General features: G+C 49.2%; 2 protein-coding genes across 3 annotated transcripts in view; both read left to right on the top strand.

Annotated features, from left to right (window-relative positions):
- LOC114495257 (T cell activation RhoGTPase activating protein) overlaps positions 1-2,118 on the top strand; it is a 9,604-nt gene extending 7,486 nt beyond the window's left edge. For both annotated transcript variants that reach the window (XM_028510464.2, XM_036024949.1), the window contains one exon: positions 50-2,118. In XM_028510464.2, coding sequence (XP_028366265.1) covers positions 50-1,302 — 1,253 coding nt within the window. In that variant the 3' untranslated portion in view covers positions 1,303-2,118. The remainder of the gene's footprint in view (positions 1-49) is intronic.
- A 17,370-nt stretch (positions 2,119-19,488) lies between these two features.
- Positions 19,489-38,008, top strand: RSPH3 (radial spoke head 3). The gene is made up of 8 exons (XM_028510592.2): positions 19,489-19,896; positions 23,583-23,670; positions 29,750-29,891; positions 31,468-31,613; positions 32,803-33,006; positions 34,994-35,156; positions 36,884-36,970; positions 37,394-38,008. Exons 1-8 carry the CDS (start codon positions 19,811-19,813, stop codon positions 37,666-37,668), a joined length of 1,191 nt encoding a protein of 396 aa, XP_028366393.1. The 5' UTR covers positions 19,489-19,810; the 3' UTR covers positions 37,669-38,008.
- Positions 38,009-70,928: the final 32,920 nt, after the last annotated feature.

Below are 70,928 nucleotides of genomic sequence, written 5' to 3'. Positions count from 1 at the left end.
TTCTAAGGGAATCGGAACAGAAAGCTCAACTGTCCTTTACCTTCTGCAGACATGTCGACCCTGCAGAACGACTCGGCCTACGACAGCAACGACCCCGACGTGGACCCCGGCAGCGCCGTCAGCTCCCCCGGCAGGCCGCCCTCGGCGCCCTCGGAGCCCCGAGGCCCGCCACAGCGCTGCTGGCAGCCGGGCCGGGAGCCCCCGGTCAGCACCGTGGCCAGACGGAAGAGCAGCCTCAGTGAGCTGGACAGGAGGTACTCGGAGCCCAGCATGGCGTCCCTGCAGGAGGCCCCGGGAGCGAACCCGAAACTGACGCGGAGCGAGGACGACTTCAGGCGGCCCCGGCCAGCCTCCCGCCCCGAAAGCGAGGACTCCGAGGACCCGTTCCCAGAGGAGGTGTTCCCCGCAGTGGAAGGCAAAAGCCAGATGCCACTGGACCTGACCACCTCGAGGAACTCAGCCCAGGGTTTGCAGTCGCCTCAGGGGCTGGCGCCCAGAGCCCCCTCCAGCGGCTCTCCGGACACATCCCTGGACAGCTCCCCCGTGGCTTCCCCTTGCAGTCCCAAAAGAAACTTCTTTGCCCGACATCAGTCCTTCACAAAGGCCGACAAGAGCAAGCCCAGCAGAGAAATCAAAAAGCACTCCATGTCATTCTCCTTTGCCTCCCACAAGAAAGGGCTGAGCCGGGCCCCCAGCTCGGCCTCGGTCAAGTCCAAAGGCTCCTCCAGGGACCCAGCAGGGAAAGACTTCAAAAAAGAAAGCCAGCTCGCTGGGCGGATCATCCAGGAGAGCTTGTCCGAGGCCCACGGCCGGACGGCTCTGGACCTCAGCGAGAGGACCTGCGTCCTGTCCGCGGACGACGTGTTCCAGCTGGTGGACCGGAGGCGCCCGGGAAGCCCGCCGTCCTACGAGGAGGCCGTGCGGGGCCAGGCCCTGGGCCTCACCGCCTGCGGGACCCAGACTGTCGGCAGCATGAGGGCCAGGATGCTCAGCCTGGACGCTGGGCTGCTGCCTCACCGACCTTGGCCCCACGGAGGGGACTCAGGAGATCTGTGTGGTCAAGAGCCACTCACCGGGCACGGAGTCTCCCCCAGGACTGGGAGCTGGAAGCAGAGCAGAACTGTCTGTGCTTCCGCGGACACGACAGGACAGGCGGCCGGCATCGGGAGGCCGGAGCCGCCCCGGCTCAACGCGGTGTCCCTGGGCAGTCAGAAGAGTCGGTGGGAGTACCTGGCCCAGCGGTGCAGTCAGCCGGTCTTCGAGGCTGACCAGCTGCCCTACGCCAGAGAATCCTACATTTAGGGAGGCGGGCCGAGGCCGTGGCACGGTCGCGGTGTCCTCGTAGTGCGTGGCTGCATGCAGAACTGCTTCAGACTCTGTGTTCAAAAAGTCGAGAATAAGCTCCCTCCAAGAAGTTGTGCAGACCCCTCCTCAGAGACAGCAGCCGCCCAGCGGCCCCCGAGCCAGGTCTGTGCGCGCCTGGGTGTGTGCCACGGATCGTACACGCGCCAAGTGTGTCCCGCCCAAGGCGCTGAGTGCAAAGGTGTCTGCATAAATACGTGTACATATTTGTTTGTGAACTTGGCGTAAACTGCGTTGTGCTTCTCCGCCTCCGGGGGCACACTTTTCTACCGGTTAGCGTTTAAAAATACCGTTTTCTTTTCTTAACGTTGTCTCAAACGGCAGGCCGATTTTTCATGTGTTCCACAAGCTCCATTTAAGGGGAAAAGGTATTAAATCTCTGTTAGAAGTTGACTAAGCAGCCGTCTGATAACTGAGCACCACGGGAAGAGGAGAGAAACAGACTGCAAGCATTTGCTTACAGAGTTCAGGGTCCGGAATGGTTAGGGGCCTCACGAACGCCGGTCAGAGAGAAGCACCTTCGATAGGTCCTTCTGTCATCCGATCGGTCCTTGGGGTGGACTAGAGAAAATGCATTATATCCCTATCCACCGATTTGTAGCACTTTGAGTCTCCTTGTAGTTCAGGGATGTCTTCGCCAGTGGTGTGAAGGAAATCACTTTATACGCATTGGGTGTTGTACATAAAACTTCAGTGTAATCTCACTACAATAAATCACCTGCCTTTAGCAAAGTAACAATGTTCCTTCTTTACCAACACGTTGCTTCCTTTCCCTCGGTTCATGGAGACCCACCAGGAAGATCACTCACACGTTGGTTCTTTGCACAAGCATGCACAGTGTGTGTGTGTGTGTGTGTGTGTGTGTGTCGTTCTGGACTGACAGGCAGAGCTGGGGATCTTGTGTTTAGGAAAAGAGAATCCCTGTGGCTCCAACATCCGCAAAACCATAAAAATGTGTCCGAGTTAAAGCCATTTTTCCAGCCAATGGTCACTCAGAGGCTAGAATATTTAGTACGTAAAACAGAGGAATGGGAATATATTACATATTACAGCAAATATAATGTCTCCTGCTTTTTGTGAATTCAATTCTGTGGTCCTTTTAAAAACCTCATTTCTATAATGCTCTATTTGCTCGATCATTAGCAAAGATAACAGTAGAATGTTTCCCATCGATTAGAACTTTAAGGCCCATGGCTAAGGTATTTATCCAGCTCTTGGAGACACTTGGAGATTTTCCTTATTTTATCAACTTCTCTCATAAAACGCTATGTTGTTGATTTGCGAAAGAAATATTTTTGTGCTGGCTAGCTACCAGATGGTGAAGACCTACTTTTTCAGAGCTGATTATTAACCATGTAACACAAAGTTAAAACAGATCGCCAGCGCAGCCCATTCAGACCCAGTAAAATCACTAAAAATACTTAACTAAGCACCTCCACTAAGGTACCAATGTCAAGGGCAGACACTCTCCCCCTGACGCTCAATCACGAAAGCAGTCCTTTCCCCGAGTTGGATGCTAGCAGGAATGGTTACAGTTTTCAGCCTCTCCCACGTGGCCAGGCTGTACTGAGTATCTCAGGACCGAGAAGGAACGTTTTTAGCAACGTCGCACTGAGAACCCGCGAATGCTCACCAATAAGTGAATGAGTGAGACCGCGCGCTGGAGGCCTCTGACCTACCCCACTCTGCCCTCGACCTGACGTCCCACGTGACCCAACCTGGGCCGCGAAAACCCTGCCCCCATGTCCTTGTTTTAAAGAAGCAGGAGTGGGCTGGCAGTCTCCTCCCTAGGACAGGTAAGTAGGACAGCTTGTGGCAGACGCCCGTGCGTGTCTTGCAGTCCAGCGAATGTCGTCATCGTCGCCACCCGGTTTGAACCGTGGAGGAAGGGCGTTTCGGACAGACGCCGCAGCACGATCTTCCCACTTCTCTCCGCAGCGCCTGGGCCTCTGCAAACAGGACTGCCCAGCCCGCTTGCAGAGCGAGGGAGTCGGCGGAGCCCGCCCCAAACAAGAGCCTTGAACAACAGAAACATGCTGACCCGGGTTTCAGAGGCTGGAACTGAAACCACGGGGTGCGCAGGGCCGGTTCCCTCTGCGGGCCGCTGCCGTGGGGGAGGGATCCGTCCCAGGCCCCGCCCCTTGGCTTGTTCGTGGCTGCCCCCCCCCCCCCCCCCGCCCCATGTCTCTTCACACGGCCTTCTCTCTGCGTGCATCTGTCCCCGACGCTCCCTCTCTTACAGGGACACCCGGCACAGTGGGCACCAGTCACATGACCTCGTTTTACCTCTTTAGAGTCACATGGTGAGGTTCCAGGAGTTAGGACTCCAACAAAGAAGTTTGCAGGGGGTAGGGGCGGGGCGGGTGGGCAGCCCCCAACACCGAGTTTCATGGAACAGTCCCCTTAACTTGTCCCCTTGATTACACCGACAGTTTTCACACTCGGCCATGAACAGGGGGCCACGCTTACGGTGAGAACTAGGTGACATTAGAATGACACTTCAGTCGAGGACCAGGAGCACCAGAGTTCTGTCCCCCAGGGGCCCCCTCAGGGCCATAAGTCACAAATGGGACCATCACTGAAGACCCGGCCAGTAAAACCAGGCCGGAAGTCAAGGACTAAGGAGAGGCCTCCGCCTACATCCAGGTCTGACCCCCCCCCCCCCCAGCCTCTGAATCCCTGGCCCTCCCCAGGCCCCCGGCATTACCTGCCTGGGCCTACCTGGCTTAGGAGGACCCTGGCCCCTTTTACCAAGTGGGAGACGGAAGCGCGCCCAGTGAAGGCGCCCAGTGGGAAACACCCAGCATTCAGCATCCTGGGGTCTGACAGACAGTTTCTTCCTCCTGGGGAAGGTAAGACATTTTCTCTCCTCCTATAAAGAGGGGGAGGGGGGTTGCCCCGTGCCATGGCCCACATCCCACATGACACTCTGTGACACGATGTGCCCCCCACCACCCGGGCACTGCCCAGGACGGGGTCCAGAAATGCTGACTTGTGGCTGTAGCCAAGGTGAGGTGTTTATGTCAGCGCTGAGCAAAAACTGTAGTCACTCCAAAGCCCAGACTCAGCGAGGACAGCACAGATGTGACGACACCGGGGTCCCTGGGCTTGTTCTACTGATAAAACGGATCAGTGGACGGCCACAGCACGTCCCATGGCTGTGGATGGGAAGGGCCAAAGGGCGGTAAACACTGTGGATCCTAAGGCTTGATTAAAAAAATAAACTCCAACTGAGTTTTCCCGATTGTCATCGCCCTGGAAGGACCGCCAGCACCTGCCTTCCTCCTCAAGGGTCAAGGAGACAGAAACCCACATCAGGTGGGATGTCACATAGTTGGAGTTTTTTCATGGAATTGTGTAAGAGTGTAACCCTCTCCCTGCAAAGGGCGGTTTACTGAGGAATCAGAGTACAAGCATTTTGCTAGAGACAGAGACAAATCACGTTCTGGCCACAGTTTAACTGCAGACTAGGGCCCTGCATTGTGTCCCCTCCCAGGTACAAACTGCGTGTGAAGGGGGAGAGGCCACTGGGGTGACGGGCTGCCCTCCTCCCAGTGGAGGCAATGGGGGAGGGGCACGGGGAGACGCACAAAGGAACGCAGGACGATGACATCTCTGTAGGAAAAGAAAGTCAATGTGTTGGCACAAGAAGGAGACGAGACCCGAATTCACAGGACCTGAGTCTACGCCCTACACGTGGTACTGTGGGTCAAGTACCCAACTGCCCGAGCCTCAGTTTCTCCATCCATAAGATGGGGGAAATCACAGCCCCACATCAGGGCTGGCGTTGTGGCTCCCTGACATCCTCGGGCCCCTGCTTCCTCCTCGACCAGGGCCAGCCCCATGGGCGCACGACCCACCCTTAAAGGGCCCAGCGCTGGGGTTAACACTCTGCTGCCGTAACACATTTTCACTTTGTGCTGCCCCTGCAAATTATGTAATGAAGCTTGTTCATGCTGCCTAGCCTTCTAGTCCAGCGTCCTTTCTGTGCGCATGAGTCTCTTCCTCCAGCCCCGCCTCCAAACTCCAGGCGGGAACTTTCTTGCTCAATAACTTCGACCTCCATCCCAGCAGCCAGACTTAGTCGCATGGCTACGCCTACCTGCTGAAGTGTCTAGGACATACAGTGTTTTCAGGGGCATATCACCTCCCCCAACAAAACCGGTTAGTGAGAGAAAAGGGATCAGTGGTAGGGAGGAGGACTTTCAGCCCTTGACACGACAACCAAGCGAGAGAGATCGTGGCTATGGTAGGAGGCACACTAATGCAGACCCTTTAATAATAGAAAGCAGGAGAAAGCACAGGTTATCTATTTAGTACAATAAGACAGCTGAAAATGTGGAAATGGTATGATACGGGAAAATAGAAAGATAAGGTGGATAACAGAGATGAAGCAGATAATAATCTCAAAGTATTTCGATGATTGATATGCACATCGTGAGAATTTTATGATTATGAAAGAGCAGTTTTCAGTAAAATCAATTAGCAAATGACCTCCTACAATATGAAAGATAATGTACTCACAGAAGGCAATTATAATCCAGTAAATAAGACCCCCTTGAAGGCAAAGGTGAGTTCAAGATTAGTTAATGGTGATGATGTGAACAGAACAGTAGAAATGACTTCTTCGCGGTAGAATTAAATTTAGGAAGTTTTTCCAACTTAAAGGAGCTTCTGTACAAAACTCCGGGGTCAGTAAAGAACAAAGTCCACCAAAGGCGAGGCAGGGAGACGGTCACGGTCACGGTCACGAGAGGTCTCGGGTGGGCATCCGTTTGGTTGAGTGAACCGCATCACTATTGAAAAGGAAATAAAGAAGACTATTTTCTCCCATCTTTGCTGAAAAAGGCATTTCTTATCCAAAAGTGTTTTGGAGACTGCAAAAGATTCCATAACTGTTAAAAAGTGGGATGTTCCTCTCTTCAAAACAACACTTATATCGTGTTACTTTCCTTACCAAAGATCGCCAAGGGCTTCACAACACCATTGTTATCAAGCCTAAAACTCTTTGCCTGCCCTTTCCCATCCAAGGCCCACCTCACTCTAGCCCCGTCCTCGGTAACCAAACTTCAAATCATAATGTTGGTACCAGCTAACACTGCCTTTCAGAACCTGAGCTACAGCTAAGGCTGTGTTCAGATGAAAACTCGTGTACTCATATTACCAACCTTAAGCCGGTGTGCCGCAAGAAGTTTTAAAACACGCAATACCCAACTCCTTAGTTGGGGCACTGACCCCTTTTCTCTTGGATTGTCAAATTAAAGAAAGTGACAACAGCCAACACAATAACCCTCCAGTGTTAATGAACAAAAATTACACCTATTTTTTGTCAGATCAGCAAACAAATACATTTTTTGTTGTGCCACAGAATTTTACTAATCAATTTATGTGTGCCATGAGATAAAAAAGGTCAAAAACCACTGCCTTATTTGATTATATTAATAAACAAAAATAAAAATTAATGACTTTAGCATACTATTCATGAGGTTAGGAAAGGGAGAATGAAAATAAAGTTGAAATTAATAATTTAAAAAACAAAAAAGTGGAACTTATCAATAAAATGAAAGCTGGCTCTGTGAAAACACACTTCTGCCCAATCTACGCAAAGAAAAGAGATAAATTTTTTTCCAAAACCATGCGACGTGAGAAATGATCATGGAAACTCACAGCAGAAACTGAAAAATCAAAGGACTCCTTTGCTTGACTCCATGCAAATACACTTGAAACTGTGAATGAGATGATCATTCCTCCAGAAAAATGTAATTTACCAACCTAATTCCAGAAGAAGGAGCAAATCTAAGCAGGTGTATGTCATGCAAGAAATGAGAAAGTCACCAAAGCACTAGCCAGCCCTCTCCCCAGACCACCAGTGGGTTCCCAGGGACATCTCCCACCTTTAAAGAGCGGGACATTCCGATGCCGTGGAACCTCCCGAGAGACCAAAGGAAAACTTATAAGTTATATTTTTAAGGCAAGTATAATACTGCTACCAAAACACAGCAACAATTCCACACATGCAGAGAATGAAATGACGGGTCAGTTTTATGCATATCAATGTAAAACCCTACGTAAAGCATCAGCAGGAGGAAGGTCTGAAGACCCAATGCAGTCAGGGCCGGAGTGCCAGTGTGAGTCCAGGCAGGAGAGTTCCTAAGGAAACTCATCATCCCAGTGGAAGTCGTAGGGAAAATAGAATCGGCTCCACACATCCTAAAACGCACCTGTCAAAATTTAATCCCCAGTACTAAGGTTTTTAAAATTATCTTTAATGAAATAGAAATCAATACATATGATGCCCTGGCCGAGGGCGGGGGGGTCAGTGTGTTGGAGCATCGTCCCATTTACCAAAAGGTTTCGGGTACCATCCCTGGTCACAGGTACCGAGGAAACCAATTGTTTCTGTCTCCCAGTGATCTCTCTCTCTCCAATGAATAAACATATCTTCCAGTGAGAATAATAATAATAAAATAAAAATTTAAAAAATAAAAATTAATTATTTTAGAGATATCCATCTCTGACCAAAAGGCAGCATGGGACTTAATGAGGAAACAGAAGAGACCCCGGCTGAAGCCAGCAAAAGGTCCGGTGGGCACTATCTCCATTTGTTATCTAACCCTCAGCTTCTCTCTGAAAGTTCCCGGCTTCCCTCTCGCTGGAGCACCTTGGTGCACCCCGCTGGGCATGAGGAACTGTCATCTGCTTTAAAACGGCTGCCTGGCCTTTTCGTCTTCTCCGTCAACTCAGGTCGGTTTCTTTTGATTGTCTCCTCCCTTGAAAAGACGTCGCATGTTCCTGGTTCTGTATATTTTCAACAGCCTGGGAGTGTGCCCTGGACCCTGTGGAGGAGGTCATGCAGTGGAGACCCCGAGTTCTGCCGTGCTGATGCCCCTGGTGGGGTTTCATCTCAGCACACAGCGGGCGGGGTCAGACTCAGCACGCGGTCTGGCCCGTGTGGGCGGCAACTCAGGTCTCAGGCCACGCCCCTTTCCCCCCAGCTGCGAGCGGTGGCGAGTCTGCCTCCTGCGTGTGTGGTCCGTGGGTCAGCGAGAGACCTGGGCGGAGTTCAAACACAGGACTTAGGTCACCCCTTCTCGGGGTCATCCCTCACCTTCTCATTGTCACGATGGCCCCAGGGTCTACCTTCGGATCCCTTAGGCCAGAAACTGGCAGGCCTTCCACTGGGGTCGTGGACACACACGCACGACCACGGCCTGTCCTCTGGCCGAAGCTGGAGGCCAGGAAACTCCCGCCCTCCTCTGAGACTCAGCCCCCTCCGCCTGCTTTTGTTCCCTCTCCCCACCCCCCGGGTAGCTGTTCTTTGGTAGATTGTCTGGGGTTCAGGGTTGCACCGTCTGGGAGGGCTGGTCCGTGAGGAACCCACCCCACCGCACCGAGGGGTATACGGCTTCTTCAGAACGGCCTGCGGAACAGCTATTGAAGGGCTCTCGGCCACGGGGTGTCCACCCTGGGCTTATAAAAGATAAAATGTGATCGTGGAATATTCTCTAGGTGTGGTAAATGCACTATCAAGCCCATGAGGGGGCATTTAGATATAGGTAGGAACTGACCAGTTTCCAAGTAGATGCATATACAGCCACTGTTTTCAAATAAATGCTGAGAAATAAATATGAAAGTCCTAAGGACCCAGAAACATGTCAAGAGGGGCTCTCCTATGGTAGAGTGACAGGGAAGCCTCCAGTCCCTTCATTCAGGGCCCCAGTTATTTTTATCTGTGAATCTGTAGCAAAAAAAAAAAAAAAAAAAAAAAGTAATGAGTTTTTCATTGTGGTTAGAAATCAGAAAAAAATATAGCTTGCTTTCTGGCAAATTTCTGGGTGGTGTGATATTTGAACTGCATGTACTTAGTTCCTAAAAAAATTATACGTCAAGGCTTAGATGTCTAAACCTAAAGCTTTAAGGAACTACCAACATCCACAGACCTCGGGGGGGTGCGCCGAGATGCATACAGTCTAAATTCATTCCTCTCAAGGCTTTTAATTACAAGGAAAGTGGATGACTCCTTTAATGATAAAAGTTGTTTGCATATGTAACGAATCTTATAGCAGGTCCAAGCAGCAAAACAATCTGTAAAATGAGGCACTTGGCCCCCAAACAAATCCCCTCTCGAACTGCTGAAGTGGTGTTGCTCAATCAGGCAGTTCTTGCCCCAGAATGCTGACAGGTGTCTGTCTGCATGTGTAAATGGTGGATGGTTATCAGTATTAAACAAGTCACTTGAGTCAAGTTTCAAGTCTCATTCGTGAACTTGGGTATCTGAGTACCCATCCCCATGGCAGAGATGGCGGTGACTTTTCACAGCTTTCAGCCACTCCTGGAGATTAAAGAATTAGAGAGTAGAAAGGCAAAATTGGAACTACCGTCTACTGGTCCAAGCTCATACACAAAATGCCCCAGCTTTAAAAATGTCTCATTTCAAGCCCTGGCTGGCATAGCTCAGTGGATTGAACTCAGGCTGTGAACCAAAGTATCACAGGTTCGATTCCCAGTCAGGGCACATGCCTGGGTTGCAGGCCATGGCCCCCAGCAACCGCACATTGATGTTTCTCTCTCTCTGTCTCTCTGTCTCTCTGTCTCTCTTTCTCCCTCGCTTCCCTCTCTAAAAAATAAATCAAGCCCTGGCTGGCGTAGCTCAGTGGATTGAGTGTGGACTGCGAACCAAAGTGTCGCAGGTTCGATTCCCAGTCAGGGCACATGCCTGGGTTGCAGGCCATGACCCCCAGCAACCGCACATTGATGTTTCTCTCTCTCTCTCTCTTTCTCCCTCCCTTCCCTCTCTAAAAAATAAATCAATAAAATCTTTTTAAAAATGTCTCATTTCAGATTCCAGCCTCCAGGGCCTCCCCCTATGCCGCTGGCCCGCATCCAGGGACGGAAGCCTCAGCCTTGAACCCCACTCCATGGTGTTTCCCACCCTCCAACCCCTCCTTCTTGCCCAGCCCAGGGGAGAAGGTCTGTCTGCCCTGGGGTCCCCTCCACAGCCACTGTCATTACTCCCAGATGTGGCCCCTCACGGACTCGCCACAGAAGCATGGCAGGCCAGGCCCCACGCTGCCTGCTTCTGAGCCTGCCTGCTCTCCAGGCCTCCCGGAGGGCAGGGCCGACCCCACTCGTGTTTGGTTCATTCCGTCTCCTCTACCCGAGCTTGTCTGCAGGGCCCACACCCTTCAACCCCACCACCGTGCGGACACGGTACCTGCCCCGGGAAGCGCTCGCTGAGCCTGCCTCCTCCCTGTGCCCTGCTCTTCGCGGTTCTCCGCCCCTAGTGACTCTAGCTTCTCTGCGGGCACGAGTGGGTCGCATTTCTGTTTGTGTCCCCGTTGTTGCCCTAGGAGACTCCCTGACACAGGTTCGATGTTCCTTACGTGTCCGCTGAGTTCATGGAAGAACAATACAAATGAATGAACGTGAGCGTTTAACTGGACCCGAAAAACAGGCAGTGGGTCCCCGTACACGGTTCACCTGCTCACTCCTCGGCTTCGCACGGAACTTCCTTCGGGTTAGAATTTGTCCAAGCTGCCGTCACCGGTCACTGACTCCTACCACCACTCCCTGCGGTGCTCATCTCTCCAAAGGCCCGTGACCTCTCCCCCTCCCTGTCCTGGTCCCTCTCTTCTGCCGTCTTCCAGATGCAAGCTCTCTGGGAGGAGACTAGGAGATTTAAGGAGTTATCTTCTTTTTTTATTATTTTTTAAGCATTTACTGAGCTGTATCTGCCCACTGCTGTAACGAGATGGGGAGTTCTTTGTTTTCTTTTGTTTTAAATTCACTGCTGTCTCATTTAATTCTCACAGCTGCACGAGGTGAATATTAAAATCCACGTTTCTATGGATGAGAAGACTCTGTACCTGGCCCAGGGTCACTCACTAATGAGAGATGACCTGGACATTCAATCAACCGTCTTCTGAAGACTGACTCTTTTTCTCCATCCCGGCGTGCGGAATAAGGGGCAAATATTAGAGGCTAGTTTTATGTTCTTTCTGTAGTAAAACTGTTATATTCCACACACCTGAAATATTTTTAAAACCACAGAGTGTTTCCATCAAAATGAGTGATGTTTATCTCCGATCAGAGATAAAGGCAAAGAAACTCCAGGCTTTAAATGAAAACCACATAAACGAGAGAGTAATTTCATTGCCCAAGTCCATTTCCCCTGTGTTCTGAAACCGGAAGACGCCCGGGTGCAGCCAGGGCAGAGGGAGCTGATGGGCTGCCCCCCCGGACTGAAATCACAGACTCGTGGGTCTAATCACACCTGGCAGACTCATCTCCAAAAACGTCTACTCACGGCTCGGACCCACTGACAAAAACAACTCTTATTTTTAAGAATAGGAAGTATTAGGGGGTTTTTAATATCTCTTCACAAGAAGTTTCCATCCACTGGCTTTGAATTTTACTCTTTACTCAAAGGCCCAGCATGTTTTGATATTGAAAACTTCCCAGGAAGTTGAGAGCCCTTTTCTCACGCTCTGAGTCATGGGTTTACTCTGACTAGAAGGGAAGCAGCATCCTTGCACTCAGACGAGAGAGAGACACGGAAACCTCTTAGATCAAAAGGCGGTGATGGGTAAACACCTCAATTCTGAGTGCTTCGGTAGGAAGTGAGAAAATAGAGAAACTCCACTCCTAAATATTAGCCTCAGACTTAAGTCGCAACTTCGAGGAAGAACAGGATTATCTGGAATCCAGGCTCCTTGAAGTCAAACCCAGGTTTTGAGGGGCCTGATCTGATAAAGCTCTGGAGGCCTCGTGTAACAAAAAGAATGCAAAATAACCAATACCAATTTAAGAATGAACACAAATATTTATATAGAATGAGAAACAAAATCACACTTTATACATTTAATGAAGTTGACATTAAATTATAAATGTAATCAAGCTGTAGTTGTTTGGGATAACAGACAAAATTATGTAATATTTTCATTAACACCTTCTGACAGTTCACTAATGCTTCTTTTCCTACAGTTTTGACTGCATACCCTTTTAGTCACTTCTTCCTATCAATGAAGGTCTTATAATAGTTTCTGTAGAGAGTTTCTATAAACAAAAAATCTTTTTTTCGCTTCCTTGATTAAAATTTGGGGTTCTCTCCAACACCAAAAGTTTAGAATAATTTACTTCACCTTCTAAATCCATTATTGTAATGTCATGTAAATTTTTTAAATTGTTGTCAAATTTGGAGAGACTGTTACATGTCCGTTTCTTACAAGAGCTGTAAAGTCTAGGAAAAAATTTATAGCAGCTACATTCTAGCTTCGAAGAGGTCAAATCTTGTTTCTCCTTCACCACCCACGTGCTTTCAGTATGAGCTTCCTTACAAGCCGTCCTCAGAGGTGCTCCTGTACAAGGTGCTCGCAGGCTAAGAAGGCAGACTGGCCCCTGGGAATACCTCTGGAAGCCCCTCCTACCCAGGACAGCACCGGTAGCTCACCTCTTCAAGAAAGTGACTGCAAACCACACAAACAAATCTCTCGGAGCCCAAATTAAAACTATCCATAAGTCAAGTTTCCCTTAGCTCAGTCCCAAAATCCCCACAATCACTCCAAGGGCTGGGAGTGGGGGGCAGGGGTCACAGTGGAAAGAGGCAGCCATCTTGATTAGAGTTAAAATACCTTTTGCAGATTTTGCAAGGCCACAGGACCGTGTGAATCCGTTTTTGACCTTGACCCTTCCCAAAGCCTTAGGCAGGACCTGGGCAAAAGGCCCCCAGCTCAAGCCGCCTTTGCTTCACAGTAAAAACCCCCTCTGGGCTCCCTAGTTTTTTAGACCCTTGCTCTCCCACTTAAACACCAGTGAAAAAAAGACATGCATGAGCTCTTCCAGACTTCAGCTCTCCCCCCAGCCCCCCCCCCCCCCATCACCAAGGTTGTCAGAGGAATCGTGGAAGGCGGAGGCAGCGTCCGCTTGACCACAGACGCCGGGCGACTGGTTGCATCACTCGGGCCTCACGGCCGCCCTGAGAGCTGCGCCCGAGTTCAGACTGGGAATTGGACCCTGAGGTCTAAGAGATCAGGGCCCACTGCAAGCCCCCTGAAGCCCTTGCTCTTTCTACTTTCAGTGGCTGCTTCCTACAGGTTTTCCCCCTAAAGTAACACACGCTTTAGAAAAAACATATTCAGTATAGAGAAATAGAAGACTTTTTTTTTAAAGTTACCAATAGCTGCATTACCTAGACACAACCATAGTAAGATTTTGGTTTATTTCCGTGTTTAATGGAACACAGAAATTGAAGTGATTACATGAAATGAACCTATTTTTCCTGATTTTTAAAGAAACATATTGCTTGTCAAAAATATAAAAAATATTGAAAAGTGCTGTATAAAGACACTAAAAACCATCTGTATTAGTTTCCCAGGGCTGCTGTAACAAAACACCACAAAATGAACGGTTTAAACAATGGAAATTCCTTGCGTCCTAGTTGTGAAGTCCAGAAGTCCAAGGTCAGGGCGTGAGTCAGGCTGGTTTCCTCCGAGGGCTGTGCGGGAGAATCTGTGTCATACCTCTCTCCCAGCTGTTGGGATTCGCCGGCGGTCTTTGGCATCCATTGGCTTCTAGAAGCATCACATGGATCTGTATCTTTATCTGCACAGGGCGTCCTGCCTGTGTGAGGATCTGTCCCTAAACTCCCCTTTCTTAGAAGGACACTGGTCCTGTTGGGTCAAGGGTCCACTCCATTCCAGTATGATGACCTCATTCTAATTTAACTAAATACGTCTGCAAAGACCCCGTTTCCAAATAAGGTCTTCACCATAAGAATTTCAGGGGAAGATAATTCAAGCCAATTCAACCTAGAAAACCAATGCTAGCAAAGTATTATCAGGTCTTTTTTTTTTTAAATATGACCACAAATTCTGTTGGCATCCTTCCCACTGAAAGTGTCTTCTCTCCTTGAGTCTAGGCAAGTCGGCAGCTGCTCTGCTCGGGGTCCTACTGCTCAAGCCATCACAGCCCAGGCTCCAGACAGGGAGGGAAAGAGCTTCCAGACAGTTCCAGCCCACAGCTATCCAATCGTCCCCTGTTTGAGTCTTAGCCCGTTGAGTTGTCCGCAAGCCTCACGGAGCAAAGACGAACCATCCTCACTGCTTCCTCTTCCAAAATTCCTGATCCACAGAACCCGGGAGCCTAAGAAAATGGTTATTGTTTCAGCCACTTACTTCTGGGGGAACTAGTTACACAGAAATCATAACTAGAATTGTTAAGATTCTTCGTCTTTTCTTTTTCTGTGTCTTTAAGAATATACTTCTTACTGAAGTGAGTCAATAACTTCTTAGATCAAGAGGAAATGATAGACAGTTTATCTGAGATTCTGAGATTTTATTCAAGGAACAGGGCAGTAGATCAGCTGTGTATCTAAACATTAGCATCCTGTGTACTTGTACAAAATGAAACGGGCCGTAGGTAACATGGCAGGGGGGAGATGAGGTGAAGCTGAAGGACCGATACACGGTTTTCTGGTCTTGCCCAACTAAAAGTAACACAAATCAGGCAAGCGACAAAGCTGTCAAGATGCAGAAAATACGTAACACCCCTGCAGGTGAAACTAATCAACGCCCTTTGAACCCTTCAGCTCTGGCTTTGAGAAAGGGGGAGCAGGGTTCTTCTGGGCATCTCGTCTCAAGCAGGTAAATAGTTAAGCCAATATTAACAGAGGCTGGAACAAAATCAGTTTTAAGCGGTCATCGAACATGACATCTCTTCTGAAACGTGGGGTAAAGCATGTGGTGCAAGAAATACATCTTCTGGGAAACAGCATTAGCCTCAGGAGGAACAGCCTAAGAGTCCAGGAGAACAGGATGCCTGCATTTCAGCCTGAAGTGAACAGGCTGGCCTCATAAATCCTGGTGGGTCATAAATTCCTCATTACTGAGTTTTTAATTTTGACTGCTCTCTGGGGTAGGTAACTGAAGTATTTTTTTAATGAGGGACAGGATGGTCTTGCAAATCTGACCTGCCTTGAAAGACAACGGACTTGGTTCCGTTGTGAAGTCGTTCCCAGACTTTCCCCCTCCCCCTCAGAATCTCTAGTCGGTGTTTAATTATCTTCTGATCTTGGATGTTGCAGAAAAGCCTAAAGCCATTGGGTTTTTATTCTTGAAAGGTAACTTGCTTCGCTTTGCCTCAATGCTCGTAAGATCTGCTTCCTATATCCTTGTATTATAAAAATGTTGCCATCAGTTTTTCTTGGGATGTGGTGCACGCTTTGGGTAATGTGTTTTCAAGTACTTTTCCACTCAGGACACACTTGGTATATTGAGTCTCTAGTTGGTGTTTCCCGTGGGAACGTGGGTCTCATGTTCAATTTTGCCCCCTCCCCTGTGTGTCTATCACCTTCCACGTGGGGGCAGCGTCGTTAACCCTTTCCTCTAGGTTCCGGGAGCGTTTCTCCGGATGGCTCTCTAAATCACTGATTTGACCTTCACCAACGTTCTCTAGAATGTGGATTTGAACTCCGTTGTTGCATCTTTAGCTCCTTTGAATGCTGTATTTCTGGATACTGTCTGCCTCATATTCTGAGGCAGACACACTGAGCTCTCAGTTCCTCCAGGTGCTGGGCACCCCCTCACCTCTAGGGCTTCACACACGGTATCTTCCCCCCCAAACACATGTCCCCCTCACTTCATCTGTGGGCAAACTCCCACAATGCCCGGCGATTTGCGCTCCAGCACCCTTCCACTCAGGAAGCTCGCCATCACCCCCGTGTGGGCTAGAGGTGCTTGTGCATCAGCTGCACCCTGTCCCGCCCTGTCATCACACATGTCACGCTGGGCCGGAGTACCTATCCCCTGCCTGGCGACCCCATTAGCCTCCCGAGGGCCAGAACCATGGTGACTTTTATCTGTCATTCTATTCTCAGCCCGGCACGATTCTTGATGCTCAGAAGTATTTTTGCCTATAATGTCACTCCCTTTCAGTCATGTCTGATTGTCTTTTTTACTCTCGAGAATTCTCCCCCTCACGGCTTTCTGCTCTCTCTCACTTGTGAGTAGGTAGGTTATGCTTCTAGGGATGCCAGCTCCACTCCTTGGGATCCATCTTCCTCTGTCCAGATGCACGCCCCCTTCCTCCTGCTTGACAGCCGCATGCTTTCATGGCTTTCACGTTTCTCCCCTTCCTCCGCCTCCCCCTCCCCACCCCCATCATCCTCCAATAAGAGAAATGAACCCAGACCTGGTAGCTGCCAACAAGCACGGCATCATAATTGCCCCTGGCCTCACTCTTTGTCTGCCCGGCTGCATTTTAAATCTTCTCAAGCTAAAGCACAGACTGCTCGTCACCCTCCTGTCCCCTCCCCCGGTCTACATCTCCTAGACAGGTAAGGGACTTCCTGCTTCAGTCAGTAGCATTTTAAAACCGGAATCCCAACTCTTTCTTTCTAAACGAATCTCAGGGTCAAAGACATCTTGGAATGCTTTTGGAAAGAATCCTTGAACCCACTTTAGAAGCCCTAGTTATGTCCTGTGTATTACATTTGTTTCTTACCAGAGAAACCTGAATGTTTAAGAACACTCCCAGCTGAGGCATGTGTACAATCAAGTGCAGTTCCACCGATGTTACAGTGTTTCCAGACAGCACGTTAGCTGCATGGAGAGGAGGGAGCCGCCCCCTTGCTCCAAGGAGAGCGAATCCTCTCTACTTTCCAGACGGTTCCCTGTTGGCAGGCAGGGGCTCACTGCGGGTGTCTCCTCTCCCGGGTTCCAACATAATCTCCGGGCTGGGAAGAGATTCCGTCCATTCAGTACAAGAAAGTTTACTTAAAAACTTGCTTCTGCTTCTGGCTAAGGGAATTCAGGGCAGGAGAATTTATTTTCAGATAAAGTCTCCCAGATAACTAACGTCACTTGTGACTGATCAATGCAGATGCAGAAAAATCAGTAATGGTGCTATTTAAAGGGGGGTTTGTAAAAAAGCAATTAATGCATTTGCTAGGGTTTAAAAGAAGTTCACTTATATTTAACTTATGTGTAACTGGCAAGTGCGCCTCAGAATATGGTGGTATATGTTCCTGAAGAGTTATACAAAAATAGGTTTCGAATTTACATATGTTCCAGATCAGATGCCTTTTAAAAGAATACCATGTGAAATGTTTTAAATGAAGGTTTGTGAAAAAGTTCACACCCATGGTTTTATGATAAATTTTCATTTTTCAATCTCTGATTTCTTTATGAAGAAGAAGATAATGGAATACTGTCTAATTTTTTTTTAAATAAAGACATGCAGACCCAAAGATTGAACATTGGGGTTTTACTTTTTTTTTTAATTTGAAGGTTAGTAATAACCTATGGTGGCTTTCATAAATTCCAAATCAGTATTTTCCTCACCAAAATCAGGGTGATTTTATAGCACTTATTTCTCCAGGGCTGGCTTCTCATCTTCTCGACCTATAGGATGACGTCATGTGGACGCTCTACCACCTTCACAATATCGGAATGTTGCCTAATTTGCAGAGGAGGCGAGTTGGAGCCAGAGAGTAAAGACCTCAAAGCTGAAAAGAAAGTTGGGAGCCGCTCACACTGGTGTCACGCAAATCGTGATTCCAGGGGTGCCTGAAGCCCGTGTCCCCACGACACTTGTCATTCCTGAAGTCACATGAACTACCCTGATACATTTCAGAACATTCTCTTCTTGCCAAGCCAGTTCACATGGTTTCTACCATTTATAACCGAGAGCTTTCACCAGTACAACTGTTGAATAGAATAGCTATATAGCTCTAGAGTTGTGCATAATTTTTATAAAATTGTTCTAAATCTTGTATGTCCATAACACAATTTTCTAAAACACTCTTACGTACATTAGTTCTTTTGATAGACCAGTACTTACCAGTACTTTACCAGTGCTGCTTTACCAGTACTACCCAGCACAAATAACTGGGTAGTACTGGTAAAGCAGCATCTATTATGTGCTATTTTATTGATAAAAATAACAAAAATGTTGCCTTTGTCAATAAAAGAAAAAATTGTTTAAATTTCGCCTGCGGTCACACAGCTCACAAGTGCAAACCTCTGGTCCCTGACTCCAAATCCTCCAGTGCCCTAAACTCTCAACCCCTGTCTGGACTGCGGATCCCTAGCCTAGGGCTCCAGGCGTCCCTTTACACCTGCGTACACCTGGCAAATGCTCTGGCTCCTGAAAGGAAAGCTTTCGACAATGTAAATAACTGCCTTCTCGTTGGTGTACTTGTGCTGCAACTTTACTTACTAAACGCTAACGAAGAACCAGTGACACCTTGTGGCAGAAACTCATATAAATTCATGTGCTACGACGACCACCCACGTTCAGCTGAAAGGCTGCTCCGGAGACCGTAGGCACTTCACTAAGTAGTTGGAGACAAAAGCAAAACTCGGGGGAAAGAATAATCTATGGTTATAGATTCCACTCCTCATAATTAGATCTTTCAGGAAAACGTATACTTCACTTACACAAACAATATTGTTAACGCTGCTAATAGGAACACCAAAGTCTCTGCCTACGTTTTTTTGGTACAGACCCACCCCGCGATTTACAATTCTTCAGAGCCTGGTGTCTAACCAATGAAGGTATAGGAGCCTAAAAGAAAGACTCAACGAAGCGCCCACCCCAGTCCCAATATTATGTCTGAGGGGCGGCCCGTGTCGCTCTGGTCCTGCGAGGTGCCAGCAACAGAGCAGTAAGCAGAAGAGAAAGGCGAGAAGTGCAGGCCAGGCTACGGAGCGCGGCGGCAGCCCGCGCTGGGTCGGGAGAGGTGGCGCTGCTGGGAGACGCCGGGGACGCCCTGGCGCGGCCCCCGCAGGTAACAGAGCTGGGAGCCCCGGGTGCCCCGCGTGAGCGATCGATCGTGCGTGAGCCGCCTGGGGCAGCGACGCAGCATCAAGGCAGCGGGAAAAACAACCGGGGAGATCCCCTAAGGAGCGGGAGCTTGGGGAATGGCGCCAGCACCAGCCCCGAATGGCACGCTCCAAAGTGCTGCTGGGGATTGCAGCCTCGCTCCCCAAGGTCCCTGCAGGGGCTGCCACGCCCCCCTTCCTGGTCAGAGAATTGCTACTGCGCAGGCGCTTCTGCGGAGGAGGTGCGGCTGGGCGGGGCAAGGGTCGGGAGTGCGCATGCCCCGGGGCCTCATCGCGAAACCAGCCCTCGGAACAGCCAGGAGGTCCCGCCCCCAGGCGGAACTCGGGGTTGCTGGGCAACCGGTGGCGGCTCCGCGGGCAGGCTGTGTGCTCCCTAGAGCGAGCCCAGGGTAGCTCCCACTTCGACCCCCGGCTGCTTCCCGTCCCGCCGGCTTCCTCTCCTGCCGCCCCTCCTCGCGCCCCGGAATCCCTGCCCTTGGCACAAAGGAAACCTCTCCGGCTGCCACGACGCCTTAGCGCCCATCAGCGTCGAAGCCAAGTTCCATCGAAAGCCAAGTGCTTCGACCCCAGGCGGGGCCTCCACGTTGACTGGCCGCGCCTCTCGGACCATGAGCACCTACACGTACACCTTCACCAGCCGGCCCCGGGTCCTGCCCTGCCAGCGCCGCCGTTACCGGGACAGCCTGATGCAGCCGTGAGTGAGCCACCAGCCCCTGTGTGTCTCCACCTGCCCCCCGCCCCCATCCTGGCCCCTTCGCCCTCGTGAAACCTGCCGAGGCTGCTTTCCCTCCTGTACACGCTGCCGAAATAAAGTTTCTTCCCTAAAGAACTCGCTCGTGGTGTGAAGGAATGAAGGCAGAAGGGGCCGGGGTGGCCTCCCGGAGTTAGTGTTTAGGGATAATGAGTTGCTGACTTGACTTCACTAAGTGTGAGCCAGCTCATGTTTATCGTTGGCCAGCTGGGTCAAGCACCCTCCTGGGGGCATTTACATAATACATTTTCTTACCGAGTCCACCGGGCTGTGAATTTGGTTTTATACCTCCCTTATGCAAATAAGAAGACAGGTACAAAAAGTGTCACGCACAGGAATCACATGTCCAACACGGGAGCCAGGCCAGTCTTTGGTTTAGAATCAGGTGATCCTTTCTTGGTGGACCCCAAACTGTGTTTTCACATTAATGAGTATTTGCGAATATTCAAAATATCCATGTCTAGAAAGGACCGTCATCGTTATGGTTCTCTTGAAGTTCTTTCCAAGAAACTCAAATTTTGGACTCGGCAGAACTTCCCAAGCATGAAGGCTCCGTGGAAGCAGGAACCTTCTGTCCTTTGTCCAACTAGGACCATGCCTGAGACTCAGCACAAATGGCTGAATTAATGTTTGAGCGTCAGCAGTGTAACTCTGGATGCTTATTTCAAAAACTGACCCCAAATTCGTAATTACCTTATTCTGACAAAGACGTTTCTGATAAGAAATGCCCATTACTTTTAAGAAACCCAAAATAGAACATTTAAATTTAGAGGGGGATCATTTGTAATAGGATTCAATTTCAAAAGGTACTGCTTTCAAAAACACTTTCTGGTGCCCTTAAGTGTTTCCTTTTAAACCATTACTGTTAAATCTGACCAACAGACGAAATAAGTGATGGTTCATTAGGAACTTTTTTTTTAATATAGAGAGTTAGTTGATAAGTTAGTTGCAGGACCTTGCTTATATTGAACTAACCCATTGATTCAAGCTATTGGAAGGAGTGTGGTATAAGTGTGTGTATTTGTTTTTTCGTTTAAAATTATCCTTATTGGTGATTTTCTGTTTACAAAAGCAATATATGCTTGTTGGAACAAATGAAAACCACAAAATAAGAGTGAAAAAAAAAGGCAATGGCAATTATCTTCTGCCCATCTCTACTGCCACTTCCCTGTTGTAATCAAATTTAACAGTCTTGTATTATTATTCTACACCTCCTTGCTTGTCCACAGAGGTACATGAGCACCTGTATATTTAGACAGAAGGTTTAGTTCTGAAGTAGGATCAGACCACACATATTAATCTACAGTTGGCCTTTTCCCCTTTTTTACAAGCTCTAATTTCTTTTTTTTTTCCCTGATGTTATATATACCTACACAGTCCTAGTTCATTCCACAGAAATACGTGTATCATTTTGGATTGCCTATGGTTCACGCTAGGGTGAGTCCTTAGCTCCCCGTCACTTCCCCTTGTACACCTGCGCTTCCTCTCCTGCCCTCAAGGTGAACCATGTGGATGGCTTTGCGTGGGTGCTCCTGCACTCTTCTCCTCTCTCACCGGTTTCAGTACAAGGGTATGAACATACACGTGCACATACACACATGCAAGGGCTTCGTCTGCTTCGTAGCCATGGTAACATATTATACATAATTCTCAGCGCCTTCCTTTCACACCTAATTCTTTGTGGAAACCCCTCCAATTGTTTTTAATAGCATTATAGCCCCTTGTTAAAAATTTCCCACTCTTGACTGATACTCAGTTTGCTTCCAGTTTTTGCCACAAAGAAGGAGGTTTAAATAAACAACTTGATGCGCTGACCTCTTTATTTTTATAGGCCGGATTCCCAGGGTGGAATTGTTAGATCGTGGATACTTTTAATATGAACAAATGGAACAATATACCTTATTCTCCGGAAATATTTGAACATACCCTTTTCCCCACATCTTCACCAGCAATAGGTGTTACGGATTTTTTTTTCTTTTTGGCCTTTGATAGTATGAAAACTAAACCAAAATGTTTCCTCGTTATGACATTAATTGACACAGAGAGGCTTCAGTCAAGTGAGAGCCGTGTTTGGATCTTTCAGTTTTAACGGATCACTCACTGGCTACAACGTACAGAACAGATTGAAGGAGAGACCTTTGCAACAGTCTAGTTAAAAGACAGTGGGGGCAACGAGCACGGGGAGATGTGAGGAGGAGTGGGGGCAGAATTCCCAGGACCTGCTGGAGGCAGGGAGTGGGGAAACCGAAGGCGTTCTGATGCCTCCCGGGCTTCTACATTAAAGCCACGTGGGTGCTCCATCTAATGAAATAAAGGAGTAACAGCCTGGAGTGGGAGAATGTTCGGTTCAGGTTGCCTTCGAGACACCTTAGTAAGATGTCGTCAGACGTCTCAGTTGGAGAGTTCCGAGCTAAACGTAAAATTGGGAGTTTTAGGAGTACGGATCCTGAGCGAAGAATCCTTCAGGGTGGATGAGGGCAACAAAGGGCAAGAGAAGGCTGGGCCCGAGGAAGTCTCCCAGTGCAGGCCGGGGCCGTGAGACAGCGGCTGAGAGGGCACAGTCAGCGCAGGTGCAGAGAAGTGGTTGGAAGGACACAGCGCATCACGGAGGCTGAGGAAAGGGGGTGCTCCCAGGAGGGGGCGGCCGGCTCGTCTGAACACTGCCCGGAGGCCGCGTCGGATGAGCGGTGCGGCGCGCCTGGGGTTTGGGTGGCATGAATTCAGGCTGTCTGCTCAGGGCTTCAACGCGTGGTCAGCAAGCAACCTCCCCCCCTCTCAAAGTCATTTCTTTCTTTAAAAAAAAAAAGATTTTATTTATTTATTTTTAGAGAGGGAAGGGAGGGAGAAAGAGAGAGAGAGAGAAACGTCAATGTGCAGTTGCTGGGGGCTGTGGCCTGCAACCCAGGCATGTGCCCTGACTGGGAATCGAACCTGCGATGCTTTGGTTCATGGCCCGTACTCAATCCATTGAGCTATGCCAGCCAGGGCTCAAAGTCACTTCTGATAGAACATTAGTACAGGTATAGATGGACATTTGGTCTTGTCACCACACGTAGAGTATCATTTAAAGAACTTTGAATGCAAACATCAACAGTATTTTTCACTATTGATCATTATGCCCCCAAATTAAAGCTTTATTCATATTTAAAACCATATAATTGTAAAAGATCTCTGAAGTTTAAGAACAATGAGAAATTTAACTCGTTGTATTTCAGTAAGCCTGATACTGTTAATGTAACTTTTCAGTCCCTGAATCATACTTCCGTCAGTTCTGTAGGGCAGCTCCTTTTCGGTTTTCAAGGTCAGGTAGCCTAATGTCTCACAGCCTCAGTCCAGCGGTGCCCCTTACCGGCAGGTTCCTTTCCGAGTTTGCTTCCTCCCTCGTCCAATGAGAGTTACATTTCCCAGCTTGCAGCTTACTGCGAGCACTAAGTACAATAACACATGGGAAGGGCCTGGCACATGGCAAGCATTCCTTAAGTGGCAGCCATTTCTCTCCTGGTGTTTTGGTCTGTGCTAAAACAGAAATCTGTTATTACCTTAGACTATTTTCATCTCAGTCTAAGTCTGATTGAGAATGAGTTGACTCCACAGGGAGCAGCGGTCATGTAGCCTTTGCCCTTTGACAGAGCCGAAGAGCCCACGCCGTACGCGAACATCATGTACGACCGGCGGGTGATCCGGGGCAACACCTACGCTGTCTACCAGGAGCCGCCCGTGAGTAGAGCTTGCCCAGGGCCTTTCACTCCGTGCAGAAGGGCCAGCTGGTCTGTCTGTCTGTCTGTCTGTCTCTTTTCATTCCTGATCTGTTGCACACTAAACGTTTATAATATTTTTAAAAATAGGTTACTAGAAAAATGAATAGTCCTATAAACTATTAAGGACATTGAATTTCTAATTTAAAAGTTTCCCCCAAAGCAATCTCCAGGCCCCGATGGTTGCACTGGAGAATTTACCAGACCCGTGAAAAGAGAATTTGCACCAGTTCTGCACAATCCCTTCCAGAAAACGGGAGGAGGGGACACCTGCCGACTAGTCCTGGGAGGCCAGTGTCGCCCTGAGACCCAAGCCGGGGACCCCGATGAGAAGGCTGGAGGCTGGCAGCCAGCTGCCCGGGGTCAGCTGCACATGCAGAGTCCCCCACGGAGTCGTAGCAAAGAGAGTGCAGCCGTATTTAAAAAGAGCCGCATCCCACGCCCGAGCGGGGCTTACTCCAGGAAGGCAGAGGTGTTCTGGCCCATGTGAATCAGTGCGATCCACTGTATTGACAGGTTAACAAGACAAATCCCGGGGTCACGGTCATTGGTGCAGAACAAGTATTTAACAGTTCAACACTCATTCCTGATAAACACGACAAATTCAGAGTTGAGGGGAATGTCCTCAATTTGATGAAGAGCTTCCATAACATACATACAGCTAACACCACAATTGGTGGTGGAAAGAATCAGTGCTTTCCTTCCCAGACTGGGAAAAGGCAAGGACGTCGTCCACTCGCACCACTCCTAGTCAGCACGGTGCCGGAAGCTCTAGCCGCGCTAGGTGCAGGTCAGAGGGGGAGGAGTGAGACCGTCCCTGACTGCCGGTGACAGGACGGTCTGCCTAGAACGAGCCCACTGACTCTCTGGAAAGGCCAAGCACTCATAACTGGGTTGGACAGCATCACGGGACACAGATCGGCACACAAGGTCAGTCGTATTCCTATATGCTAAAAAGGAGCAAGTAGAAAACGAAACTTGAAACACAGTATCGCTTACAGTCCCTTCAAAACCCTGGAATACCCAGGTATAAATGGAAGCATGCACAGGACCTGTAAGATAAAGACCACAAAACGCTGATCAAAGGAATTAAAAACCACCTAAAGAAATGGAAAGACGTACGCCACGTGCGTGGACTGAAAGCCTCACCATCGTAAAGATGTTACTTCTCCCCAAGCTGATCTATCGATATAACACAGTGTCTGTCAAAATTCCAGCAAGACTTACGTAGTTTATTTTGCCCCAATGAGAATGACTCAGTTGGTTGAGCATCGTTCCACACAGTGAAAGGTCGGGGGTTCAATTCCCGGTCAGGGCACATGCCTGGGTCACGGGCCCTGTCCCGAGTTGGGGCACATGGAAGAGTAACTGATCAATGTTTCTTTCGTATGTTGGTGTTTCTCTCCTCTTTCTCCCTCCTTGCCCCTCTCTCTCAAAATAAATAAATACCATATTTTTTTAAAAAGACAAGCTTATTCTAAAATTTATACGGAAAGGCAAAGGAACTAAAATAGTTATGCCATTTTGGGAAAAAAATAAAGTGGGAAGAATTATGTTACCCTGTGTTAAGATTTACCAAATATGATGTTAGTAATTTTATCAAAACAAGGTTGTATTGGTGGAGGGATAGACACATGGACCATTGGGACAGAGTAGAGAACTCAACAGCACGCACCCAGCTGATGTTTGGCAAAGGGGCTAACGGGGTTCAGCGGAGTGAAGACAGCCTTCTCAACAAATGGTGCTGAAACAACTGGAGACCAAAAAAAAAAAAAAGTGAACCACCTTACACCATAAACAAAAATTAATTCAAATGGATCATGGACTTAAATGTAAAATGTAAAACTATGAACTCTTAGGAAAAAAAACCTTTGGCATCCAGGGCTAAGCAGAGGGTTCTGAGATATATCACCCAAAGCACAGGCCAGAGAACAAAACGTGGTAAATCAGACTTTATCAGAATTCCAAACTTTCTGATGTGAAAATCCTTGCAAGAGGATGAAAGGCTACAAACTGGAAGAGGATGTTTGCAAACCACATTCTAACAAAGGGCTCATATTTGGAGTATACAGAGAACTCTCAAAACTCAAAGGTGAAAAGAAACAACCCAATTAGAAGATGGTCAGAGTCAGACCATCTGACTCTGGGTGGTGGGCACACAGGGCAGTACACACGTCACGTGTCACAGAAACGTACACGTGAAACCTACGTGACCGTACTGACATATCAGCCCAAGGAATTAATTAAAAATACTTCTCACCCTCTTTGATAATATTGACAAGCATAACCACCTTAGTGTAAAAAAAAGAAAGTGATCAAAAGACATGAGCAGATATTTTACCAAAGAAGAGATTTATATGGAAAATAAGTACATTAAAAATAACATTATTCATCATTAGGGAAATACAAAATCAAAGCCACAACTAAACCCATGTAATGTTTAAATAGTTCCTTTCCTTTTTACAAAATAAACAAAACACAACTATACACCTGTTACACCGTAACTGTACACTTGTTAGAAAAGCTAACATTTTTTTTAAAGATTTCTTTATTTATTTTTAGAGAGGGAAGGGAGGGGGAGAGAGAGAAAGAGAGAGAAAGAAACATCAATGTGCGGTTGCTGGGGGTTATGGCCTGCAACCCAGGCATGTACCCTGGCTGGGAATCGAACCTGGGACACTTTGGTTCCCAGCCCGCGCTCAATCCACTGAGCTACGCCAGCCAGGGCTGAAAAGCTAACATTTTAAAAATAGTGATAATGACAAGAGTTGGTGAGGATGCGGAGCGGCTGGAACCCTTGTCCGTTGCTTATGGAACGTGAAACAGCACATTCACTTCAGAAAACTGTTCGGGAGCTAGTCATGACGACGAACAGGGACTTACAATTTGGCTCTACAGTCGCACTCTGAGACAGTGATTCCAGAAAAATGAGAAGTGGTCTTTGCATATGAACCTGGGCATGAATGAACATTCACAGAAGCTTTATTCATGATAGCCAGAAACTGAAAACACACTCCAGTGTCTCTCACAGGAAGATGGTTACGCAAACCTGGCACATCCGTGTAATCAAGTTCTACTCAGTCACAGAAAGGACTGAGCTGTTGGTGAACGTAACAGTCTCCGTGGGTCTCAACAGCATGTTGCTAAGTGGAAAAAGCCAGTCTTAAAAGATGGCATACTGTGTGGTTCCTTGTATGGAAGATTCTTGAAAAGACTAAGCTGTGGAGATGGAGAACAGACCAGTGGTTGCCAGGAGACGGGGAGGAAGGTGGGACTTGGGAGAAACGTAAAGGACTCCCCAAAGGAGCCCCTTGGTGGGAAGGAAACCCGGACTGTGGGGGTGGCTACACAAACCTGCACTGGGGGTGCAGTCACAGGACTGCACCCACAAACACGACTCAGTGCAGGCAAAAGTGTTAAACCCGAGTAAGACCTGTTCATATTTTACTGGCGTCAGTCTCCTGGTGTTGATGTTTTGCTACAAGTACATAAAATACCGTATTTCGGCGTGTATGATGCGTTCCTGTGTATAGTGCACACCCACGTTTTGGGCCTGGACTTTCAGGGAAAGAATCTTTCATTTTAACTTCTTAATTTTTTATTAATATTTAGAAACAAAAACAGTTACCATATTCCAGGGTATTATTTTGCATATAGATATATCATTACTGGTTTCTAGAGTTACATTTTTAACACATTAGCATAAATAAAAGAATTAAAAACACTTATATAGACATGGAATTAACACTGCCCATGTCGAATGCTCATCCTTATTTCCCCTCAAAAATGTGAGCAAAAAGTGTGCATCATACACAGTGAAATACAGTATGTATACTTTGGGAAAGGCCACCATTGGAAAAAGGTGGATGAAGGGTACACAGGACTCTCCTTCTTTTGCAACCTCCTGTGAATTGTTTCGAAATAAAACTTTTCAAAAGACATTTTAACTAGACCCTGTAACAGCTGAGTTGGGCACTGTGTTTCAAAAAAGAACCTGCTGCACTTCTGTTTCCCCAAGTCTCTGAAGAGCTCAGTTCGCACAGTCACGCCCTGCTTCACAACAAGCGTGCGTTCTGAGCGACGTGTCGTTAGGTGATTCTGTCGACTCTGTCATCATATGAACGTCGCAAAGTGCACTCACACAAACTGGACAGTGCAGCCAGCACGCCTGGCTCAGGCAGTGCACCTGTCGCTTCTGGGCCAGAAGCCTGTCCAGCGTGTTGCTCTAGGAAACGACACGAGACTAACCAGGCACGAGAGAAAATGATGCCATCAAGAGACGCGGTGAACGTGAGGCGTGTGGGCTGATGGATGCCGGCACACCACGGCAAACTGTTACGGGGCAAACCCTGTTTTTATAAGTAGAAAGAGCACACGCTAAAATAATGATGAAAAGTACTGTGTGGTCAATACATAAACCAGAACCATAGCCATCTGTTACCGTTATCGCGTGTTAGGGCAGCTTATAATTGCATGTGCTGTGCTCCTACGCCGCCGGCAGTGCAGTAGGTCCGTCTGCACAGGCACCACCACCAACCAGTCGTGTGCCACAGTGTTGCAGTGGCTACTGTGTCGTCACTGGGCGGTAAGAATTTTCCAGCAACTTTATAGCCGTGTGGGACCTCCATGGTATATGCAGTCCATCATCGACCAAAACATCGTTACAGCACGTGCCTGTGATTCTGTTCCATTAAGAAAACGGAAAAAAAATCAAACATGATATTTTATAATAGTGTAGAATATGTACCCCAAAAAGCCTTCAATAAATGACCCCAAAATAATACCAGTAATTAGGAACATGGAATTATAGGAGATGGGGAGGGGGAATGCTGTTATTCTGTACCGAGAGACCGTGACACCCGTGGGGAGAGCTGCTCTGTACCAGGTGTTGTGTCGGGCCGGTCACATCACCGTTTGATTTGTCCCTCGCAGCCAGGACCTTCGGCAGGTGTCGTCAGCGTCCCCAAGGTGCAGATGAGAAAGCTGACCACCTGGAAACTGAAGTTACCAGTCCCAGCTTGACCAGCCCTGGCGCGCCGCGAGCCGAAGCGTCGGGGTGTGAGCTTCAGAGCCCGCGCTCCCCTCTCCGCCGTGTGATGCGGTGGGGAGAGCTTACGCCTCGGGCTGCGCGACCTCAGGGACACGGTGTAAAACACACGGCGTCATCGCAGGCTCAGAAAAACCGTGCATTCAAATGGCAGGAGCCATTGCATTAAGGATATGTGATGATTACACGTTTTTACAAAAAACTTCAGTGTTCCTTACCTTGTCATTTCAGGTAAAATGTCTTAGAATTCTAATTTTAAATATTAAAAAGTTTTTTTCATGAAAAGCACTTTGATATTTTCCCGGTGCTGTTGCATTTGCTTTGGGATAAGACAGATTTAACTAGAGGATGATTTCAAAACGAGATGCAGCCAGGAAATCAGGGGCCTCTGAGCCGTGCGGAACTGCTGAGCAGAACGGTGATCACCCTGTAGCTACCGTTCGTGCGCTGGGGCTGAGGGAAGGGAGCGAGTAACACTGTCATAAGTCCGTGCGGTGCCAGGTAGCACCGGGCTTACCGGGGGTCACTGCGTAAATTGTATTCTTGTCTAACCACCGTGATGTCCACCTCAAACTAATAAAAATAGTTTTGAATGCCAACTATAATTGAAAAACTAAAATCATCTTAGTGCTTTTCAATTTCTGAGCTGTATATTAAAATTCATTATACCTGAACAAGTGTATCAGCACACTAGGTTACTAGGCACGAGAGGAAATCATGGTAAAAAAACTTGAATGAGGAAAAACAGTTTATTGCATAAGATTCTGCTCCCATTGATACCACTCAACAATGGTATTTCGAGCCACGTTCATGCGTGGTCAGACACCTGTCTAATTACCTGACACGGTTCTGGTAAAATTTCCGCCCCTGGATGACCAGGAAGCCATGAATGACAGGTGCCTTTATGCTGTCCCGGAGTCGCTTTCACAGTGGTGGCTCTGCATGCTCTGAGAAATATTTTCTAAACTTCAGATGCCTTTTCTGTCGTTCTCAGCATGGGCAGCTCAGCAATGCAGAGCTTCAGAGGCACCGTCGGATGCAGAAGAGGGCTCTTTCCAAAAAACGAACCCAAGAACAGCTGAGGCCGTGGACGCCGGAACCCGTGGAAGGCAGAAAGCACGTGGACGTGCAGACAGGTCCGTGAGCGTGCCGCTGGCGTCTGGCTTCTGGGTTTGCCTGGTCCCCTGAGTCCGCTTTTTCGTTTGTCCCTAGTGTTTGCCGTGTGTCTGTTACATTATCCAGGACTCTCCCAGTCACTCGATAGGAGAAGTCAGTTCGTTAGAAGAATTCATAAACTATGTATTATTATTATATTGGTGCACATGGCAATACAAAATGGGTGGGGGTTTTTTTAAGAATTTTATGATCAAATTAATTCTGTCTGAGCCCCTTTTACATATTTATTTTCAAACTGGGACTATTTCTCACTTTGTTTTCGTAGCCTAACATGAACCACTGCTGGACTTGCAGGAGAGGAGAGCAATGCAGTTCAGTTTTGACATTTTATTTGTCTCTGGGGAGGAGGAACCCCTTTCAGGTCCGAGCCCTCCCCCTCCCCTTCCCTCACCACGGCCTCTTCCGTTCTGTCACTTTGTTCTCCCCCCCCTCGCGCACTCCCCAGGCCCGCACGGCTCTCCTGGGCCGGTGCAGGCTTTTTCCTACCGGTCTGACTGTTCTCAGCTGGGGGGACTTACCCCTCCGCTAGACCTAGACGGTCTGTGAGGGGCTAGACTGTGTTGTTGACAGAATCTCGATAATCAGACAACACTCGGTGTTTTCCACGGAGCGCGTACCTACTCAGGATGCTCCTTGCTCCTGGCCCAGGGGGTGAGTGAGCTCATCAGAGTGTTTTCTGGGTAGCAAGGCCGAGAGGAAGAAAACCGCTCCACAGTTCTCCCCCCACCACCACCGCCACTGAGTCTAGAATGAGTATGTCTGCGATCAGCCAATATATAGTTGTAATTCTGCAGAGATAAATTTTAATGTTGATTTACAGCGTCAGAATATTAAGTGCTATGATAGTAGCCGCCTTTTGTTGAGTATTTCCTAGATCCCAGAGACCGTACCAGGTCCTCTGCTCATGTGTCTCCTTTATTGTTAAAAGACTCTGTGTGGCAGACCGTTACCATCCCTTTTACAGACAAAGACGCCAAGGCCCGAGGAGGCTGTGGCCTGGCCAGGCCCCGTGTCCAGCACCTGCCTCCAGCTGCCCTGCTCTTTGCAGGGGCCCGTGCAGCCCCTGCCTCGCACGAGTTCTCCCTACGGGGACGTGTGTTTCTGTGCACGCACTTATATTCCGTGGGCTGGAGGACAATCAAGTGACGGAGAGACGTGGGGCAGAATTAGTTTTAAATATCCAGGAATTTTCAGATCTTTATATGTTTACTATCTTAGGACTCAGTTATATAGACGGATTATTAACTTCCCACCCCCTCTTATACTTTATATTCTACCTGCATGTACATCTAAGGTTTTAGTTTCATTTCCAAAGGCAAAGCCCGGTGCTTTCTCCACATTCGGTACATGTTCCAGTCTGACCGACTGTGTGGTCTTGCAGACACACACAGTGAACCGAAATCCCCCATCTGAGCGCTTTCTAAGACTTATTCTCTGACCCGTTAGTTCTATTCTGAAGGAGCTAACGTTTCAGACACAGATACATGCTTGAACGAGACCAGCATTCCAAACTCAATGTGTATGGTATTCCCTTAGAATTATACCTTGAAGAAATTGCCGACCGAGTAATAGAAGTTGATATGGAATGCCAAACAGATGCGTTTTTGGACAGACCACCAACGCCACTTTTTATTCCTGCCAAAACTGGCCGAGATGTGGCCACGGAAATACTGGAAGGAGAGGTATGGTACAGCATTTGCACGTCCCTCTGTCTTCATCGTGAACAGGTGAAGTTAGGTTTGGTTGAAAGCTTAACAGGGGTATAAACCACTGAACCATCAGAAGGATTGTAGTTACTGGATTTCTTTTTTCTTTTTTTGAAAAGTTTGGTTCCGTTTATTATAGTGTCAAGTAGATTTACAACTATTGCACTTAACTATAATTCTGTAGATAGAAGGCCAAAATTCAAGAGGATATTTTTCTCCAATAAAGCTAAGTTTTCATTATCTTTAATGTAAGACGTTAAAATTACACAAGGCACCCATGTTCTGATTGCCCCTCTTTGCTGATCAGAAATAAAAATCATTAGCAATGTTTTTTTTCTCTTTTACGTGTCTGCATACTTGCTTAAATAGACTATAAGTAGATTTGTACCAAATAAGGAAAAATGATGTTTCTGGTATAAAAGATTTTACTATTAGTTGCTTACAGATTATAGATTATCTTCATAACTTCTGTGAAGATAACCTATGTTAAGAAGCTCTAAAAATCATTACATTTTCATGTCAATGTGGGATGCGTTGCTTGGCCAGTTGAGGAAATATAAGAAGAGAAAGCAACACTTATGTGTGTAATATAATGATTTACATGAGGTTTCAGACCTGGAGGAACTTGAACGAACTGCCATGGAAATTTGGAAAATAAGTCCTCATCAGCCACACAGAAGAGTGTATTTGCTTCTAAATCCTAGGGATGAGTCACCTAATATCCGTTACTCTTGTTCCTTTGTTTTTCAAGTATTATCCAAAAACAATCAGTAAGAATTGAGTAAAAAAGGCAGGGAGTAAGAAAGACAAGGATATTTCTCCTGGGTTTCAGAGTTTGACCTTACAATGGCCGAGTATCAGGGTTCGCCGTGATGACCGCATAGGTCTTTGCTGTAACCTTGACTCGGCCACTTTGCCTGCAAACAGGGCGCCCTCCCGTGGGCCTCGCAGGCCGGTCTGAGGGCCGGAAACCGTGAGTGGGGCCCAAGCACGGCGTCTGGCACACAGGAGACGCTCCGGGTTGTTTTTCACTGAACGCTTGGTCTACTATTAAAATTCAGTGCATGGACATGGGCAAAGAGGGGGGGACATGGGGGGCATCTGTAATCATGTCCACAATTTAAAATTTCTTTACTTGGAATTCGCTCTGTTTTGTGCATTTAAGCTCTTTGACTTTGACCTTGAAGTCAGGCCGATGTTAGAAGTTCTGGTGGGAAAGACCATTGAGCAGGCTCTCCTGGAGGTGATGGAGGAAGAGGAGCTGGCCAACCTGCGGGCCGGCCAGAACGCGTACGAGGAGCTGCGCAATGTTGAGCTGGCCGAAGTTCAGAGACTCGAAGAGCAAGAGAAACGGCACCGACAGGAGAAAGTAGGGAGTTCCGCCTTTCTCTCTTGGGCTTGGGCGGCGCTGTAGCAGACTGTGCTCACAGTCACGTGTGGCACGTCACAGCGCCTAAGATCGTTAGAAATGTGTTAGAAGACACCAGTAGTTTTTGTTGTTCATGTCTCTCCAGCTCTGTGTGTCCTAGAACCTGCATGAACTGAATTGAGTTTTTTAAGTCCCAGCGTATATAAAGGTACCTGAGTAGAGTTCCCCGGAATTCCAAGTGGACCAATGTAAATTATTTATGTCCCAACTGAAAGGCACTCTTAAGCACCAAGAGCCCTAGTGAAAGAAACATACCGAGCTGCCATCAGTCAGAGGCAGAAGAGGAGGAAGGGGAGCGGGCGTGCATCTGAGACAGGTGGGGGACAGGAGCAGAGGGCCTGCGTGGAATTCTGGGTCTTGTCTCCCGAGCGTGGCCAGACTCTCCTCTGGGCCCCTCGGCGTGCACCACGGCCACGTGGGTCCTCGCAGGGTGTTTTTTTTTTAGATTATAGGTGTTTAGAACCTTTCATAAAGAAAGTTTTGGAATCCAATTTTTTAATCCTCGCCCAAGGACATGTTTATTGATTTTAAAGAAGGAAGGAGGGAGAGAGAGAGGGAGATAGTGACATACGAGAGAAACGTCAGCCATTTGCCTCTCACACGTGCCCTGGCCGGGGCTTGAACCTGCAACACTCCGGTGCATGGGACAGCACCTGGCCGGGGCTGGAATCCAGTCTTTAAAAGATGCCACCAGCCTCCAGTTAGGAAACACCGGGGTCGGCAGGCTCTCCGGGCGTTTCTGGGTCAGGCGGTGTGGCCCTGCCCTGGGCGCCGAAAGAGTGCACCACCCTGGCGTGCCTGGGCACCTGAGCCAGCTCAGACGGCCTCCCGGATGGTCCCACTTACCCCACAGGACAGCTGGCTGTTGGGGTGTCCCGCCTCATGCCTAGCCAGGTGGACTTTCAGTTTCCCTCCAAGATGATTGGTTAACTGTGTAGAGAGCTTGTGGCTTACGGTAGAAACTGTGCAAATGCAAAACTTTTTACAAATGTAAAATGAACACCAACAGTATTAGCTTGATTGAAATAGCCAGTGAGATCTATCAATGAATACTTACTTTTTAGTTTACTTACTATTGGGAAATATGAAAAAAGGAAGACTAGAGATCATGTGGATTTGTGTTTGCTTAACCTTTGAAAACGGACTGAGCCAGAAAGCGTGTCAGTGCCCCCACTTGCACGTGGGCACAGAGAAGGCGGCCCAGCGGCTTTGTGGGCGTGGGCTCCGAGAAGCGACAACAACAGGGAAAGGTCTTAGAATTTTTGGAACTTTGTGACTTCAAAAATTCTTTTTTTTTAGATTTATTTATTTATTTATTTTTAGAGAGGGAAGGGAGGGAGAAAGAGAGAGAGAGAAACATCAATGTGCAGTTGCTGGGGGCCGTGGCCTGCAACCCAGGCATGTGCCCTGGCTGGGAATCGAACCTGTGATGGTTTGGTTCGCAGCCGGTGCTCAATCCACTGAGCTACGCCAGCCAGGAGAAATTCTTGACAAGTGAGACAATTCATTGGCCCAAGTTCTTTCCTGAAGACATCTAAGCAACTACACAATTTTTATATTGGCAGTACTTTACGGTACTACTGCATAAAAATACATATAACCCAACCCTTTGATATCACCCGTGCAGTCAAACATGCGTATCTCGAAATTGCTTTCCTTGAACACGGATCGGGAGATGAATTTCACCATAAGCTCCCTCCCTTTTCTGAGCGCAGGGCCTGCCAGCTGCTGAAAGTCATCCACAACTCGATGGAAAGTGTGAACCTTTCCCAGGCAGACAGACACCTCGCTGTCCATTTGGGGGGTAGAACTCTGAGTCCATCTTCTTCCACGCACTAGCGCCCTGCACTAGCGCCAGCACGCGGGGAGGACGGGCGGCGGGGGCGAGGCCGGCATGCACCGGAGCCTCGGGGTCCTCTGTGCGCAGGAGCGCCGGAAGCAGCAGCAGTGGGAGGTGGTGCACAAGCACAGGCAGACGGCGGAGAAGATCGCCGCCCGCGCCTTCGCCCTGCGCTACCTGTCCGACCTCCTGCCCTCGGTCTTCGGCAGCCTCCGCGACGGCGGCTACTTCTTCGATCCCGTCGAGAGAGGTTCGTGCGGGGTTTTGTCAGATGCGCTCTCGCGCCGCCAAGCACCACCTAACAGTTCAGACTTACCCCCGCTCGCTTCTACTCTGAACTGGGGCCTTGCCATCTCCGAAGCGAAGTGAAAAGTCCGTTACGGTTGTCCTGAGTCAGCACTGTTACTAACAAGCGTGTTGGCAAGACCTGGACTTCGGAATGCTAGTTGGTCTTTAGCGAGCAGCAACACTGGAGCGTAGAAAGAAGTGTGCCCTTGAGGCCAGACCTCTGGGCTTGGGACCCAGCCTCGTCGTGACAGAGCTCCGTGGCCTTCATTTTCTTACTGCAAAGTGAGGATTATTTGGAAGTTAGGTGTCATAATATATTTGAAACTTTTGCAAACTATAAAGCACTATTTCTGCGTAAGCTGCTACTCAGTTTTTCTCAGCAGATTTTCTATTTTCATCAAAAACCTCTGGGGGCAGCGACTGAAGTTGTTGAGGTTATTGTTAGGTGTTCGCACCCTCCCCGGCGCTGTGCTGGGTGTTGGAGCTAGAAAAGGAGACCCGGTTTCTGCCTTTCCAGAACCCAAACCTGCGTCCCTCAGAGCTGTCTCGGCAGCTGCTCCAGCCAGACGAAGGGCCCGGGTCCCGTAGCCTCACTGCCCCGCTCCGTCCCCAGCGCAGCAGCACCAGACCCGCAGTGCTGCGGGCACAGGTCCCGTTCCAGGGGACGCGCGGTGTCCGGGGGCAGGGTTAGTGATGTTCCTGCTCGCTGGTCACACAGCTCCAACACGCAGAGGTCGGATTGCACACACATTACTAGTTCACACCGCTATGATCCTTTCTAACTTGTGAATGTTTTCCATACGTGACACCATGTGACCCTCCCGGGAGCCCTGCAGGGGTGCGCAGGGTAGACTCAGTCCCATTTTGCAGAAGTAGACACTGCGGCTCAGAAAGGGAAATGCCTTGCTCCCGCCCACGGGGGAGGGGCACGCACAGGCCCAGGCGGAGCCGACTCGGGCTCTGGCCGCCCGCCGCCCTCCCGCTCGCAGAGCCGGCGGCCGTGCGTCCTCTCGTGGGTTTGGAAGCTGGCAGACAGGTGCGTGCCTAGCTTAAAATTACCTGTGGTAGGGAACACACTGCTCTATCACACTGTCGTTGCCCCTCTGGAAGATGAAAAGGGCAGATGCCCGCCCCCCAAAAAGCTACTTTTGACGTATATTGAAGTGGACCGTGGTTTTAAAAGGCTTCCACAGCAGCAGAGTGGGTTTCCGTTTGGACGAAAGGACCGCTGCGGGAACCCCTGGTTTCTAGACGGCCTTCTCCTCAGATGCCCTCTGACCTGCGTGCTCCGAGTCCCGGTCCGCTGCTGGGAGGCCCCGGGCTCCGGGCGGGGCACCTGTCCCAGGCGTCGCCCGACCCTGGACTGGCACTGCATGTGGAGGCACTGCCACCCCCAGTCCCCCCCCCCAGCCCCTAGGCCCACCTCACACGCCTGCACAGTCAGCTCAGAGACTGCGGCTCCGGAAGGCCCCGCGGTTTTGGAAACACTGTTTCTACCGCTCGGGGAGGGAGGGGAACGGACCGGAACACCGAGAGGGAACAGGACACAGTGATGCCGTGTGCGTGGCGCTTTGTGTAAAGGAAGACAGTGTTGACGTTGTAACATTAGGGGGAAAGCACAGGTTCTTCCTGCTTATAGTGATTCTTAAGAACTACTTTTAATGATTAAAACCGACTTTTTTATCACAGATATTGAGCTAGGATTCCTTCCATGGCTAATGAAAGAAGTCGAGAAGACTGTGGAACACGGCATTGTGGGAAGGACAGTGCTTGACAGTAAGTTGTTTTATTTAAAAGCCACCTCTAAACTCTTCAGTAGTGAGAATAAATAGAAGAAAGGTGTCGATTTTACAGTTTTAGTTAATTTTTCAGTATATCAATTATATCAACCAAGGTGCAGATTTTTACCCTCAGTATTATTTTTGGTTCTTCTGTAACGTGGTCAGGATTCATATCTTTGTCATTACTTTATAAAGATCTTGTTAAAATAGGTATCGAACACGACTCACATTTGATTCGCTAGGGACTCAGAAGGGAAGCTCATGTCCGTGTGTGAAGGGCTCCGACACAGGAGGGAGGGGGTGAGGCCCAGTGAATGCTTCATGCTCACCCGTTAGTCCGAGTTCCAGCTGCTAAAACGCAGCCAACCGCAGGGACCTGTGTGTGTGTGTGTGTGTGTGTGTGTGTGTGCTCTTCCAGTGCTGATCCGTGAGGTCGTGGAGAGGAGGCTGACCATGTACGAGCGTAAGGACAGCAAGCTCCCGTCGGTGAAACCCGAGAGCCGGCCCAGTGGCCCTGCAGCGCGGAGGAACCCGCCGATGGGCCACGAGTTCCAGGACCAGCGGCCCCTTGCAAACCCTGACTCCCTGCGGAGAACAGACAGAGTGTCGTCCCAGGAGAGGATGCTCAGGGAGGAAGAGGATGAACTGACGGAACTGAGGAGCTCCTCCCGGAGGGAGGCCTGGGATGCGTGAGGCCGCCCGGAGCCCACCGGCACCGGCGCCGCAAGCGCCAGCGATCAGGTCAGGCCGAACTGCGGGGGCGGGGGTGGGGGTGGGGGGTGGGGGCCTCGGGCTGCACCGATCGGGTCGCATTGCGTTGGCGCGGTTTTTGTCTGATGGGCCAGGCCAGTCGAGAAATAATGTTGAAATAATAAAACCTAATAATAAGTGAAGCTTAAATACTTAAATACTTCATTTATTTGACAATGAGATACCTTTCAAGTTATAACTCTCGTGAGAATTATGCTTAATGATAAGCTTCCCATTGTCACTATATATAACTATCAAATATATTTTTTCTTAACCTTTCTAATGTGTGGGCTAGTGTTTTTCAGTGAGTGTGTTATTGAACACTGGATGTGAGTACCGTCGGCCATTGGGCTTCCCTTCCCTCCGGGAGAAGCCCCTCTAGGGAGGAATGCCCCATTGCTGGGTGGCCAAAAGCTGCAGCCCACCCTCTGTTAAGGACCGAGGACCACACCCGAATCTGTATAAAATTAACAGGCGGTGACCCCTTCCAGTGCTGATATTCAGATAAGGCACACGTGGGGCGCTGTGACTCAGTAGCACTCTCTCGTCTATTTTTTTCACATTTCCGCCACTAAGAAATTTGAGCGATGCCAATAACGTTACCATCCCCACTCACCCTTGCACCTGTCCACTCCCTTCCTTGGAGGTAACCGCTGCCATTCACTAGGTGTGCGCCTTTGGGCCTGTTTGAAGATGTTTGTATATTTAGACACCTAGAAATATGCGGGTTGACTTTTCCTGACATACATAGGAATGTATTATTTGCATCGTCACCTCATGGTCTACCTTCGACCTTTCTCCACTTTGATGCATATAAATCTCTTTCAATGTGGTGAGACATTACACACTGTGACTGTATTACAGTCCAGGGGATCCGCATTTGACTGTTGAATCCGGGCTGGTTTGGAGAATTTCCCTGCGCTGCTGAAAATCAGGTATTTTCCCTCCAAAGTCACGTTGCTCTTGAGCAGTCACCGAAGGCTGCCGAGGCTCTAGGTACGTACAGCCCGTTCCCCTCGGGGTGTTGAAGATAGGTGAGCTGGAGTGACCTGCAACAACTCGCAGTTACTGACACCTTTACCTTCATTTCTTTTTAAGTCAGGCGCCAAAAACACACCCATACGTCAACAATGGGGGAAGAGTGCCTTTCTCCAGTTGAAGGAAGGACTCGTGCTGTGTGGCTGCGTAGCGTTGCAGGGTTCTCAGACCATTCCCCGCACATCGCTCCACCATCCACACCTCACAATGCCCCTTCTGAAGTACGGGTGACAGTGTCTTCATTGTCACTCTCACTCGCCAGTTCGGCCAGCCAGCAAGCACTGACCGAGGGCCTGCCGAGTGTCGGCTCCACGCGGGAGGCTGCGGGCCCAGCCCGGCGGCGGAGCCCCAGGCGGCGGGGTGCGGGTGAAAAGCGCCACAGCTCGGGGGTTCGGAGTGACGTGCCATCGCTGCCCAGCCTGCTAAGTAACGGGATGGAGGCTGGACCCCGGATGTGCTTGCTGCTAACCCAGTGTGCTTTCCTCTAAACACCGCGAGCCCTCGTGAGGTGGGCTCAGAGAGTAACTCCAAAGAAACGACTGCACTGCAGCGTGTTAAATGTTGGAATCGCCCCTGGTATCCGTAGCTGGGTTAGGTCCACCCTGCTAAACAGTCTTCGTGGTCTTCCTAAAATGCATAAGATTCATTTTGGCAAGAAGACCAAAAAGTTTTTTAAATTAGGATTGCTGCTGATCATTATTATTATTATAGATCTTAAAATACCTACAGTTTTAAGAATGCTTTCGAAGTGGACTTGAGACTGTCTTCTGCAATGGTTATCCTTCTGCACAATAATCCGATGGCTTAAGCACTTTGCAGATGCTTCGCTGGCCCTTCAGACCTGCGCTCTGTACCCCCCACGTTAATCCATCTTCTGAAGATGCAGCGATCTGTAGGCCCCCCCCAACCCCCCGCCGCGTTGAGCGGACGGAGCCTGGCTCTGCCCTGCTGCGTTCTGGAGGGGACAGAGGGCACCGTCCCTGGGATGCAGCTCGGAGACACGGGCTGGTGCTGTCTGGCGCGACAGCAGTGAACGGAAGTTTGCATGTTACCCGCGGTGACGAAGTTCCTCAGGCACATGAAGTATTTCATGGGGAAACAAAAGGCTCGGGTTCCGGGAGTCCAGGCTTCCGGTGACTGAGCAGCTCTGCAGACAGGTGGCTGGACCGCCATTGGCTCTGCCCACAGTCGCCACTGCTCTCCTCGTGAGTTCTGTTCCTTTCTGTCGTCCCAACAAACACCAGGCTGACAGACGCTAACTATTCATAAAATAGATGCCATGTAGTAGGTTTATAGAGCTTGTCGTCTCTGACATAAATCCTGGTCACTGAAACCGACCAGAGAGTAGAAGTAACGAGGCATCGTGGCACCTGCGCCGCTGGGACTTCTGCCGGCGCAGCCTGGGAAGTCCCACGTGCCTGTGTGTGCACATGAGAACACACGTGTGTCCTCTGGCTCAACAGTCGGAGCCGCTCACCTCGATCTGTGTAGGACAGAGGCGCTCTGGGGAGACCCGCACGTGGGTCTAAGGGCCCCCCAGACCAGGGCGCACCGGTTGTTCCCGGCCGCAGCCCCAGCCTTCCCAGGCTCCCTTCCTCGCAGTCAGACACGCAGGCAGGAGTGTCCCCAGCCGGGCGCCGCTGTCGTCGGGAAGTGTTGTTAACGGTATTGGGTCGGTGTCCACAGTCCTCACTTTGAATCAGGGGATATTTACCTTTGGTTTTTAGTGAGACCGACTTACAAGTTAAATTTAATAAACTGGTGGTTTAGGTAATATTTTCCTGTTTTTAATAAACCATGGAAATAATATAACTTAAATGCACGTGTTAAAAGATGCAGTAATGTTGTAAGTTTGCTTATAAATAAAATCAGTCAAGATACTTAAAAGTTTGAAATTTCAGGATAAAAGTATCTTAAAGATAACGTCTAAACAATCTTAAGTTCATTAAAAAATGCAGTTTAAAACCTGAATAAGTTTTTATCACTGCATGAATTTATAATTTTTATAGAATTGAATAATATTTTTATTTTTATAATAATTGTGTATATTCTGCCTTGGCTGGCGTGGCTCAGTGGATTGAGCGTGGGCTGTGAACCAAAGCGTCGCAGGTTCGATTCCCAGTCAGGGCACATGCCTGGGTTGCAGGCCATGACCCCCAGCATCCACACATTGATGTTTCTCTCTCTCTCTCTCTCTCTTTCTCCCTCCCTTCTCTCTCCAAAAATAAATAAATGAAAATCTTAAAAAAAAAAAAATTGTGTATATTCTAACATGTTACATTGTACTGATTCTCATATTTACCACTAGGTGTCAGTAAAACCCTAAGGTAAACTTCACTTGCCTCCAACTTCTGGCGAAATTCAATGACCATAAAGAGACTTTAGTAGACAGTTCAGAAATAGATTGCATTCCCTGGAGTCTATGGACTCACAGTGAGTATCTTATCTTGCCCTAAACTCACCTGCCAGCTCTGCAGGGGTCCGAGGGGACCCCAGCCTGTATCTCAGACTCCTAAAACTCGCGTCTCAGACTGGGCCTCAGCCATCGAGGGCTGTAGCCTCCCAGCCACAGGACCCTTCTCGGCGGCCGTTCAGTCCACGCTCGACTCCCGTAAGGACAGGCCTTCCCTGCGCGAGCTGCTCTGGAATAGCGTCTCCTTCTTCTTCAGTCTTGCCCCCTGCCAGGTCAAGGCTGGGGTAAGTGCTCAGTCGACTGCATTATCGGACAGCTCCCATTTCTAGAAATTTCTTTTAGGCTGAGTCGAATCTGTCCCATTATAATCTATGCTTTTTAGTCATAATCACGCCACATGGCATACCAATGACGGAAGGAGACGTAATAATTTTATTACCATATCAGTGCTATTGGCTACTCCAGTGAGTTTGTCCTTTTTAACAAGTTTTTCTTTCTCCCAGTGAAATACCACCATTCTTCCCACTGATTCCCCATGTGGCGTGGTTTCAAACCTTCCTCATCCTCCGTCCTGGTTACCGTCGCCTTCAAACCCCCATGCAGTCAAGGTCACCGTAAAACATGTTTCCCAGAATGAGTCATGTTACTGTGGATGGACTCTGACTCAGCGAACATTATCAGGACTATTGTTCCCCACGATCTGCGTCACAGCTCACGTCTTCTCAGTTCAGATTTCTAGAAGCTTCATCTTCAGAACCTAGGAGAGAGAAAGCCAAAAAACGGCTTCTGAGCCGTCACGGCGTCACAGAGCCCGCGCACTGTGCAGCGGGCCATCCAGACCTGTTCCCACGGTTGCTCATGGGCTGGGCTGTTGGGCCGTGAACCGCACGGCACGTTAGAAGTAGCACATGAACGAGGAGACAGGGCCCACTGTGGGGAGACCCAGGGGCTAACGAAGCGCAAAGGCAGGAGAAACCGGTGAGTCCAGAAGCACAGCCTCTGGGACCAAACCCGAACCCTCCCCAGCAGGCCCCGGAGGCATCGCCGTGTCACAGCGCCGTCGCTGTCGGAAGGGACCGTTCCCCGAGGCCGTGCTCCTGGAGGGCTGGAGGCTCCCCCACAGCAGCGGTGAGGACACAGGCAAAACCGTCCCCAAAGTCAACATGTTCAGAACTCTGGGAGTCAACCAAAGGTCTGCAACAATGAAGAGCTCTTACTCAAGAAAAGTGGCCGAGCCTTGTGAGAACAGCAGGCTTTGTGGCACTCACCTTGCCCCGTTTCTGCCTCGTTCCTCCCAGCTCTGTGTTAGCCTTGAAGACCAACAGACTCAGAACCACGGTGACTCAGAAAACCGGCAGCTGAGCAGCCACTGGAGGAAGCCAGCAGGCCCAAAGCTCCCCAGAAAGCCACATCCCCAGAAAACTGTCACTGTTTGACTTGCCTGGGAGCCCCCTGGAAAAGTCCGTTTGTATCTTTATTTGACCTGACTCAGAGCTGGCTCAGTGAGGAAAGTCCTAACCCTGGGGCACTGGTTTAAAAAAAAAAAGTGTCAGCGATTGTTTAACATCACAGCGGCCCGAGGCAGAAACGCCAGCAGGAACAAATCATCGGAGGCCGGAGGCCGGCCAGATCTGGGGATGGAGGTGTGCACAGGGCACTTGGAAAGGCTTCAGCACATCCCTGGGAACCTGGATGGAAGGAGCCTCGTGGGCCCGTGCCCAGAAAGACCGGAGAAGGCGTCTCCGCTGAGCCCGAGGCTCTGCTCGGGCAGGAACGGGAACGTGGGTCAGAGCTGTGAGCTGCTGAAACACCGCAGGTGCGTCCCACTCGCAGGGGGCCCATCAGCAAAGGGTGAGGGGCCCGCGGGTCCGGGTCCGGGGCACGTAAGGAAATCCCCGTCTGATCGCCAGCTGGTGCCGAAGCTGAGCAGAGACGTCGGTGGCAGCCCGCAAGGACGGCTGCAGAATTCGGTCAGGAAGGCCGGGAGACAGAAAAACAGCAAACACACACACACGGCGTGTGGGACGGGCGACGCTGCAGCCAACTGAGCCACGCCAGCCAGGGCCCACGCGCGATTTTTTTTTAAATTCGCAGTGAACTAGGAATACAGGGGGATTTGTCGAGTTGATAAAGAATATCTCAAAAAAAAAATCATGACGAGACACTTCATGGTGAGACATGAGTAGTTTTCCCACGAAGACCAGGTGCAAGGCAAGGCTGTCGCCTCTCACCACCCCTTTGCAACATCACACCGGAGGTCCAGTGCAGTAAGACAAGGAAAGGAAATTAAAAGTATACAGATTGAAAATGAAGAAACACAACTACCTTTTTTTAACACATGACATGATTGTGTGGGAAATATGAAAAAAATTGACCAAAAAAAAAACCCCAAAAAACAAAACAATAAAAAGCAACAATAATACATGTTCTTCTCAAGTGTACATGAACAGGATAGATCATTTTAGGCCATAAAATAAATCGTAATAAACTTAAAATATTTAAGTCATGCAAAGTATGTTACCCAACTTCACTGCATTTAAGTTAGAAATCAGTAACAGAAGTAAATGTGGGGAATTCACAAATGTGTGAAAATTAAACAACACATGTCTTAATAAATAAGCCAAAGAAAAAGTAACTAGGAAATTAGAAAGTAATTTCAGATGAATGAAAACAAAAATATAACGATCAAAGTATGGGATGTAGCTAAGAAATTCTCTTTTTTTAATTTTTTTTATTCAACTATAGTTGTCCCCATTGTTCCCCCATTACTCTCCCCCCCTACCCACCCCCACCTTCCACATTCCATTCTCTCCCCAACCGTTGTCTTTGTCCATGTGTCCTTCACACGTGTTCCTTGATGTGACCTTTCCCCTTCTTTCCCCCATTGTCCCCTCTCCCCACTCCCCTCTGGTCACGGTCAGTTTGTTCTTTATTTCCAAGTCTCTGGTTCCATTTTGCTCACTTGTTTGTTTTGTTGATTAGGTTCCAGTTATAGGTGAGATCATATGGCATTTGTCTTTCACCGCCTGGCTAGTTCACTTAGCATAATACTCTCTGGTTCTTAGAGGGAAATGTGTAGCAATAAAAGCCTATATTTAGAAAGAAAAAAAAGATCTTCAAATAATAACCTAAGCTTCCATCTTAAGAAACTAAAAGATGAAGAGTGAAATAAACCCGAGAAGAATGGATAAAATAATAAAGGGCAGAACGGAAGCAAATGAAATAGAGAACAGAAAAGCAATAGAGAGAATCAATAAAACCACAGGGTGGTTCTTTGCAAAGATTAACAAAGTTAACAAGCCCTTAGCTGAACCAGCCAAGAGAAAAAGATTTACATGACTAAAATCAGGATGAAAGAGAGGATATCACGACAGATCTTACAGTCATAAAAGGGATTATTATGGGAATATTTTGCACATCTGTACGTGACCAAATTAAATAATCTAAGTGAAATGGACAAATTCCTAAGAAAGAGAAAAATTACTAAAACTAACTCAGGAAGAAATAGAAAACAGAAACAATTTTAAGATAAAAAGATTGAATTATTAATTTTAAAAACTTCTGACAAAGGGCCCTTTTACTGGGTGGCACAGCTCAGTGGATTGAGCACCAGCCTGCGAACTAAAAGTTTTTTAGTTCGATTCCCAGTCAGGGCGCATGCCTGCCTTGCGGGCCTGGGGTTCCCAGTTGGGGGCCTGGGGTTCCCAGTTGGGGGCATGTGAGAGGCAGCCAATGGCTGTATCCCTCACACGTCAGATGTTTCTCTCCCTCCTTTCCCTGCTCTCTAAACATAAATAAATAAAGTCGTTAGAAAACAAAACAAAAAATCTCCCCGCAAAGGAAACCCTGGGCCCATATGGCTTCTCTGGGGAATTCTAAAAGCATTTAAAGGAAAAGTGGTACCAATCCGTTACCAACTCTCCATAGAAGAGGGAGTACTTCTCAACGCACTGCATGAGGCTATTTTACCTGGACGTCAAACCGAAGACATCAGAAGTGCAGGCCAACAAACCTTAAAAACACAGGTGCAAAAATACTTAGTACAATACTAGCAAATTGAATGCAGCCACGTATAAAAACGATTATATAATCACGACCGAGGGGGATTTGTCCCGGGGATGCAAAACTGTGAAATCTGCAAATCAATCAATGTAATGCACCGTATATGCGCCAGAGCAAAAAGCAAAACTACAAGATCATCTCTGTAGATGCAGAAAGAACATTTGACAAAACTGAATACACTGTCATAATCAGCCAGGGACACTGGGACTGGAGGGGAACTGTGTCACCACCCCTCTAGAAGGCGTCTGGGAAAACCCCACGGCTGAGTCCTGCCTAATGTGAAAGACCGATGTGCACTGTGGGGCGAGGGGACACGTGTGGATCCATGGGGTGGAGCTGAGAGCTGAGATAGACAAACATACATCTATGGTCCGCTGATTGTCGACCCATGTTCAAGGCCACTCAACAGGGGAAAAGGGTCTGCTCAGCCCATGGTGCCGGGGCGGCCTGACACCCTCATGGGGACGAATGAAGCCGGACCCCTGCTTCCCACCGTGTTCAAAACTCAGCTCAAAGTGGATCGGCTCGTTTGGATTCAGGTCACGGGTGTACATGTAAGTGCTCACACTTGGAAACCCTTGGGAGAAAATAGGAGCGTGGCTGTGTCACCCCAAGTTTGGGAATGGCTTGTTCTACAGATGACATCAGAGGGCAAATGGCCAAAGAAAAAGATGAATGGGATTTCATCACAATTTAAAACCTTTATACATCAGAGGACACCATCCAGAAAATGAAGAAGACAAGCCACAGAATGGGAGAAAATATTTTCGAACCAAGTGTCCGATAAGGCACTTAACATCCAGAACATACGAAGAACTCTTGCAACTCAGCGGTGACTTGGCAACCCCGGGTCTGCGGCGGCGATCATTCGGAGCAGAGCTGGCGCCTGGTTCCGGTTCTGTCTGATGCTCGGCCCCAGGCCCTCGGCTCCTTGCGCTGTACCGCCCCTGGCAGGACCGAGCTGTGTGGACTGGAAGATCGGACACACACCTGGAAACTCCTTAGGGAGGGCCGGAAAGGAGACAGGCACGGAGAGCCTGCATCATCAGTGAGAGGAGAGATCAGTGTGGACTGCAGCCAAACGGAACCCCTAAACAGAGAAAGGGGGGCTTCAGCAGGGTCTCAGACGGTGGTTGGTTATGCACTGGTGTTAAGGCAGGAGTACACTGAACGTTTTGGGGAGGAAGGATGGATGGAGTTAGTAAATCTATTGGACTTATCCTAGTATTTCACGCTGGAAACTGGTGTGAAGTTGGTTTAGAAAAGTAAGTTGGAGTCAGACTGGAAAACCTTGGCCACGAGGGTAAGATGTAGCCGTGTGTGTGTGTGTGTGTGTGTGTGAGACTTACATTAGCAGCACCTTCCAAAGCCCGAGACGCCTCACTGACCACAGCCCTCCATCCCTTCCACCCACTTCCTGAAACGCGGATTGCGCTGGCCTCGCTCGCACCTCTTGCTGGTTTTCCAGTGCCTGGCAATGTGGACTTTGTCTTCATTATTGCCGGCGAAGGAGGCATACTAAAGTCTCCAGTGATTTCTCAAGTTTCAAATCCACGGTGCTTATCTTACTGACTTCCACCGTCATTAACATTCCTGACCACTCCTGTCTGAAGCTGGAACGTTTGTTTCTCAGATCTCTCTGTCTTGGCCTGTTGCATGTTCTCTCTTTCCTCTCTCTCTCTCTCTCTCTCTCTCTCTTTCTCCCTCCCTCCCTCTCTCCCTCAATAGTCAGCATTCTTCAGGGTTCTCTTTCTCATCTCTCTCAGCAGGACCACTCTGCTGACCCTAGGTCATCTCGCCCACCCCCATGACAGCAGTCCCCCGCTGCCCTGGTGAGACCGCAGTCCTGGGCTCCAGATCCGTATGTCCAACCATCTCTGGACAGCTCTGTCCAGGCTGTCAAGAATCTGAGATTTTATCTACTCCCAAGTTACCCAGTTAGCCTGCCAGGGTTTCAAGGGTGCTGGTGAAAGACGCGAGCCTTCTGAGTCAGAGGCAAAGGGCAGTGTATTACTCAACAGCAGTAACAGCACGCGGGATGTCAGCATTTCGTGCCGGTTCCCGGAACCTTGGTTCCCACGGGGGGCCGTGCAGAAGGTCGGGAGAAGCTCCCACACGCAGCGGGTGCCCTACAGGAGAGGGCCCTGAGCTTCACTTGTTTCGTAGCGCGCACAAGCCTGCTCTTTGCCCCTTACGTCTACACCAAAGCATAGGCTAAAAGCTGGGGAAAAATGAGTGCAAAATAAATTCAGAAACCTCAACAGCGTAAAGACATAGAACTCTGCATCACCCTCAATGCAGACGCAGCTCAGGTGCTCCCGGGATCCTTGCAAATAAGCGATGCGGCACCCAGGCTGCTTCCGTCCTGTGGCGCCACCGTCTCGCAGCTTCGACATCTGCTTGTCACAATCCCACGGGCGGGCGGTCACTCAACTCAGCAGGGTCCCCCCTCAGCCTTTTCCTCTGGGCCACCGCCGCTGTCTGCCCCACTTCCGCCACAGCAGCCTACCCACCCTTCAAACCTGACTGTGTCCCTTTCCCCCGGGGAGCCCCTGGAACACGCTGCCTCGCCCCTGTGTACAGAGCAGCCGGGCCAGACTCCTGCACAGAACTTCCACGCTGCTGGGATCGGTCCCTTCCTACCCGCCCACGCTCGTTCCCGCACCCTCCCAAGTGCCCCTTTGATCACACCTGGCCCGGTCCCTAACAGTTTCCTGGTCTTTGTTCTTCTTGCGTCTTCCCTGCTTTTGTTCCCATTCTTCCTCCCGCCTGCCTCTCTCTCTCCCTCCCCCTCCCTCCCCCCCTCTCTCCCTCTCCCTCCCTCCCTCCCTCCCTCCCTCCCTCCGTGTCTCCCTCTCCCTCTCCCTCTCCCTCTCCCTCTCCCTCTCCCTCTCCCTCTCCCTCTCCCTCTCCCTCTCCCTCTCCCTCTCCCTCTCCCTCTCCCTCTCCCTCTCCCTCTCCCTCTCCCTCTCCCTCTCCCTCTCCCTCTCCCTCTCCCTCTCCCTCTCCCCTCCCTCTCCCTCTCCCTCTCCCTCTCCCTCTCCCTCTCCTCTCCCTCTCCCTCTCCCTCTCCCTCTCCTCTCCCTCTCCCTCTCCCTCTCCCTCTCCCTCTCCCTCTCCCTCTCCCTCTCCCTCTCCCTCTCCCTCTCCCTCTCCCTCTCCCTCTCCCTCTCCCTCTCCCTCTCCCTCTCCCTCTCCCTCTCCCTCTCCCTCTCCCTCTCCCTCTCCCTCTCCCTCTCCCTCTCCCTCTCCCTCTCCCTCTCCCTCTCCCTCTCCCTCTCCCTCTCCCTCTCCCTCTCCCTCTCCCTCTCCCTCTCCCTCTCCCTCTCCCTCTCCCTCTCTCTCTCGCAATGCCTCTTTAGAGCTGTCAGGACTGGCCTCCCAGTCCCTGTGGTTGAAATGGCCTGAGACGCTAGTGGAACAGGGAATGGGGCACCCTCTGAATTTGGGGAGGCGACCTGAGGGGTAAGGAGCAGCTCGTCCAGGGCTCCTCCATGCAGATCCGCCTTCCAGAGGTGGAGCTGGCCCGTGGGGAACAGCACCCCCGGGTCCGGATTCCGCTGTGCGGGGACTGCTGCAGCGGGTGCGTGAGGCGGTGCGGTCAGCCCTGGCAGCGTGCAGAGTGGCCGTCAGGGCTGGGAGTCACTGCCCACCATGTTGTGAAGCCACAGCTACGACGGGAGGGCCCTGACGACAGCACGCCACAGCCCGAGGCCGGGCGACTCTCCCCCTCCCCACCTGGGCTCCCGGGGGTCAGAGCCAGGCAGGCACAGCAAGCTGGGGAGATGGGGACAGAGGAGGAAGAACCCGCCGCACCAGCCCCAGCCCGTGCCCGCCCAAAGCTGGCCGTGTCACCCAAGGCCAGCTTCGGGTAGGCGTGGTGCGATGAGAATCTGGGCTTTGACTATTATTGCACTGCATTACACTCTCTCAATTACCAGACGGGAGGGTCGAGGACCTTACGAGTGACCAGAGAAGCTGCAGAATCTGCTCAAGATTCCATCCCAGAAGCAAGGAGAAGCAAGTCCACAGAGCGGGCCTCTCTAGCCGGTGGGGGAGGAGCAGAGCTGGGGCCTGCCGGCCCCGCTCCGGCCCAGCGGGCCGTAACCCGCGTGCGCCGTCGGAGCAAAGCGTGCACCTTACTCGTTAGGAAGGCGAACTTCGGACGGACATCGCAGCCCTGTGCGGTTCCTTTTGTGCCGCTCCACGGTCGTTTATCTCTCTCTAAACACAGCACAAAGGGATGCAACCCTGCACGTTTACAGGACACGGAGCTTCTCACAGACCTACAACCAGGTTGCCGTGAGGCCGTGGCAAACGTTAGCGCTTTGCAGCCAGCGGGGGCTCGGCGGGTCCCCGACTTGTCGGCGAAGCTGCTGTCATCAGTCGAAAATACGGAGTAGTGACTTCACGTCCTTCGTTCTGTAGTATCCTGTCAGGGCAAGGATGAACTCAGGAGAGCAGCAGAGTTTTTGAGAAAGGAATGGCATCCAGTTTGTAGTTTTTAAAGAGAAAGCTTTATCTTTAGAGAATTTTCAAGTAGAACTCGGATAAGCTGGGAAGCAGGAAAGGACAGTCCCAGCGGTCCAGACCGGGGACAGCAAGGCCCCGAGAGGGTGGCCGCCGGAGCTGCGAGAGTGCAGATGAGGCCAAGCCTGCAACTCAAGAGTACATCGTGAAAAGTCCTCCAACGCCAGGGACGACCGCGTGGACCGACTGAGGACAAAAACAAACGTACCCGGGAGTGCGCTGCCACCCACGCGCCTGCTGTCATGTGGCGACTGGCGGCGTGGTCATTGCCGCCGGCCGGTCCCTGCCGCAAGGACGATGTGCACCTGTGGCCTCAGGCACTCCGTGTCGGCACTTGTTTTCCTTGCCTCTTTGTTCAGATGCATGGGACGTCTTTCCTGAGCTCAGGGACCGTGCGGGAGCTTGACCCGTTGTCACGGAGAAGACACCGATGTGAGCAGCACAGCAGGGGCTCCCTAACTTGTCGGCACAGCCCTGCACACAGTGGGTGGGTGCCCGGTAAATGTCTTTTGAACAAAGGAACAGCGGGGGGCACAGCCAGGAGCGCTGGGCCCCTGTCCCAGCCCCCGCTCGGTGGCGGTGGAAGGAGGGAGCTTCCAGTTTTCTTGTTCCGTCACTGGTCCCGTGGGGGTGACGCGGTGACCTATTTCAGGTGTCTCCAAATTTCTGGTCACAGCATCGCGTTTCCTCCTCACTGCTCCGTCAGCGACGGACGTGAAAGACAGCGTCACAAAGCTCCACCGTTTTCACCCGGGACCCTCCCTCGAATGCCCACACTTCAAGTCACTGCAAATGTCACCTGCCTGGAAGCTCCCCGACCGTCTTCCGAGGAGCCTCCTCTGCAGGGCTTGGAGGGGCCGCACCGCGGGGCTCGAACCACAGCACCAGACGTGATGGGGTCCTGGCTCCTGCCGGCCCAGACAGCTGCAACCGACACTTACAGGCGCCACCTGCCAGAAACACAGCCATGAGTGTGGGCGGCTTTGTCAGGTGTGGGCAGTGACCGCCGAGCGGGGAAGACCCAGCCCTCACCCTCCCTGGGGCACGGCCGCCTCTCCAAGGCCCCACGAGTGGTGCGCCCCGTCGTCACCCCCCTTGATACTTGGGGAGCCGGGACCGTGAGGCCCTGTGACTTGTCCCAAGGCCACACAGCTATCCAGAGGTAGGGCCGGATTCACGCCCCGCAGGCCGGCTGCAGGGGCCCCTGCCCACACTGCCTCCTCACTGGGGGCTGAGCGAGGACAGTGGGCTCCACGGTTCCCGTCCACTTGGGGAAGCAGCAGCTTCGCTCCAGGAACGATGTTCTCGTGCCGGGTTCAGGAGACCTGACGCTGCCCCGAGACAGGTGCCCGCGGGCGGCCTCATCGCAGGCCAGCACGGGCGCTGCCTCCTGCTCCACCCAGAAGGTCTGCGTCGCTTCAAGGGCGGGCTTCGCTGATCGCAGAGCTGGTTCCACGTGGCTAAGGCGCGACAGTGGAACATTGTAGTCTTCCCAGGGTGCTCACCGGGAACAGTCTGGTTTGTGTGCGTATAATGCATGTTCTTTTTTTTTTTTTTTTGTAGTGTCTGATAAGTTGTGATGCTTGGATTTTTGCTAGAGGTGCTCATAAACAAACAAAGATGTCCCTAATTCCAATGAAGTTTTATCATTTAAAATTTGTTGAAGATTCAGGTTCCTGTTCTTTAATTAAAACAGGCAACAGGGCCCTGGCTGGCATAGCTCAGTGGATTGAGCGCGGGATGTGAACACAAGTGTTGCAGGTTCGATTCCCAGTCAGGGCACATGCCTGGGTTGCAGGCCATGGCCCCCAGCAACCGCACATTGATGTTTCTCTCTCTCTCTCTATCTCCTTCCCTTCCCTCTCTAAAAATAAATTTAAAAATCTTAAAAAAAATAGGCAATAGGAACTCCCTGAAATGACTCCTCAATTTCTGGTTACTATTTTTTTAATCTTATTTCTTCCATTTGGGAAAATTAGAATATTTGAATTAAAATTATTTTAAAAAGCTACGGATAGCACCTTAAGAACAAACTATACGAAGGACACGTAAATAAACAGATTTGTCATTTCTAACAGCTTTCCCTTGTGTAGTATCTGCTGAAACTATTACTAAGAGAATCACACATAAGGGAAATATGTTTACAGTGGCACACCTATTATAAAATTATAAAATAATTTACGAGATCCGGAGATTACCGTGTTCTAATTGCTTTAACATCACTCACGTATGAAATGTTAGTCCTGACCTTAGTCAGGCTCCTGGGAGCTGGTGGAGAAAGGCACCAGCCTCTCCCTCGGGGCGTGGCGGCCCCCGTACTTCCTCGGGCTCCCTGGGCCGGCCCCTCCTTCCGGTTCCCGAAAAGTGGGGCCCTGGGACGTCACCCTGTTCGGTCTGCGCTCTGGATTTTTACAAGGTAACTGCCTCATAGTCAGTGGTGTGTTTATCTGTCGTGTATACGTATCTTCACAGGGGGCCTACCTGACCCCCAAGATCACTCTCTGTCCTGGGCCTGCAGAAGATTCTGACCACAACATTTTGAATCACCTGTTTATTTTGGGGATGAGGAAAAAAAGGGTGAACAAAAATGTGACGATTTCTGTTTTGTGGTTGACTTCTCGATTCAATGTATAGATCACTCCTAACACCCTTTTTCATTTGAGTCAGAAAACTCACGAGCCACTGTCTACTCCTCCCAGAACAAAGAGGAACCAACCTACAAAGACAGCATTCCACGGGAAAGGCTTAAGGTCTCTCCGGTCAGACTCGGCCGCTTCTCGGAGGGCTGGTCAGGGAGGGGCCGCCGCAGGTTTGAAGGCGGGAGCTGGAGAGCGCCCTGTACCGTGGGGAGGAAACAGTGCGTTCCTTATCTTTTGTCACTGACTTACTCAACAGATATTTACTTAGTGCCTGCTGTGCATCAGGCTCGTTGGTGACTCGGTCGCGGTGGAGGACACACAGATAACCTTGCTGCCCTGCGTCTCCCGGGGACAGAGAAAGAGAACCTGCCCACCTCGGTGTGCAGACGCTGTCGGCCCCGTGGGGACCGTGATGAGATGGCCCTAAAAGAACTTTTTAAAAACACTTCTTTCTTAAGCCCTGGCTGGCGTAGCTCAGTGGATTGAGCGCGGGCTGCGAACTAAAGCATCGCAGGTTCGATTCCCAGCCAGGGCACATGCCTGGGTTGCAGGCCATGGCCCCCAGCAACCGCACATGGATGTTTCTCTCTCTCTCTCTATCTCCCTCCCTTCCCTCTCTAAAAATATAAATAAATAAAATCTTTAAAAAAAATTAAAAAACACTTCTTTCTTTTTTATTGATTGATTTTTAGAAGGAACATCAATTTGTTGTTCCACTTACTGCATTCATTGGTCGAGTCTTGTATGCACCCTGACTGGGGATCGAACCCACAATCTACTGTGTAAGGGATGATGCTCCAACCAAGTGAGCCACCTGACCAGGATAAAAAACGTTATGTTTTAATGTATCTGTCTTTTTTACTAGTGAGATAAATAGACATATATTATTTTTACAATACTCTTTAGGTCCCATAACCTGCTTTGGTTGAAAATGTAATTTTAATAAAAGGTCGTTTATGAGCTTCTAAGTTGCTAACGCACCATGAATTGAAATGAACCCGACAGGGCGGAAGGTCTCACAGCGCGGATAGCGCGGTCCGGCCAACCCTGACCCTTAAACCTCCCTCGTGCCCTTTCAACCCTACCCTGTGAGTGCTCGCGCACCCCGACTGCCGGGCACAGGCGTGCCGCTGCCGAAGGCGGGGTTCCCGTCCCTCCGAACCAAGGGGGGCTGAGGACACTTGCACTGCTGTCTGGGAGAGCAACGGGGGAGGACGTGAGTCCTAATAAGAACCATTTGGAACCCGTCCGAACCACTAATAAATTCCTTGTCTCCACTCATTCACTCCCTCAGCAAACATTTATCCAGCTCCCAGGCTTTTGAGATGCAAGGACAAGCTAGACAGGCCAGGAGGTCCCTGCAATGGGAACGGAAAGTCATGCCTCCAACTTCAGTTCATCTTCCTGCAGAACAAGTCACATCCACAGCGTGCACACGCGCCTAAACGGGGCGGGCCCGGTGGGGCGGGGGGGAGGGGGGACTCAGCCGCCGTCCAGCCTTGTGAAGGGAGTGAACAGTGGCAGAGAGGGAAGGTGGTGGTAGTCATGCACCATGTCCCTCTGGGGGCCGACGACAGGAAGACTTTCCGTGAACTTCCAACTGCACCGTGTAAGTGCCTGACGCGGGCACTCACAGACGCCTGCCCCCAGGAAGGAGGGCCAGCTGTCCGCAGCTCGGTGCTGTTTGGGACACGGGCAGGTCTGGGAGCGCGGGTCACGGGGTCTGGAAGCACGCCGGCTGTATGTTGATCGTGCCGCCCACAAGCCTGTCCCTGCCCAGGGCCTCTGCCCAGGGCATGGTGTTCCCCGAATTCTTCAGTGGTGGGTCACCGAGCAGAGAATCCACGTCCAGGGACAACGTAAACCACCTGCCGAAACATGCTGGCGCCGCCGTCTCACCGCCCACTCCCCGGGACAGGGCCCTTCAGACCAGAGGGGCCACGTGGGGCCTGGAGGCAGAGCGGTTCGGCCGACGCTGGGAAGCTGCTCAACCCTGAAGCCCTTTGCTGGGCCTCTGAGGGCCTGGGCAGGACGCTGCAGGCGGTGTTCTCGGCTGGACTCAATTTCACCGACGGAGCAAGGTTAGTGAAGGAACCCCCGGGGGGGTGTTGCCCGCCGCGCCACAGGGAGCGCAGAGGGTGCTGGCCAGCAGGGCCCGGGCGCGACACGGAGCACAGGTGACAGTGGACTGCAGCCTAGCCGTTTCAGTCTCTGAGACCAAGGACTCTGAAAGGATGGGATGACGCTCTGATAAATACTCGGGTCTCTTCAGATTTAAAAATAACGGAGTCACGTTTATTGACTTGCCAACAAGACAAGCCTGATCCATAGCTTCGTTTTATAGCAACTTTGTGCACGTACCATTTTTTTTTTAAGTGAGTTCTTAGTGTTTCTGGTACTGAATAAAGACAGTCAGTAGATTTTGGTACAGGAGGTTGTTGGTCTACAATTTGTAACTGAATTCCCAGAAGGGAATTGCAAGCATAGAAATGAGGTCTTCAGTCCACTGTGGTTTGAACTTGGCCAGCGTCCTGCGCTCCCCCGTCTCAGTGGCAGGGTGCGTTCTGCAACGTTATGGACTGCAGCAAGCCATTACAGATGCAAAAAGTTTGAAACAGGATTATGAACATTCCAAGATTACATTCTCCGCTGCATGGTCAGACAGTGTGACCGAGTATTTTAAACCAGGGTTTCCTGGAAAGTACAGCGGCTTTCCTGCGTATACACAGTCAGACTTTTGTGCATTTTATACTGGGGACATTGTACTTCTAAAAAGAACACACACAGCTATGAGTATTTCTCCCCCTCCGGCTTACCATTATTTGAATGTTGCTAAAGTTCTAGTAGAAGAAAATACTCTCGTCTGACAACAAAGTCTTTGTGGGTTTTCTGCTTTTGAGAAAAGGAGAACAGTCCACAATTGTGAAATGCAACTCCAGTATGCAGACAAAACCATTCATTTTTTAAAAATATTTTATTTATTTATTTTTAGAGACAGAGGAAGGGAGGGAGGAAGAGAGGGAGAGAAACATTGATGTGTGAGAGAAACACCAATCGGCTGTCGCAAGCCCCCCAACCAGGGACCAGTCCGCAACCCAGGCACGTGCCCTGACTGGGAATGAAACCGATGACCTTTTGGTTCATAGTCTGTCACTCAGTCCACCAAGCCACCCCAGCCAGGGCCGAAACCACTAATTTATATACACTGATCATCGAGGTGGTAGTAGTCAAATAAAACACACTCGCTATCCCCGAAAAGATTTCACTTGAGTTTTAGGTTCCCGTGTCTCAGTTTTCATGCATCTGTACCCGTGGTCATTGTTTTTGTAGGCACTGCTACTTTTCTGATTGCTCTGTATGTTTGGTGAACTTAACTGTGGATTTTCCATGCTGCCAAAGCAATCTAGGCGAGATCGATAATCATTAAAAAATGGTGGTAAAGCCTTGGTCAACAGGTGGTTCAGTTGGTTGGAGCATTGTCCCACACACCAGAAGGTTGCTGGTTCGATCCCCAGTTGGGACATGCACAGGAAGCAACCAGTTGATGCTAATCTCTCCCTCCCTCCCTCCCCCCCCCCCTCAAAAAAAAAAAGTAAACATATCCTCAGGGGAGGATTAAAAAAATTTTTTTAAATGGTGGTAAAGTTTCCACTTCTGGCAAACTGTTATTTTTTGAACCAATATGCCTACCAAGAACAACGAGCAAACCTGGACAGAAAGTCACACACGTGGGTGTGAAGGTGTCAGAGACCTCCCGAGGGCGTGCTGTCTTCAGCGCTCAGACATGGAGGAAGTGGGAAGCACGAGAAGTTAAGCCCAACGTCAGTGCCCCTTCGCCCTGGTGGCGATGGTCACTTCCAAGAGCAGGAGCAGTGGCGGACGGGGTGAGGAGTGCACAGAGTTGGGGGCACCTCGGGAGCTGGAGGCTTGGACTTCTCTGTCTGTGCAGGAGGGGGAGCCCCTGTAAATAGCCTGGGTGTTTGGTTGGGACCCCCACGTGCTAAAGCCTTAGAATAAGAGTGAACCTTGAAAAGGCGGGGTCCGCTACAAATCCGTCTCAGTCTCGGACAGCAATCGGCGGTCCGTCCCTGGTCCAGCTCTCTGCCAAGAGCAAAGGCCGCTCCCCTCTGGAGAAAGGTCCTGTCGTGCAGAGCCCCAAATTACCCCTAGAGACCTGGAGCACGATGTCTGGCACGCCTTCAAAAATAACCACGGCATGAATGAGCATGACTTGCTCGTAATCAATCAGTCAAACCCAAACGGAGAACGCTTCTATAAAACAACGGACCTGCACTCATCACAACTAGCCATGCTGTGAAAACAAAGAAAGACCAAAGGCATGTGTCACATAGACAGGACAACTCAGTGCAAGGTGTGACCGCGGATGGAGCTGGGAGAAGGGAAAATATGAAAGACTGCAGCAAAGGGCATCATCGATGGGAAAACTGGGAAATTTGAATGTAGATTGTATTTTAGATAAAAGCATCGTAGCAGTATTACATTTTTAAAATTGATGTATAATTGGCCCTGGCTGGCGTAGCTCAGTGGATTGAGCGCGGGCTGTGAACCAAAGTGTCGCAGGTTCGATTCCCAGTCAGGGCACATGCCTGGGTTGCAGGCCATAACCCCCAGCAACCGCACATTGATGTTTCTCTCTCTCTCTTTCTCCCTCCCTTCCCTCTCTAAAAATAAATAAATAAATAAAATCTTTAAAAAATATTTTTAAAAAATTGATGTATAATTGATATACAGCATCGTGTTGATTTCAGGTGTACAATATAGTGATTTGATATTTGTATAGATTACAAAATGACTACTACGGTAGGTCTAGTTACGAGAACTTTTAATATTTATTCTCTTAGCAACTTTCAAATATGCAAGACAGTATTACTAACCGGAAGTTTGCACCTTTTGGCTCCCTTCACCCGTTTGACCACCCTGCCTGTCCCCTGGCTGCCCCCGGCAACCGCCAGTCCGCTGTCTGTGTCTATGAGGGTTTTGTTGGTTTGTTTTTAGATTTCCCACGTAAGTGACAAAGTATGGTATTTGTCTTTTCTTTCTCTGAGTTCCTTCACTTAGTGTAATGCCTGTAAGGTTCGTTGATGTTGTCAACGAATGGGAAGATTTTGTTCTTTTTCTGGCTGAGTAATATTCCATATCTACATTGCTGCATTCTCTTTATTCATCTGTTGATGGACACCTAAGCTGTTTTCCCATCTTCGCTATTGTAAATAATGCTGCAGTGAACATGGGGTGCATGGGTCTTTTTGTTTTCTTTAGGTAAATACCCAGACGTGGGATTGCAGGATCATGGGGTAGTTCTGTTTTTAATTTTTTTTAAAGATTTTATTTATTTATTTTTAGAGAGGGAAGGGAGGGGGGGAGAGAGAGAGAGAGAGAGAGAGAAACATCAATGTGTGGTTGCTGGGGGTCATGGCCTGCAACCCAGGCAGGTACCCTGACTGGGAATCGAACCTGCGACACTTTGGTTCATAGCCCACGCTCAGTCCACTGAGCTATGCCAGCCAGGGCTCTGTTTTTAATTTTTAAAGGATCCTTCATGCTGTTGCCCACAGTGGCTGCACCAATGTACATTCCCACCAGCAGGGCACAAGGTTCCCTTTCCGCACATCCCTGCCGGCGCTTGTGGCTTCGTCTTTTTATAATAGCCGTTCTCACAGGTGTGAAGTGACGTCTCAGTCTGGTTTTGATTTGCACTGACTTGGCGATGAATGAATGGCGTTGAGCATTTCCTCGTGTTCTTGTTGGCCGCCTGTGTGTCTCTTTTGGAAAACGACTGGTCAGATCCTCTACCCATTTATTCAATTGGATTGTCTGTTGCTTTGCTATTGAGCTGTATGAGTTCTTTATATATTAGATGGATATTAATTACATATCAGATATATGACGTGCAAACATTTTCTCCTATCCAGTGGAGTATCTTCTCATTTGTGGATGGTTTCCTTTGCTGTGCAGAAGCCGTTTGGTTTGATGGAGTCCCACTTGTTTATTGTTGCCTTTGCTTTTGGTGTCAAGTCGAAAAAATCATCACCGAGACCTACGTCAAGGAACTTACTACTCATACTTTCTTCTGGGAGTTTTATGGGTGCAGGTCTTACATTCGAGTCTTTAATCCATTTTGAGTTGTTTCTTGTGTGTGGTGTCTGATAGTGGTCTCCTTTTATCCTTCTGCGTGTGGCTGTCCGGTTTCCCCAGCACTGTGTAGTGAGGTGACTGTCCTTTCCCCGCTGTGTATTCTTGGACTCTTCGTCGTAAATTAATCGACCATGTATGTGTGGCTCCATTTCTGGGGTCTCTCATCTGGTCCATTGATCTCTGTGCCCATTTTCCTGTCGGTACCATAGTGTTTTCACTGCTAGGCCTTTGTAATGCAGTTTGAAGTCAGGGAGCGTGATGCCCCAACTTTGTTTTTCTTTCTCAAGGTTGCTTTGGCTGTTCAGGGTCTTCTGTGGTTTCATGCAAGTTTTGAGATTGCTTATTCTCTTCCTGTGAAAAATACCATTGGAATTTTGATAGGAGGTGCATTGAATCTACAGATTGTTTTGGGGAGTATGGACACTTTAACAATACTAATTCTTCCAAATCCACAAGCGTGGATTTTTTTTTATGTTTTCTTCATTTTCTTTTATCAATGTCTTAAAGCTTTCAGAGTATATGTTTTTCACTTCCTTAGTTAAATTTATTCCTAGGAATTTTATTCTTTTTAATACAGTTGTAAACGGGATTGTCTTCTTAATTTCTCTTTCTGATAGTTTGTTATCAGCATATAGAAATGCAACAGAGTTCTGTATATTGACTGGGTATCATAAGAATTTACTGAATTTATTTATTAATACTAACAGTTTATTTGGTGGGGGGTCTTTGGGATTTTCTATATATAATATGTCATTTGCAAATAGGGACAGTTTTACTTCTTCCTTTCCAATTTGGGTATCTTTTATTTCTTTTTCTTGCCTAATTGCTCTGGCCAGACCTTTCCTCTACTACTATGTTGAATAAAAGTGGCGAGAGTGGGCATCCTGGTTGGGTTCCTGATCTCAGAGAAAAGATTTCGGCTTTTCCCCGTTGAGTACGATGTTGGTTGTGGGTTTGTCATGTAAATCTTTCTTATGTTGAGGTATGTGCTCTCTATATCACTTCGCTGAGAGTTCTCTTTTATCATAAATGGATGTTAAATTGTGTTAAATTTCTTGAATTTGATCATTACATTGTAGTTACATAAAATTATATCTTTATTTGAAGACCTATACTGAAGTATTTGGGGGTAAATGTGATGATGTCAGCAACATATTCTCAAATTTACTGATATGGATGTAATAAAAGCAATGTTAGCAATAATATGGTGAGGGAGAGAGAGAAATGGTAAAATGCTAAGAGCAAAAGTAAGCGAAGGGCTTATTCTCTGTGTTATTCTTGCAACTTCCCTGCAGACTCGAAATTTTTCAACACAAAAGTTTAAAAGTATGTAAGCTAACTGAGTCAGTGCAGATTAAGTAACACTTGAAATAACCCATGAAAGAATAGGATGAGAGAATAGGGATGAGAGAACAGGCAACTTAGAAAATATCTTGAACTGCACCAAAATAAAAACATCAAAATTCGTACTCCCTACCTAAAGTTTTTAGGAACATTTATAGCTTTAAATGTTTACAATAGAAAAAGGTTCTAAAATTAATTACCTATTTTTCTATCCTAAGAACCTAGAAAAAGCGGAGCAAAGCAAACTCAAAGTAAAAGAAAAGAAATAATAAAGAGCAGAACAGGAATGGAAAACAGAAAACCATCAGAAGACAAAAGGAGAAAAGTCAATGAAACCAAAAGTTGGTTCTTTGAAAAAAAATAAATAAAACTGATAGATCTATAGCTAGACTGATTAAGAAAAAAGAAGTTACAGTATCAGAAAAAAGAGGAGACTTCACTAAAAGCATAATCAAAGACCATTAATGAACAATTTAAAGGAAATGTTAAGAAGAGTTTACGTCAAGAAATTTCACAAATGACATGGAATGAACGAATTCCTTAAAAGGCACGACAGAACCCAAGAAGAAGTGTAAAGCTCTGAGCAGACCTGTGTCAAGCCAAGAGTCTGGTGCTCGAGGACCAGCAAGGCCAGGGTGGCTGCAGCGGAGTGGGCGAGGAGGGCAGGAAGCGAAGAGGTCGAAGTGGTAGTGGGGCCACCACTACCACTAAGTCGTGTTCGGCCTTGCGGGTTATTTGAGGGACTCGGCTGGCTTTCCTCTGGGTGAAATGCAGAGTTATGGCAAGATTCTGAGAAAAGGAATGACCTAATGTTAGTTCATTTCTGTGGACTGTCAGCATTCCCAACTTCTTAATAAAGAGCATGGTCCATAGGACAAAATTCCGACCAAGTGTCAATACACAGAAGAATGAAAACTTGTGTGTGGAAATAAACAAAACAGAAACAGACCCTTAAGACATAGAGAATAAGCCAATGGGGGTGAGGGTACAGATGAAAAAAATGAAGGGGAGTAAGAGATACGAACTTCCAGTTATAAAATAAATACGTCACCGGATGTAATGTACAGCACGGAGAATTTAGCCAACAGTACTATAGTAACTTTGTGTGGGGGCGGATGGTTACTAGACTTACTGTGATGACAACCTTGTAGATATACAAATGCTGAATAACTGTGTTGTACACCTGAAATTCATAATATTGTATGTCCATTATACTTTAATAAAAATTTTAATTTAAGTAAGTTAAAACGAAAGGAACCAAAAATAAGAACGAGAGGCGCTGGCAGAAGTTGAGAGTTTCTGTCAGTGTGGCCCCATGGCTGCCATACGGGCCGCGCTGGGCGCTCGGGCAGGAAGCAGAAAGTGTGCGTCCCCAGTGACCATGCCGTAACCCCCTGGGTAGTCCCACGCCCACCCCCCTCGTGGACTGGCCCATGAGAAGACAAGTGACCCAAGATAAACAAGTCATGTTCTCTCTCAGAGAAAGCTGGAACTTTGAAGACACAGAAAAAGGTATTAGTCACAGTAATGGCAGTGCCTTTTACAAAGTAGAATTGTTCCAATTCCCTGAAATACCCTGGCCTCCTTCCAATAAATTTCCTTTTCATTAAAAAAAAAAATCGTAGGGTTGTTTTCTGATACTTAAAACCCAAACCGTAGCAATAACAAGCAGATTACTCCGGAGGAGTAAAAACCATGGTGTGCAATGAACGCAGAGGTCCGTGGGGGTGATGTCATGGCTGGTCGTAGTAACAGCTTAATAGTCATTCAGTGACCATCTCTCCACCTCCCGCCATTATCTCCTCAAATGGAAACGCTGCACTATCCCCTCTGGAGAGCTGAAAGAGCACGCCACACCTAGATCAAATGGACTCTCCTTTCCTGCTCCTGCTTTCATTGTTTGTGTGTTAACGCAATCTGATTACGCTTTTATAGGAATTGTTTCTTAGTGACGATCGTCTGGCTTCTATTGTTCACATAAAAACCAACAGAAAGATGTTCTTGTTAGAGTGTTCAGCTGGTCACGTGATCAAAATGCTACGTGCCTCTTTCTACTTTCGACAAAAGGAAGTGTACACTATTAATATTCCTGGCTATATTTACTAGATAAGAAGCGTGGATTAGAACATTCCATCCAAAGCGTATTAGTTCAGCATACTGGATCTTCACAAACTGTGTGTGATCTGGGGTGGAGCGCCAGCTCCACCCTCAGTGGTTGTTACCGTCAGAAAAGCTGGAGGTAACCAAAGCCCAGTTCTTTCTCCTTGCTGCTGAAGCTGCTGAGGTTGGCGGTTGCGACTCTGCAGCAGCCGGATGTTGCCGTCCGTCAATGTCAGTCATGTCGCATCGACTGAGAGTGTTGGTCACGTGTCTACAACCTCCTGATGGGCTGTCCAACCCATGGCCCAGGATGGCCATGAGTGCGGCCCAACACAAAGTCATAAATTTACTTAAAACCATTTTTTGCTCGTCAGTTTTTGTTAGTGTTTGTGTATTTGGTGTGTGTCCAAGACAACCCTTCTTCCAGTGTGGCCCAGAGGCGCCCAAGGGCTGGGCACCCCTGGTTCTCTCAACCGCTGTGAGAAGGCTGTGAGAAATCTCCCGTTGTAACTGCGGATTTTTCTGTTTCTCTCTTTAGTTTTGTCACTTTTTGCTTTAAGCATTTTGAAACTTTTCATGAGGCAAATACACACTTAGGATTCTTAGGTCCCCTTTAATTCATTGATCCTCTATCGTAAAATTTCCATCTTTTTTCTTTACTAATGCCCCCTGTCTTGTGGTCTGCTTTGGGGGATGTTGACACAGTCATACCGCCTTTCTTACGCGACCTGGTTATATGGTGTGCCTTCTCCATCCTTCTACTTCCAGCCCGTCTCTTTGTATGTAAAGAATGTCTCCCTGGCTGGCGTAGCTCAGTGGATTGAGTGTGGGCTGCGAACCAAAGTGTCGCAGGTTCGATTCCCAGTCAGGGCACATGCCTGGGTTGCAGGCCACAGCCCCCAGCAACTGCACATTGATGTTTCTCTCTCTTTCTTTCTCCCTCCCTTCCTTCTCTAAAAATAAATAAATTTTAAAAATCTTTAAAAAAAAAAAGAATGTCTCTTAGGACAGCATGTGTTGAATCTTCCTCTTTTGCAATCTGACCATCTGTAGCTTTTAATTGGTTTTTAATCCATTTATATTTAATGTGGTTATTGTATAGTTGGGTGTAAGTCTGTATAATTATTGATGTGGTTGGATTTAAGTTTATCGCTTTCCTACTTGTTTTCTAGTTGTGCCATCTGTATTTGTTTTGTTTTGGCTACTCGGTTCCTCCTTCCCAAACTTCTTTGGGGTAAATAAAATATTTTTTCATTTTACATTTGTCTCTTTAGCTATACCTCTTTATTTATTTGATGGTTACTCTGAGATTATAATATTATCCTTGACTTATCACAGTCCATATAGAGTTAATATAGTCCCTTCACATAGAGTCTTATAAGACTTAAATCCCAACCCTTGCTGGTGTGGCTCAGTGGACTGAGTGCCAGCCTGCGAACCCAAGGGTTCAGTTCCCAGTCGGGGCACATGCCTGGGGTTCAGGCCAGGTCCCCAGTAGGGGGTTCGAGAAAGGCAACCACACGTTGATGTCTCTCTCTCTCCCTCTCTGTCTCCCTGCCCATCTAAATAAAATCTTTTTTTTTTTTAAAGATTTTATTTATTTTTAGAGAGGGAAGGGAGAGCGAGACAGAGAGAAACATCAATGTGCGGTTGCTGGGGGTTATGGCCCGCAACCCAGGAATGTACCCTGGCTGGGAATCGAACCTGGGACACTTTAGTTCCCAGCCCGCGCTCAATCCACTGAGCTACACCAGCCAGGTAAAATCTTTTTTTTAAAAGGATACAATTCCATTTCCTTCCCCATTTTTGTGCTATTATGGTCATAATATTTTCATCTGTATGTGTACAGCCCACAGTACCTTGTTACTGTTGCGCCTTTAACCAAAAGTCCAGCCCACAACCCAGCCCTCAACTTGTAGACCAAGCTCCGCTGGAACCCCGCTGTGCCCGTGTGTCTGTGCGTCATCTGTGGCCGCTTTGTGGCTACCGTGGCGGAGCTGAGTTGTTCTTCAGAGCCCATACGGCCCTCGAGCTTCAGGTATTTACTGTCTTGCCCTTTAAGGAGAAGTTCACCAACTGCTGCTGCTGGACATAGCCAGGCGCTCCTCCGTGATTAAGGGAAATACATACATACATACATACATACATAGTATTTTATATTGACCTGCACGGTTACTATTTCCAGAGCTTTTATTTTTTTTCTCCATAGATCCGAGGTTTCATCTGATATCCTTCCTTTTACTCTAAAGAACCACCTGTAGAATTTCTCATAGTTCAGGTCTGCTGGTGAGAAATTCTCTCCTCTTCCTTTTATCTGAAAATGCCTTTTTTTCCCCCAACATTCATTTCTGAAGAGTGTTTTTTACTGGATATGGGATTCTGAGTTAACAGTTTTTTTTCTTTCATGTAAAACCGTTATTTTCTGACCTCTGTCATTTGTCAGGGAGAGTCGGCCATCACTGAGTTGTTATTTCCCCGTGTGTGATACACAGTTACCCCGGCTGCTGTAAACTGTTCTTTTATTTGTGGTTTTCAGCAGTCTGATGGGCCTAGGTGTGCTTCTCTCTTTTCTTTGTCTCGTATCCCCGAGCTTCTTGGATCTCTAGATAAATGTTTATCATCACATTTGAAGGATGGGGGGCCATTATTCCTTTGAATGATTTTTATGCCATTTCCTTTATCTTCTCCCACTTGGTATTCGGATTGCATGTATTTTAGGCTGCTTGCATTTGGCCAGCAGATCATGGAGTCTCTTCAGTCTTCGGATTCGGTCATCTTTATTGATCTGTTTGCAGATTTTCACCGACCCTTTCTTCTGCAGTGTCTATTAAGTAGTGAGATTTTTATGTTCTATAATGCATATGTTCTTTTAGTTCTTTATGTTCTTTTAGTTCTAAGATTTCCACTTGGTTCTTTTTTGCAGTCCCGTTTCTCTGCTGGGATTCCTTTGATGGTTGCTCATTAGGATCACCTTTTCCTTCAAGCCTTCGGGTGTTTTTGTGTTTCCTGCTCAACACCCTTGTCCGGAAGGTCAGAGGGCCACGTGCAATGTCAACATTTATCAGTCTGGGGTCTGTTTTTACTGATCTTTTTTTTTTTAAGATTTTATTTATTTATTTACTTTTAGAGAGGGAAGGATGGGAGATAGAGAAAGAGAGAGAGAGAAACATCAATGTGCGGTTGCTGGGGGCCGTGGCCTGCAACCCAGGCATGTGCCCTGACTGGGAATCAAACCTGTGACACTTTGGTTCGCAGCCCGCGCTCAATCCACTGAGCTACGCCAGCCAGGGCCGATGTTTTTTTTGTTTTGTTTTGTTTTTAATTGTTGTTCAAGTACGGTTTTCTGCCCTTTACCCTCATCAGAGGCCACTCCCCCAGCCCTCCCCACTTCCCTCCCGTCTCCACCCCCTGGTCTTTTTTTCAAAGCATGGATTATGTTGTCCTGTTTGTTTGCATGTCTACAATTTTTTTCATCATATGGTGGACATTGAAAACAATGTATCATAGAGCTTGGATTCTGTCATCTCCCTTTATATAGGATATCGGGTTTTGTTCTGCCAGGCCTTTAAATTGCTATTGTATGCTTTTGATCAGAATAGGCGGGTATGACATTTTGTTAGGGAGGGATCTATTTTGGTTTTGAACTGAGCCCTGAGGTACGACCATCACTCGGGGGCACCGTCCTCACTCCTGGGGCACAGCCTGTCTAGGTCCCACCGGGAGAGCCCGCATGTTCCTCGAGGTGTCTCTGTGCGGGCCGGGCCAGAGCTCACCGACCGACCATTCTCTCAGCCAGCTCTGCAGCAGGCTCGCTCTCCTGGGCCCGTGGGCTGTGTGGTGGATGAGCACAGCCTAGAACCCTGGTTGAGGACTCACACAGCTAAGCCCCACGCAAACTTCTGTCTCGGGACCCTGCACAGCTCCCTCTCCTCTGGTCCCAGGGGCTCAGCCCCTGCTCCACTGCAGTTCCCCCTCCCATCTCGGCGGCCGGCCGAAAGCCGGGGTCAGAGCGGACCTCACGTTGTGTGTTTCCCCGACCTCAAGACCACGGTTACGCACATGCCTCGGAACAGCAGACTCATATATCTTCTGTCCACCTTTCTAGTTGTTTTCAGCAGGAGGACAAGTCTAATGCCAGTTTTTATTTAGTGTCCGGAAGCAAACGCCAAGCAGATGCGACGAGGCCGGTGGTTCTAGAGCTGTCAGTGGTTCTCAACCGGGACCGCACCCTGGGGTGCCCTGGGGACTGGTTTCTCAGGGCCAGCGCCCCAGAGCACGCTTCACAAGCTCCCCAGGGAAGCTGAAGGCGCGCGCGGCCAGGGTTCAGGAGCAGCCTGCGGGGTGTCACGGCATTTCCACTCCGGCTTATCGCTCTCGTCCGTTTTGGGCTCCTTGCCCTCGCGTGGGGCGAGGAAGCCCTTGAATCAGCGCATGCAGAGGTTCAGATAGTAGCTTCTTTATGGCCCAGGACGGCGAGGGTGCTGTCCCCTGTGATAAGCCGTGCTGGGTCAGCGGCTTCTGGAACCTGTGCCTCCCTGTCCTCGCTGACTCGTTTAATCATTTACAGTCATCGGGAGAGTTGCTGGCTTTCAAGGTCGTTTGTTAAACTATACCATGATCACGTGCTCCATCACAACACCGACGTGTGATCACGGAGCGCTCTGCAGATTCTCGGACCTGGGGCCGCTCCGGCAGAACCGAGACGGCGCGCCGGGCTTGTGTGTCGGAAAGCCCGTGACTGTCTTAGGACAGAAGTGCGCTCCGGGCTGCTGCACAGCCCGAGTCCCAGATCGATCGTGGGAGGAGGGCGGCACCGAGGGGTGGGAGGAAGTGCCCGGGGATGCCAGCATCTTCGGAAAGGCCTCCCGAGTTGGCGTCACCACTTTTTTGTCTTGCGTCCCTGTGGGCGGGTTTCCTAAAATAATGTCTCATTTTCACTTGGTAATGGCACCAGCGATGTTCTGTCCTCATTCAGAATTATACACTAGAATTAATATTATACCTATATATTAATCTTGTATGTAATAATAAGAATTAATACTATGTATCATGCTAATGTTGGGAAAGAGAGTGATTTAAAATGGATAATTTTTGCATCAGTTTAAAACTTTATGGTGCAGGGAGCTGCAGGGCCAGTGCCTTATCATTTCGTCACTGGTCCTGACAGGTGCCGTCAGCCACGGAAGGTGGCTCTGGGACAGATGAGAGGAGCCAAACAGAAGAAGGGCCATTAACTGTGTTTATCAAATAGCAGCATCCATTGATCGATCTCACTCACCAGTGACACCAAGCTTTTCGTTGGGAATTAGCAAATTTAAACCCTCCCTGACAACCAGTTCGTTGGTCTTGCAGACTAATTGGTGTTCCATTGTTATAATTATAGTAAATGGTTTCAAGGCCTCAGATTTTAATTTAGAACATTTGAAGTGGGTTAGAAAATTCTGTATCCAATTTTTGAAGTAGTACAATACTTTTTAAAAAGCAATGCACATCATCTCAGTAACAAAATCACGTAATGATAGAACTAGTTCCAGACATCTGTTTTAAAATACTCTACCTGAAGTTTCTTTTACAAAGCAATTGCTGACCTACTCAGTGTTAAAGTATCTCTTTTGGCTGTAAAGAATCAGGTTGTGCATACATATTGAGCTCTGTGCATATATATTTGGTTTTCAAGAAAAGCCACCAAGAATTCTCTTTCTGATGGGAGGAGGGTAGCACCCAGGAGGGTGAGGAAGTGTCTAAAAAAACGAGGGCATCTTCAGAATGGCAGGAAACATAAGCCAATCTGGAACACTGTCTTTTTACACAAGAACATGATGTGACTCATCTTCAAGTTCAATAACTTTTTAAAGGCTTTTCTGCGAGAACTAGGGAGCATTCCTGTGGTATAAAAGATTTTCGTAGCCATTTCCTAAGTCATTAAAATCACTGCAAATTACCGCAGTTTAGAAGTTCTTGCTCATGTATCTTTATTGAGGTCTAATTGACACAAAACAACAGCCCACGATGAAGGTGTGCCATCCGACGAGTCTGGGGCAAGCGGATGCCGGTGTAATCGTCACCTCAGTCAAGGGAACGCACACACCCATCACCCTCAGAAGTTTTCTCATGCCCATGGGTAACCCACGTGCACCCACACACCCAGGCAACTGCCCACCGACGTCCTGCCACCATAGACGTGTTTGCATTGTCTCATGTTCAATGGAACGTGAGTCACGGAGTGCACGGCCATCCCTTGGTGTCTGCAGGGTGCTGGTTCCAGGATGCCCTGCGGATGCTCGAGTCCCTTCTAAAAAATGGCATCACTTGTGCGTACAACCTGCATTTGCCTACAGGCTACCGCCAGGTACGGCTACACATCATGTGTCTGAGTGGATTCAGCACAGTGCTGAGCACTACTGGCGAGTTCAAGTCCCGCTTTTTGAAACTTTCTGGGATTTTTCTCTCCCTACATATCTTCGATCCCTAGCTGGTTGTACCCATGGATACGAAAGCCACGGACACAGACAGCCAGCTGTGTACTCTTTGTGTCTGGCTTCTTTTACTCGGCGTAATCATTTTGGGACCCAGCGTGCTGCTGCTGCGCGCACAGTAGGTGATTCTTTTCTCGGCGAGTGCTGGTCCCGCACCCGGCTACAGTCCGTTTGTGTGTCTGCTCTCCGCGACGCACCATGGGCTCACGGCCCCGCCCTTCCCCGGACTCTGATTCCTGTTACATGAGTCCGTCAAGGTGGGAACGACTGTTCACTTTTTCGAAGGTTCGGGGGAATGCTCACCCGTGGAACGGGGAACCTGCCGATACTTGGGGCCCGTGTCGAGTGTGGCGTGATATGGCTGCAGACCCTCCAGTTCTGCGAGGTCAGGACCACGCAGTTGGGGGGGTCCCTGAGGGTAGAGGGACATCTCCTGGGGAGAGCTGAACTGTCTTCGTGTTTGTTAGTGATCCCCATGCTCAGATATGACTGTCTCTGGTCCTCTGTGAAGCTGGGCTGTTTATTATTTCTTCTAGAGCATCTTTGTATCCTGGAGGGGGGAAAAGTGTATGTGTGTATAAACAATGCAAGATCCTGCTTTATGAGACCCGTATCACGAAACGACCGCCTGACTTCGCACTGGCCCGTCACGCAGCCGCCAGCGGGCCCCACACGACGAGCCCGGGATGCATCCGTAACTCCAGTGGGTAATTGGATGCCGCTGGTTCACGGTCCACCGCCCTCAAAGAGTCAGTCACCCCGACAGCCCTGAGGCTGGTGCTGGCGGCGCTGGTCCCGACCCCCGCCGTCCGGCAGATCCTCGCCCGCGGCACCGTGCTCCCGCACCCGCCGCTCCCGGCGGCAAAGGCGAGATAGGAAGAGATACGCCCCGCACTTGTTTCAGCCTCTCCGGTCTGAGATGAACCACACGTGGCAGCTATTTAACAAACACAAAGATCGCTGCCCCCGTGGAGCGCATCTCCTGCAGGACCAGTTCCGCGGGAGCAGACAGAGGGAGGCACAGAGGAGGCAGACACCAGCCACTGCAGAGGAAACCGCTGTACAGGGCCCCCACCCCCCCACCCCGGGCAGACCCTGCGTGCTGCCGTGGAGACGCTGCATTTCGGCCCCTCTGCCACACTCTCCGTGATTTTCCGTCGGTTCCGGCAGCCAGTCCGTCCCTGCCTTCCCACGGGCCGGGCCGTCCTCTGGAGCGACTGCATCTCCTGTCCTAGCACCAGACACCGTCCGTCCATCCATCCACCCAGTGAATTTCTTTGGTCGCTCACTCGATAACCTTGGATCGACTTCCTGCTCGGTGCCAGGTGCTGCACTGGGCCCTAGAGACGCACAGGTGACCGAGACAGCCTGTGGCCCGCGGCGAGCCTGCTGCGGGGCCTTCAGGTGGTAGCGCCAGAACAAACGGTGAGAAACACCTTCAAAAAGGCACGTCCTTGCGGAACTGTTTCTGGTTCCTCCTGGTCTCTCCCCGTCGCAGCACAGGGGTTGGTTAGTGCACAGGTTAGAACGGAAGATGTACTCAGGCATAAATATCTAAATATGAATTCTACGTGTACAGTACTTTATTATTTTAGCGCTTGCTTAGTACTTTAGTGATTTGTTGCCTCTGTGGATTTTTAATTTTTTTTTGCAACAAGGATGTAACACTTTTAAAGAAAAAAAAAGTTACACACACGTAAAACGGCCAGAGAGAAAGCCCAACCTAAGGAATCTGTTTCCAAAGAGAAATTTCAAAACGGCACCTCCTCTCTGGGGCGAGGAGCTGTCCTCTCGGTCTCCCGCCACCTCCCGTCACGCCTCCCTCCCGTCCCCACGCACACGGCCAGGTCAGAGCGCCAGGTGGCGTCTCGGTGAGCCACCTGGCTGCCACGTCCCAGCCTGGAGTCCGGGGTGCCCCCTGTGGTCCGTGCAAGGGAGCTGGGGCACTGGTCTGCCACCTCCGTCTCCAGCAGCCAGCCTGAGGTTTGGACTGCCAAGAGGTGATGCCCCATAAAAAATAAACACGAAGGAGAAAGAAGGGACCCCCTTGGACGACACTGGACCCAGGAGGCGAGGCCAGGCCGTTCCCGAAGGCGGTGAGGGTGCCCGGAAACGCAGCCTCCGCAGGTGCCCAGGGCTCACCTGGGGTTCCCGCCTCGGAGTAGCGGAGCTGGAGCGCACGTGCCAGCCTCGATGAAGAGCTAACGGTGCAGGTTGCAATGGTGTCGCCTCCTTGGCGGCACTTTCCATTAGACTCGCTGACAATATTTTATGTCAAACACGTTACCAGTTGAGCCGAAAAGACTGCAAGGAGGTGACCCAGAGGGAGGAGCCACCCGAGTGCAAAGGGTGAGGTTTAACACAACACTGCACCCCGGCCTGATGAGGTGCGAACGGGGCGCAACCCATGGAGGCCTTTGAAACCCAGCGTTCAGGAGGAGTGGG

Source organism: Phyllostomus discolor, chromosome 4, assembly GCF_004126475.2.
Source record: "Phyllostomus discolor isolate MPI-MPIP mPhyDis1 chromosome 4, mPhyDis1.pri.v3, whole genome shotgun sequence".
Classification (NCBI taxonomy): Eukaryota; Metazoa; Chordata; class Mammalia; order Chiroptera; family Phyllostomidae; genus Phyllostomus; species Phyllostomus discolor.
Note: the sequence above shows the minus strand (reverse complement) of the source record. Positions and strands in the feature narration are given on the sequence as shown.

Bases quoted from the DNA above. Each gene is read 5' to 3' on its own strand.
- RSPH3 (XM_028510592.2), top strand. From the start codon at position 19,811: ATGAGCACCTACACGTACACCTTCACCAGCCGGCCCCGGGTCCTGCCC. The intron at 19,897-23,582 runs GTGAGTGAGCCA...GCCCTTTGACAG, and splicing joins CGGGACAGCCTGATGCAGCC to AGCCGAAGAGCCCACGCCGT. The intron at 33,007-34,993 runs GTAGGGAGTTCC...CTCTGTGCGCAG, and splicing joins AACGGCACCGACAGGAGAAA to GAGCGCCGGAAGCAGCAGCA.